Raw genomic sequence first — 69,379 nt, 5'->3', positions numbered from 1 at the left:
CTTCCTCACCTTTTTTTTTTTTTCCTAACTTTTGAAATACTCATATTTGTTATTACCCCCCATAATGGTGTTTAAATCTTTGGGTTTTGGTGCTGTAGGAGAGGAAAGTGTCACCAAAGGCTCCGGGTGGGCTGTGTGCAGGGGACAGTGATCCCCATGCAGTGTCTGTCTTACTGCTCTGTCTGTATCTTCCCTGGTTTGTTTCCTTTGAACTGCAGCTTATTTTAGTGGTGCTTAAAACTGTTTCTTTGTCATCAGGTCTCATTTACTAGTCCCTAAGGGCCTGACTGTCAGCCTGGTACCGTGCGGGTTCCCCTTGTAGGACAGTAATGTCAAAATCCTCACGTTTCTTCTCCTTTCCCCTCCCTCTTTCCCTTCATCATTCGTGCTGAACGGAGTTTATTTGGGTGGGATTCCAGCATCCAGCTTGTTGTGCTTTACCCGCCCTCGTTGGTGTAACACGGCACTTGCAAGGCAAATGTCAGCAGGAACCCTGACTCTGCAATTTCTCAAGAGTTCATCGAGAGAGAGTTTATCTTTCAGTGATGACCTTTCTTGTTGAACACGGATTAACGTGTGAGCAGGGTCTGTGTTAACACGGCTGTTTGCAGGAGCGGGCGCTGGATGCGCAGCCCTGAGCCTCCTGCCCCTGCCAGGCTGTCTGGGGTTCCAGCTCTTGGCTCCTTGACATAAATCACTTGTTGCCTGAACACTGAAAATCATCTTGCACGCGTGTTAGATGGGGATAAAGACAGCTCTGCTGAAGGACGCCAGGAGGAGTCTGTAATGAAGCAGCCTCGCTGCCTGAAGAGGTGCAGCTCTTGCTGTGCCAGCCCTGCACAGCAGCTCCCAACTCCACCAGCGCCGACACTTGGCATTAAAAAAACGCCTGTTCTGGGGCTGATTTGTGAACCTACATTTTTTATAATGTTTTGTGCCCCATCTTGCTCTCCCTCTCTGTTTTTCAGTGCTCCCCGAGGCACCGTGACACTGGGCAGAATAAGCCCCAGGCTCCCCAAAGCCTGTCCCTCTGGCCTGCAGGCAAACGTTCACCTGCTGATCAAAATTCACTGGCTCAGAGCCTTTTCTGTAAGAAAACCACAGCAAATTCAAAGTGAAGCGAGCAAGACATTATACTGCCCTGTTCCCATCACTGCCACAGCTCCTGACTGCTGGCCCTTGATCTCCATCGGGGTAGGAAGGAGCTTCTGTAGCCCAGAGGATGGAGGATCACTGGGGCTGAAGATAAAAAGGTGGTTGGCTGTGACTTACAGGCACATCTAATCTTTTCCACGTCTCTGCTGACCTTGATCTATCACAGGGCTTCCAGGGGACACTTGGGATTGCAAATTATGCATAGAGGAAGCCTTTGAGCTGGAGGCACTTAAGCACAGCCTCGGAGCTGTGCAGTCGCCCGGTGCAGGATTGGCTTCCTGCGCAATTGGTTGGGAAATGGGACCAGAACCTTTTGGGGCGTGTTGGAAATGGGTCCTTTGCCAGGATTTCCTGAGTGCTGGCAGTCCTTGTGAGGGGAAGAGATGGCCCTGCCAGCCCTCAGGCAGTGCTGAGTCAGCCTGGTGGGTACTGCCAGCAAACCAAAGTCTGGAGATTCGTGGTCAGCTCGGCCAGTGCCTCTGCTGGGACCAGGCAGCAGGTCAGGCCCACACTGACTGGCATCAGGATACGGTCAGTGGTTCCCTCCCCTCTTGGGGCAGCACAGTCCCCTGGCAGTTCTTCAGCAGTGAACTTCCAGATGTCTGCCCTGAATCCTGTTCTTGCTGTGAGTTGTCAGTGGCCGGGGGAAAGTCTCCAATTCCTTCCAGCCTGCAAGGAGTTGGTGTTAGTGCTCTGTGATTGCACAGCTCTTGCCTCCTCACAACTTTGTCATACTGACATGTCTCCAGAAAGTCTTAACTCTTCTTGCTGAAGCAGTGTCTGGAGTCTGGAGGATTTCAGGCATTTTTTCTTCTTCCTTTGAGTCTCAGATTGTTCCCGGTTTGTGTAAAACAAACTTGTTTCCAGGTATTTCTTACAAGAAAGCATCAGGATTTGTGTGTTGGGGAAGTTGTTCAAGGTCCCCTTTGCTGTTGTTTCCGAGCCATGGTAAAGGTGCCTCTTGCTCCATGTGAGCTCACCTGAGCTCCTGGAAGAAGACAAATACTTGGCAACCAACCACAGCTGAGCGACTCGTTAGAATGTGGCTTTCTGAGGCGTGCTGAGCCTCCTGCTAATTATGGGAGCTTTCTGTTTCATTTATTGGATCTGGAGTGAAGTGTTGGCTCTGGAAAAGCTTCCAGCCCTTTCTGTGAAGTTTCTCAGGCATCACGTGGAGCGGTGCCAGGGCATGGCAGCCTCTGCACAGCCTTTGCCACGCCTGTTTTCCGTGGGCACTCCCGTGAGCAGCATGGAGCATTCACCCCATGGTCAGTAGGTGGAAAAATTACCTTTTCCTTACGTTACCTGCCTGCAGTCAGGACTTTGAATAACCCAGTGCCAGGTCTTCCTGCAGGTAGGAAAGCTGTATTTCCAATCCTAGAGATGCAAATGAGAGTGCCCGGGGTAGGATGTGGAGGGACAGAGCATCTCTCTGGCTCCTCAGTCTCCGTTTGCTGTTCTCAAGGTTTCAGGACACACAAGTGTGCCCCTTGTCACCGTGCAGGGGTTGGTGGCACAGCCCTGTCCCTCTGGATGCCACGGTGATGTCTGTCTGTCCCTGCCCGTGCCCCAGGGTGGTGGTGATGGCCTTCCCTGGTGCTGCCACGGGGTTTGCAGGAGTATTTTCCTAACAGGATCCCCTCTCTGTGCTCCTGCTGTCGCTCAGACCGGCCAACTGGGTTTTCTGTGTGACTTGGCAGGAAAATTCGCATCCATTTTATTGAACAAGAAGGAGGAAAAAAGGGAAAAGTGCTGGCTTCTAGTAATAAAGGGCTTTGGAACATCTCAGCTGGATATTTTTCTTCACGAGTGAGAAGGCCAAATGTTATCTTGACATTTAATCTTTAATAATAAAAAAGGCACTTTGTTTGCCAGCAAAGTCCAAAATCTGTTTACTCTCTGATGCCTTATTTCTTTTAACTTGCTAGCTTAGATGTCCTACTTACCCTCCCCTGTTACCAGTTCAGAGCTGCAGTGAATCATTTATTTTGTAAAATTGACTTTCCTGTCACCACAGAGCCACCAACTGCGGGGTGGCCTTTTTTTGACCAGTTAATTCATTCTTTTGAAAACCGGGGACCCCCTTGGGCGGGCGATGCAGGGGAAGGGGCCAGGGCAGGACAGGTGGTGGCTCCACAGCAGGTCAGGCTGAGCCCACCACAGCCCACGTGTGGTGCTGCCGAGGCCAGAGCTCGGGGCTTGCTCCTGGATTGGCTTCCATGCCCAGGAAAACTCTGGGAGCGAGGGGCAGTGCAGGCTGCCAGGCTTTATAACCCATTGTGTAGAGTTTAATGAAGATCATGGGAAGTTGCAGCCAGAGGAAAAAGGCTGAAGGAGTCTTGGTTCAGCCTGGCAGGCTGGTGATGGAGGTGATGGGGTTGGGTGCCTGGTGGGGGCACCTGGTGGTTTGAACCCCGTTGGTCATTTGTGTCTCGGGGCTGCCCGCAGTGGGGACACCGTGAGGCCCCGGTGGGTGTGGGGGGACCGTGCTCCGTGTGCTCCTGAGGGACCTTGCAGGTGCCACCCAGGTGTAGCTCCAGCTTCCCGCAGCCATCTCCATCCAGCTCCTCCCCGTCCGCTGACTTTCCTTTCGCATCGAAACTTCTTGTTCATAAATTCTACATCCAAGAGCAGCCGTGAGAAATGCCAGAAGCCTGATCATCTAACATGCTTTAATATCTAAATCTCTTCTTTAGTGTCATTCTTATTTACATTGTTTTTCTTTCTCAAAAAAAAAAAAATAAAGGGAGGAAAAAAAATAAAATTTTCTTTTACTTCCACATTAGGAGGTGAGTTGTCATCCACCCTCTGGAATTATTTTTTTGCTTTTGATCTTTATTTATTTGTTTAATTTTGGTTGATGTCCCAAGCATGGTTTTGGAGACGAAGGTAGGTCTTCGCTCTCCAAATCAAAAGGAAAAAAAATTAAATAAAACAACACTCTCCTTGGTCATATTTAAAAGAAAAAAATCCAAACTGTTCCATTCCATACCATTTAAAGAAAAAAAAAATCAACTATTGAACTATTTCTACAGCTTACTGATCTAAAAGGGCGGGTTTTTTCCAAAAGTATCGAATGGATCCAAAAAAAACTATTTTCCTAGACGTGATTGAAGTTATTTGCTGTCAACATTTTAATATCAATATTACCACAATGTGTAGTCTCAAACTAGTTCCTTTGTAGTTTGCATGGGATGTGAATGCTGTCTCGGCGTGCCCAGACCTAGAGAACTTGTTACTACTGCATGAGCATCAAGTCAGATGTTGAAAAATACCTATTATATTTTGTGATAATTTGGTGAAAATGAGCACCTCCAGTCTCTGGTTGCAGTAGTGTGTTGAATGATTGTTCTTTTTTTTTTTTTTTTTATATATATCCATATATATATTTTTGGAGCTCTAAGCTTCGTAGTAGTCCGGGCTGACTCTTCTCCAGTACTTGCTCTCCTCTCGCATGGCCTTGGTTAAGTGTTAGAATTGGGCCTAGGCTGTTTATTCTGGTGTTTGGCTTTGTAATACCGGTGCATGCCCGGCGTCTGGCCTCATACCCAGCTTTATTCTCTGCACACCAGTCTTGAATAGCTACAGTGCTCAACCGAATTTTGGCGCACCCGCTTCCCCGGCAGGCTCCAACCCAGCGCGACCCGGAGGCTTCCCCGGGGCCAACAGCCCCGGGCCCGTCGCGGATCTCTACGGCACGGCCAGCCAGGACTCCGGCGTGGGTAACTACATAAGCGCCGCCAGCCCGCAGCCGGGCTCCGGCTTCGGACACGGGATCGCCGTAAGTACCGCGGGGGACGCGCTGCCCGGGCCGGGGGGGTTGTTAACGGGGTTGGGAGGGGGGTTCTCCTGGGGTTTGGTGGTGGTGACCCGATGGCGAGCGCCGGCGCCTTGCTGCCGTAACCTGCGAGAGCTGTGCCCAGCCCCACCACTCTGGAATCGTCGGAATCATCGATCACGGGATCGTCGAGGTTGGAAAAGACCTCCAAGGTCGTCAGTTCCAACCTTTGACCGATCACCCCCTTGTCAACCAGGCTGTGTCACAAATTGCCACGCTTCCAGGGATGGGGATGACTCCACTGCCCTGGGCAGCCCATTCCAGTGCTTAAACACTCTTTGGGTGAATAAATTATTCCTGATATCCAGCCTGAACCTCCCTTGACATAAACGCTCGTCTGGAGCCTTCCTCAGCCAGACCTGACACGTCTCAAAGGGGGAATATTTAATAATTACGGGATTTAAATCCCTGCTTATCCATATGGGCTTTATATCAGCCCAGCCACCCATCCTGGCTGATAGAGCAGCAGTCCCTTGCTCCCACCTAAATCAGCTCATTAATTCAGCTGGTGGGACCCCCTGGTTGGCCACAGCCACCCTGGCGAGGGAACAACCGTGTCCTGCTGCCCTTCACCTGTTTGCTGACCTCTGGAATCACTTCCAGCCGGTCGTGGCATCACTCCCAGTCCCTCAGATCTGCAGGTTACGAGCAAGTGGCTTCCGTTGCGCCGTGGGGTCACCGGGAGGTGCCTCCTAACGCCGCGTTGGGTCTGCGATCGCACTAATGAGGGCATAGATTGGCTTAACCAGGCTGCACGTGGCTGTGTCACTGTGTGTGAGCATGAATGGGGCTGCCCCCGCCGCCGCTGGCACTCGCCCAGACTCCGTCTGCATCGGAGGCTCTTGCCATTTTTGGAGTAAAATTATGAGGGTTTTGTTGTTTTTTTTTTTTTCCTCTTGTACGACGAGGAAGTACAGAGGCTCCCCTGAGGTTCCCTCAAACTGGGCGGAGAACTCAAGTCCCTGGTGGAATTGGATGGGGGGGGAGTGGGAGTGTAGTGCAGACAAACTTCCTGAAGTTGTGTTACTTCCATTGCATGAGCAACCGGTACCCAAAAAAGACAAACCAACCCTCTGCCTCCCTTTGTGCCCTTGTGCTCTTCCCATCCTGCCCCTCCCATGGTCACACCGGGGACTTGACAATCCCTGTGGATCAATTCCTAGTACCAAACATGGAATATTGCTGCTCTGCTAGGAGCTACATCAGTTCAAACTGCCACCTGTCACCACTTAAAAAACCTCTTGTTTCCTTTTTTCACCTAAAGAGAAAGACCTGTTTGTGCTTGAAAACCTGGGCACTTTGACCTCAGCAATATCCCAATTTTTCAAGTGATAGGATGTGAGGTCCAAGCCTGGGTGTCCGGATTTGTCTGCACTAACTCCCCCAAACCATTTTATAATTAACCTGCAGATTGGCAGCCTCTTAATTCCCCCAATAACTGCAAAGAATCCCGTAGCTTTTTTTACATACATATTTATTTAACACTCTCCATTTACTAACCCTGGTTTAAAAATAAAGAAGGGAAGACCCCAAAGCTTATTTTTGCACCTGGGGGAATGAGAAGATGATGGTCTCGGAAAGGTAACCATAGGGTTGAGCACACCTGGTGACCAGAACAGCTCTTGGAAATCCCTATTCATGCTGGCAACACAGTCTTTCAAGTCCTTTGATAATTTCTTGGCAAAATTAATAATCAGCTGTTCCCATGTATAGAGCACTGATGAACTTAACAATTGTACAATTTTAGGGACCTTTGATTGCAACGGCTTTTACAAATGGATACCATTGAAACGTTACACATGGTTGGTTGCCATCTCACTTGGAGGTATTACAGTATATCCCATTTGTACTTTGTGCTGAACTACCATCTCCCCTATATTTACTTTAAGTGAACAATTTTTTATCTTCATTTCGTCTTTCCTTGGCCTTTAATCATTCCTTTCTGTGATTTGTGTTACTCAAATCAACCTCACAGGTTGGAAACTGGAAGGCAGATCCAGAGCTACCCCCCCCCCCAAAAGTTACTTTTTCATATTCATCGTGCTTTGTGCAATAATTTGAGGAGCAGGAAATCCTGCAGAAAACCCAGAAAGCTGTGGGGAGTCACCCCAGGGCCAGCAGCCAGCAATCCCAGTGGGATCAGAGATCTGCTCCCAGCGCACTGGTCTAAAAATAGCTGAGCCCCACTGCTTTACTATGGAGAAACCATCATTCATAATTAAGTGCTGTACCAAATATTACAGCTAAAAGATAACATTGTAAGTCGTAACCATAGAGCAATTATCAAGATTAAAAAAAAATTAAACCTGAGCAAATTAAATTAAAGACATTACCTGAGCACCGCGGCCCTGGATCGCTGCCAGTTTCCTACCCTTTGAACTAAGCTCGAGTTAATTAAATGTTTAATTTTTATTTTTTTATTATTATTTGGCCTTTGGCACATTCGTCTTTGCAAACAAATATTCTTAACACCCGGAATGGAATAGATTAGAAAATGCAGTGGAAAGCAGAAGTTATCCCAGTTAAATGGCACAGGTTTGCCTGCAGAGCGCCGAGCCCTGGCAGGCAGGTGGAATGGATACTACAGGTTTTATTTCCCTGCCTCTTGCCCAGCGCTGCCTGATCACTGTCACGTTTTTTAAACTCAAAAATCAAAGTTAGAATTACAGTTAGTCAAGGGGCTGGGAACTGGAGAATGGTTGGAAGCTTTAAATTACGTAAAAATAGATTTATACCTAAACACTAGTGGATAAAAGGGGTTTCTGTTTACTCTCCATCTCCACACACACCCCCCAAGATTACCTGACATTGATTTGCTCCAGCAAGGAGTGTTTTTTATGGGAAAGGGGAAAGTGCCATAAGCAGTCTTGCTTAATCCCAGCTATTACTTGCACGTATCGGTGTCTGTTCGCCGATCAATTTGTCAGAGCCCTTCACGTTTTCTGGGCCATCAGCCCTTGGAAGAGCGAGGTGGTACCCGAGGCCGGCTGGAGCCTGAGCAGAACATCATAACTCAGGCTAATAACGCGCGGTGACGGCGCCGTCACCAGATTGATGGGCTGTAATCACTCGGCTCTCACCACGGCACATCCCCGTAACCATCAGTTACTGCCCAGTGTTAAGACTCCAACCATTAACGACTTAAAAACAAAGTGCTTTTAATGTTGCTCATTACTAATTAAAATAGATTTTTGAGAGGAGGAAATGAGCCTTATTATTAATTCCTCAAGGAACGCTGAGTTTGAGATCCTGGGGGCTGTGGCACATCCCGCAGCCGCCGGGCCCTCGGCTGTCCCCACATCCCTGGGGCAAGATGGGGCTGTAGGGGCTGAATTTGGCTGAGCTGTGGGTTCTCAGGGCAGGAATCAGCCATAGGGGGTGAATTTGGCTGAGCTGCAGGTCCTCAGGGCAGGAATCAGTTCCCACATCCCTGTGGGGTTCTGGTGGGACCTCACCCTGAGCACAGCTGTTTGGGAATGGGTTTTGGAGGTCATCCCAAATCTGTGACCAGGGAGTGTCCTCGCCACAGCCAGTCCTGCTAGCAGCTGCCTGCAGAACCAGTCCCTAATATTTATATCTCTTTTATACATTATATATCTCAGCGTTAAGCTCCAGCAGGGACGGAGCATTGGAAGCTGAAGCCTCCGTTATGAAATAAATCCTGGCCACTGCAGCGTGCCCGGGTAGGAGTTGTCACCTTCCAAGTACTTTAGAGAGAACTCATTTTACCAAAGCCATGTAAATTCCTGGCGTAACAGATGCCTGAGGAACAGTTTTTGTCCTTCCCCTGTACCAAGTCACATTTTTACTGTTCCTAAACCAGCCCATCCCTCAGCTAAGCCCAGCCTGAACCCAGTCCAGGCTTAACTGGGATGGAACTGGAAAGTGAGAGCAGGGAACACATGAGGTAATACCCTCTCTTGGGAGGGCTGTCCAGGGAGCACCTTGGCATTCCAGCCTGTCACTCTGCATCCACCCTCAGCGTGGATCAGAGCAGGCTGTGGCTTTGCAAAGCGTTTGCAAACACTTTGGGGTTTTTTTTCTTTTTGTTAAAAATCCTAATTGGCCTCAATTAACTGTCCCTCTCCCCATGTCCATGTCCACCTTCTCCCCTCGCAGAGTCTCTCTGGATGTCCGGGCAAGACGGGGCGAAGTTTCTGAAGGGGCCCACGGTTGGGTGATCTCATCAGACTTTGAGCACTACATCATTATCATCATCATCTTCACCGCCAACACAAACTGGAGGTGGCACTCGAAGGACTTGGGTTGTTTAAAATCTCTCTCATCATCTCATGAATCTGCTGTACTATAAAAACAACAGCTTTTAAAAGTATGTATATAAAACCCATTTCTCGTTCGTTTTATTTTCTCGATGGGTTCTCCCCCCACCCCCCTTTTTAAACCTCTCCAAACCCACATTTTTTCGTAGCGTTCGACATAGTCTCGTAGCCACGTAGTCGGAATTCTTTGTGTATCTAGCGAAGCCTAACCATAGTGTAACTGTTATATTAAGGGGTTTCTTTGGGTTTTTTTTCTTTCCCCACCTCCCCCTCCCCTGTTTTACGCAGTTGTTGTTGCTTAAAGGATGCTGAGATGGTGACAGGAGTCTCAGCCGCCGGTCCCGGCTCTGCGGCGGTGGGCACGGCACGGGGGGGACCGGTGGGGCACGAGGGGGGGGATGAGCAACAGGTTCTCTCTAAGCCCTTCTTTTTTCCTTTTGTGGCGTCTTCGTTAACTCTGATTCTCTCTATTTTCGGCAATAAGGCGAGGGCGACAAACTTTTTGCGCGTCCTTTTTTTCTATATAAGTGCTTTTTTTCGTTGAAAGAGGTGATATAAGGTTTTTTGAAAATCGTGAAATTCTGAAAAAAAAAAAAGAAAAAATAATAAAATGCTGTAAATACAATTCCATTAACTACATAGAAGCTATTAAGAAAGAGAAATACAAAACCTATTTTTGTGATGGAGTCAGCCTAAGGCAGTTTCTCTGTGAAAATGGAAGAGAAAAAAAAAGACAAGGACGTTGTAGCCTTTTGGAGCGACTGCCGGAGCTGGCCCGGGGTGGGTCGTGACGCTGTGGGACCCTCCCAGCTCTCCCAGTTCAAACCAGCAGCTTCGCTCTCAGACGTGCACAGCTTACAAAGGAACAGTCTAGTGGTATTTTTTTATTTTAATTTAAAAACCTGCTTTTTTCCCAAGACTGATCAAGAAGCTACGATTTTTTTCCTACTTAACGTATTTACGGTTCAAAGCACACCTTTATTTTGGTTTTGTTTTTTTTTTTTTTTTATTTTTCAGTCATTGTTTTAAACTAGATCAACTTGCTGTCCAGTCATTTCAGCCGCTCTGGGCACCCTGCACTGCAGAGCAGTGTCCAGCTCACATGGTTTCCTTTATTATCCATCACTTTTCTGTATCAACAAATTAGGAAGGCAACTTTGGTTGGTTTTGATTTCTATTTTTTTTTTTTTTATTTGGGAATACCTCAGTGCTACAAGTTTCACCCTAGAAGCAACGGAAGATTTTAATTTATTGTAGTTGTAAACAGAATTTAAAAGAAATAAAGTATAAAACATCATTGCACTGTGACTGGTAGGGGAAAAACTGACAGTTTCCTATTTGCACATGTTTAATATTTGGCTGTTATATATATGGTCCTCTGTTGGGGGAGGAAACTTATGAAGGATATTTTTTAATTTAATTTTTTTAATATTGGTAAATAGGCCTGCAACAGCAAACTAGAAGTACAACATGGTAGGTGGCATTAAGAACATACTGTAGTGTGGATATATTTCTTCTTTTTTTAACGTAATATTGACAAGTTTTATTAATATTTTTTTAAATTGTTACGTTTATAAATTTGGTACTTTAGGTACAGCCAGTATAAGACACTGAATGCGACATTTGTTAAAAAGAGCTGCTGCACTCCTATTTTTGTAAATTTTACTAACAAGTAGACTAATGTAGACATTCAATAGACAAGGTAGAGCAAGGCATCTTTAACAAAAACAAGGCACCATACTGCTAACCGAAAGGAGAAAACCTTGTTTTTCTTGTTTTTAAAAAAAAAAAAATCATGCTTTTTATGTAATATTTTAGGTTTTTTTCTTATTTCAGAACAACCAGGTTTAAGCAAAATGCTGGACGCTTTTTAAATATTGAGACTTGATCAAGTAATAAAAGAAATAAAACGATTCTTTAAAAAATAAAAACGTTTTAAAAAAAAAAAAAAAAAGAACGCGGACGAACCAAATTCCCTGTGATTCAATGTGCCGTCAGGGAATTTTTTATTGCTATTTTGTCAATGTTGATGATGTACTGTACTACCAGTTGGTTTTCCTCTCCATTCCCTGTCACCTCATAGAATATTCTTTGTTGATCATTGTTGTATGTTAATAGTGTATAAAATGGCTTATCTTGTAAGAGTGCTGTCCTGATGCTAGTGTAGTGAATTCTTCCCCCCCTCTTTCTCTCTTCCTCTTCTAGTACATATTGGTAGGTGTATCGTAATTAAGGTTAAAAATTTAGATGTAGTTATTCAGATTTAGGACCAGTAAGGATAGAACTTTCTCTTATTTAAGAAAAAAAAATGCTAATAATTTTGGGAAGGTTTTCCTTTTTTTTTCTTTTCTCTTTTCTTTCTGTTTTTTTTTTTTCCTCTTGTTTATTATTTTTCTTTTGCTGATCTGATGCGGTTTCAACTAACCAAAGGTCTCACAATGTTAAAAATGCTGGCAAACTCCTAAGGCATTTGTAGATCCCCACCCTTGACTTTGGATAGGGGATGTGCCATACTACCTTAAATGCTAATGCTAGATATGCAAAACTGGATTTTTTTAATTTATTTTTTAAAAGAGGGAGGCACGGTATATTAAAACGATTTTACTAAGAGAAAAAAAAAAAACATATTTTTTTAAGAATGCTCAGAAGAAATTGCTAATCTGTGTGAATATGTTTTAGATGTTTATATACCTTTTGAGAAGTCCCAGTGGCCCATAGCACAAATGTCGTGGAATCCGAGATGTTTTGATGTGGCTACCTAGACTAAGGTTCACGTTAGTCCCCCACTCATCTAGAAATCCATTTTGAAGGATTTTTTTTTTTTCCCTTTTTCTTCATTTGTTTGGGGGTTTTTTTGTAATTTTTTTCAGCACAAAGGTTCAGCTCCACCTTTGTTTTACTCAAGCCCAGCGAGTGAAGGATCATGGAATCATGAACTGGTTTTGGGCTGAAGGGACCTTAAAGACCATCCAGTTCCACCCCCTGCCGTGGGCAGGGTCACCTTCCACTGGACCAGGTTGCTCCAAGCCCCGTCCAACCTGGCCTTGGACACCTCCAGGGATGGAGAGTCCACAACCTCTCTGGGCATCCCTCACTCTGAGGGATGTTGCCCTTTGCTTTCCAAACCTCTCACACAGACCCGCTGCCCCCAGAATGACCAAAAAGAGAGATTTCCACCCCGCTGGGGGACCTGGGCACCCAGAGTGCCAGCGGGTCCATCCCTGCCCGGCTGTGCCGTGGGACAGGCCGTGTCCCCAACACCAGGGACATTTTACAGGAGCCACAAGACCTCGGGGACCCTCCCCCGTCAAGTAATCCAAGTCCTTTGGGATCGGCTTGATTAAAACTAAGCCTGATCTGTCCTTTGGGGTTTTTAATTTTTCTTATACTTCCTAAATGTTCATTTTGAGTTGAATTTGTAGCTTGGACTTTAAGGTAGCATGGCTCTCTTTGCTGTAAGTTAATTTTTTTTCCATTGTACAGCAGCATCTGCTGGTGAATGTCACACATCTTGCTAGGCTTAGTTAAACCATTAGGTAATTGTGGGTGATAACGACCTGAAAGGTGTTGGGATTTCTTTTCTTCCCTGCTCGGCAGCCTGGGATGCTGCTTTCATCCATAGTGTGAATGAGGGCTAGCGACTCCAGCCACAGTCCCTTCTTGTTTCGTTTCTGCCATTCACTCAATGCAACATAATCAATAATAAAGCAATATAGTTTACTACATTTTTACTGAAGGCCAGCCATGGTTCTGTATGATATTGCATATGAAACTGTTTACAAAAAAACGAAAACCAACACTAACTCATAGCTGTCTTTTATGCTATGGCGATGTCTCTTGGGTGGAATCTTCTGAATTCTTTTTTTTAGTGGTTTGGTTTGTTTTTTTAAGCGAAATAGTTCAAAAGAGAGGAAAAAAACTGAGGTTAGAGTTAAGGCGAAGAGACAGGATGCATCGAAGACACACCGGCAGATCCCGGTCTGCGCACAGACACTGTAGAGTTTTCCTACGTACAGAATCCAGTCAAACCCGTTGCCGCGCGCGAACACTACGTGAGGAGATTCTGTAAGCTAAAGCAATACTTTAATACTGTAATAAAAATTACCAAAAAAAAAAAAAATAAAAAAAAACCACACGCGGAGGAGGAGGGAAAAAAAAAAAAAAAAAAAGGAGTAGCTCGAGAAAGTAAAAAAAAAAAAATCCTCGTGGTCGGTTCTCGGTTTCCCCCCAAACAAAGTCCGACTGTGTCGTGTCGAGAGCTCCGTGTCCGAGCAGGGCGGGCCCCGGCGCGGGGCCGTCCCCGTGAACACCACCCGTGGGCTCGTCTGTCGCGTCGACCGTCGTAGGTAGCAAAAACCCCCCCCCCGTCATTCTCTGTTGTAACGAGGTCTGAAAAACTCCATCAGTACTAGGATGCAAGTGAGCATTTCAGGTGGTCATAAATGTACCTAAATAAACTATGGCACAGTGGCAGGCCTAGCCCTTCCTTTTATACTTTAGTATGAACTGATGAGAACTTTGGTAGTGACTTTTTTTTTATATATATACATATATATATGTATCTATATATATCAAGCATCTTTCAGGTCTCTGTGTATGGCTTTCTGAAGCCCTGTTGTAAAATACTATGTGGATGGGGGTCTCTCACATCACAGATGTGGAAAGTATAATTTTATATTTGTATTTTCAAATAAATAAGTTTGTGAAAGGTTTCCATCCTCTACTGTGGTCCAGAAATCAATGTGTTTGTCTGACGAAAAAATACAATAAACTGTTTTGAACAGATCCGTGGAGTCCCTTTCATTGGTGGGGGAGGAATATTTATTCCTGGGAGGGGAGGTCAGCCTCATACCCCAAAAACCCATCACCCTGTTGCCCCTCCTGTTCCCACTGGCAGGGCTGGCTCAGCACAACCAGCACAATCCTCGTCCCCCTGCTCAGTGCCCCAAGTCTGGTCCCTCATCCTGTGCCCCACCAGGCACTTTTCTGGCATGATCAGCACTAATCCCATTTCCAGGAGGGGCAGCGGGTGGCCATGTGTTCCCAATCCAGTTGGATGAATTCCCACACATCCTTACTGTGTATTTTCCTCGTTAGAGTGGCACACACTGTCTGGCTTCACACCCTCTCTCAGCTCAGATACTCCACCAGAGGCTGTTTCCCTTTGGCACTCGGAATGGAGCGGAGCCAACTCCCCCCTCCCGTCCTCCCTTAGGTCTTAAACATTCACCTTATTCCACCTGGGATGACACAAGTTCCTGCAGGTTCCTTCCCCAGGGAGGTTGGGATGTGGAGTTGGGCAGGGGTGCAGCCCCACCAGCACCCACAAACCTCCCCAACCCAGCAGCCCCCACCCCAGGCATCCCCTCGGGGTCCGGCCGTGCCGGGGGGGCTCAGCAGGGACGGTGCTGGTGAAGGTCAGCGCACGGCAGGACGCAGGACAGGCTCTCTGGAAAGCAGTCAACACATCAAGCCCTTAATGGGATTGATGATTAGTGGAGCACCGAGGGGAAAATTAGATTAGAAAAACAAATGAAAATAATTTCGGAAGTCGTGTTTATTTGGGGTTGGAAGGAGCTTCCACTGCGAGGGCTGCAGGAAACGATTTGACTGCAATCCAGAAGAAAAGGAGCACGGGTCTGGAGTACATTAGTGTGGTGGGAGGCAGGGAATAGCAGCCACTTAACCCTGTCATTCAGCAAACATTAGTGAATTATGAGTGTATTATATGTGGGTGATGTGTTTTGTGCGAAGCCCGCGGGCCCACTGTAGCAGCACTGAAATGGGAGTGGGGGTCGGTGTCAAAATGTAAATTTTTATACCGGCTCCAGAATAAAAATAAGATTTTGCATTCGCCTCCCAGCTACTGAAATCAAATTGCAGCCCAAATCAGAGTTGTAAAATAAGCAAAAATTTCCCTTCCCTGTCAAATTAGTGCCCCGATAAAGAAAACAAGGGAGATAAATGTGATTTACTTTCTCTCCCTACTGTCATAAACATTTATGGCCGAGTTGAACCGATGAGCTGCAGGAGGCAGACGGGGCCCTTGGGGTTGTGCAGTGTCACCCATGTGGGGGGCTTCGGGCACCAAGCCCTGGGGAGTCCCTACTGTGGTACCCACGGGGCAGGAAAGCTCCTGCATCCCTGTGCTCCATCCCTCACCATCCTGTACCCCCAATTCCCCATCCTACACCCCTGCCCCAAGATCCCCCAGCCCTCCCCATTGGGCTCAGCTCTGTGATACCCCACACTGGCTGTCCAGGCTGTCCCAGGGCCCCGGGGGGTATTTCCCACATTTATTAACCTGCACTGAGAATTTGAGCACCCTCTGCTCTTCAGCAGAGCCTTGCATCTGGAGGCTGCAGTTCAGCAGCAGAAATCAAGCCAGCACTTATTAATTATGAGCTTAAGCACTCCCTTTCATGGCTATTTACAAGGGCCGCCTCATTATTAATAAAGAATAATAAAATAGAGGGGTTTAAAGCTCATTTGTTCCGCTGGGTACTGGTCCCTGCGGCAGCGTGAGCCGTGGTGCCACCCAGCCTGAGAGCACCGAAACCCCGATGATAATGAAACCCACCCCCAAAAAACCCACCCCTCTATACCATTCTGCATCTAATTCTTTTAAATACCATCAGGCATGAGCAATTCCAGCAGCTCCACACGTCGGGGGCGCAGGGCTGCGGTTTTCAGCTGGTCACGAGGCGGTGGCAGCGCCTGTGTGTGGAGAGACACTTGTAATTCATTAGCGCTTTGCAAAGGGCACCGCTACTTGACTCCGTTTGTGCATCAGGCAAAGGCTGATTCCTGCTATTTACCTCCACGGCAACGGCTGGAATTAGCACGGAGCAGGCTGGAGAAGGCTCCCACGGGCCGGCCCTGGCTCCCGCGCAGCCGCCGCTCCGTCAGTTCTGGTCTGAGGGGCAAACAAAGGACATCATAGAACCATGGAATGGTTTGGTTGGACCTTAAAAACCAGCTCATTCCACCCCCCTGCCATGGGCAAGGACACCTGCCACTAGACCAGGTTGCTCCAAGCCATGTCCAGCACTTCCAGGGATGGGGGAGCCACAGTCGCTCTGGGCAACCCGTGCCAGGGCCTCACCACAGTCCCAGGGAAGAATTTCTCCCTCCTTCAGCTTAAAGCCGTGCTCCCCTTACCTATCACTGCGTGCCCTTGTGAAATCAAAGTCTCTTTCTGGGATGAGTGGAAAAACCCACTCCTCCAAGCCACTGTATCCCAGGTTGGCAGCCAGCCCAGGTCCCCAAGTCTCCCCACCCAGCTTGACCTTTCCAACATTAACAACTCAACCCTCATGGGGTCAGGGCTGATGATGCTCAGGCACGTTCCCATTCTCTGCTGCATTTCCTGGCAGCCTGGGGACCAGCTGAGGTCCCAGTGATGGTGGCATCATCCAGCCCACAGTCTGCTGCTGCCACTGGGTGCTAATTGCTGTGACATATTGAGTGGCACTCGCTGTGGGAGCGGGAGAGAGGAGCCTGCACACCGCTCCCACTCACTAATAATTACTGATTAAAAACTAGTTAAAAAGGCAATGAAGACTGAAACGTGCATTAACCGGGTGACCCTGGCTGGCTCCAGTCATGGAGGGACGGGAGCAGGTACAGAATCAGCACTTCCAGTGTGTCCATCACTTGGTGATGACGGGCACATCCTTCAGAGCACCTTGTGGGCACCGATGTGACATAAACGTCAGCAAGAATAAAAAGCAGGTGAAAGTTCCTACTTTTGCCTTTTCTAAGCCTGCGACGTGTTTGAGCCACCAGTAAAACTGCTCAGGAATTATACAGGGCTTTGCATCTTTCTTCAAAGCAAGGCAGCGTTTTGTTCCTCCCAGCCCCTTTCATCCAAAGATTCAAAGTGCTTCCTATCGGTCCTTCACCACCTTTAGATGGGTGGGGAATTCCTCTCTTTTATCTTGAAAGAGTGAGCCCGGCTGGGCTGTGGGCTCCAAACCTTCCTGGCTGGAGGTGGATCCGAGGCCACGTCCCATCCCTGTCCTGCTTTGCCGCAGCAGTGCCTGGGTAACACAGCAAAGGACGCCTGAGCCGAGATGCTGAAGGGAGGCGAACACCAGGAGGGGTGCAGCACCCAGTGCCAGGCTCAGGATACCGGGCTCAGCATCACATCCTGAGCACCGGGCACGGCACCATCACCTGGGCACCGGGCTGGAGCTACCTGTGCCAACCCCCCGCCGCCCCCCGCTCGGGGCTCGGGGCACAGGCGGCCTCTGGGGCATCGCTAACGCGGCTGACAGCACACGCCGGCCCAAAGGACGCGCGGCCGAGCTGTCAATATTGATAGCCGTGACCCTGTGTAAATGCAACCTCGCCGCTTCGTGCCGCGCTGGCCCCATCGATCCCGCGGGGGAACATCCCAGGAGCGCGGCTGATGCTGGGGCGGACGGGGGAAGGTCACCGGCGCATCCCGGAGCCCTTTCTCTGCAAGCGGCAGCCCCGGAGCCCGGCGGAGGGTCCCCGCGGTGAAACGCCCGCGCCCCGCGCATCCCCCCGTGCGCTGCGGTTCGCATCCATCAAAATAAAAACGAGGCCCCGATGCCACCCGCAGCGCGGGGGGATGGCGGTGCTCCAGCCCCGGCCGTCGGCATTCCAGCCCGAGGTGCGGAACAATGCTCTGCCATTAGCAATCAGAATATCGGCGCGGCCGCTCATAGAAAATCAAGAGGCAAAATAATTGAGTCAATAGCGCTGCGAAAGGATTGCTCCTTCAGCCCCATTCTTGTGCTAACAATCCTCCGGCAGGGCCGGGGATTCAAAAGCCTGGAGAATCAAAAAGGAATTGATTTGATTCAGAGCTTCAGCCCGGGCTGTATTTAACACATCATTTTTTGCTTGCTCTACATAGAATAGAAACTGTTTGAAGGCAGAGGGGCTGCTGCCTTCTGCAGCGGAGAGACGGCAGAGCGGGAAGCACAGGGGCAGGAGAATATTCTGGATTTGCTGCTTTTCCAAGGGTGGTTGGACCCACACTGTCCCCACAGACGGCGGACGGACCCTGGGCCCCCTCCCCGCGCTGCGGCACCTCCGGGCTCCCCGTCCCCTGAGCATCCACCGAGTCCGGCTGGGCCGGCGGCTAAAACGGGACCGGAGAAAATGAAGGGAAGCAACTAGTGATGCAGATCGCTGCTCCGTGTCCTCTCTGCTCCGCCGGAGCCGCCGCCTCCATCCGTCAGCCTCAAGGGCAGCCGCTGCGGTTTAAGGGCGCGGGATGAGGCACCGGGGACGTTTCCCCTTGGGAGAAGGCAGAAGGTGCCTTTTGATCCCTCCCGTATCCCGGCCCTGGCACAGGGTCACAAATACCCTTCTCTCGCTGCCAAGTGGCAAAGAGCAAAAGGGCACCATTCCCACCCAAACAGGCGGGGGTTTGTTCCCATCACAGGCACAACAAGCTCCCCGCAGCTCTGTGGGTGCTGCAGGGCTGTGCCAGCACCTGCTTCCTGCTGCCCTCCCAAACCACCATCTCCGGGATCCTGCAGCGTCTCAGGGAGCTCAGTGCTGCCCAGAAAAACTTCCAGGGTAAAACTCTGTGCTGGGAAGTCTCTCTGACAACCGTCTGCTTTTTGGCAAACGCCCACATATGTTTTCATGACATCTGTAATCATCTTTGGAAGCCCCTCTTCTCCTGCTTTTTACCTTTGAAAAGGGGAAGAAAAACCCTCATCCTGCTCCAGCATCCCACCAGCACCCCAGAGACAACGGAGACAAACCAGCAAGTGCAGATTTCCCTGGATTCCATCAAACAGGTGGGCAACCATCACTTGGAGAGGACCAACGACAAGAACAACCCCACAGTCCCCTCCCCAAGGCTGTTCTACAATCCACACGTTAAAACATCAGCAACACCGAGGCAGCTCAGAGCTTCCACACTTAAAACACTTGCAGAAAAATCTAAATTAACTGCAGAATAAAACCCAGTACCAACACCCCGAGCAGGGGAAGGGGCGAGTGCCGAGAGCATTCCAGCAGAGCCATTCCCTGCTCGTTGTGTGGCACGTGAAGCTCTTCAAACCCTTTCGGGTCGTTATACCCCTCACACAGCCCCAGCTGGCGGCTGCCGGCACAGCGGGGACCCCCAGACCCCCACCCAGGCAGCTGATCTGATGTGTTGATGAGCAAGTCATGTCGCTATAATAAGGAGTGTTTATTTGAATAATAAGGTCAGGGAGTTAAGTAGTTGGTATTCCACTCGTAGGAAGCAGTTTGCACAGTGTCACTAATAATTAAAGGGGTTTTTTGACTAATCTAGTTGCTCTTCCTAAATATACTCCACTCTGTTCAAGAAACTCATCAAAGCAGCGAAGTGATCTTCGAGGTTATTAATCTCCTTTGCTCCACAGCTGGAGCAAATTTATTTGCTTGAATTAGCATGTAATAAACTTATAATAAAGCTGCCATATCCCTCGCTTTAGAGATATAGTTTGTGTAATGGGTAGTTAAATCTAGGTAATGTAGCCATGGTCTTTAGGCTCGGAGAGAAGAGGAAAAATGCAGCGTAGTGCTGTGTTATCCCCCGCACTGGGGTTCAGTGGGATTTTTTTCAGGTCAGGAAAAGTCAGCCTTGTTGGAGACCACTGGGCCAGATATTAGGAAGAAATTCTTCCCTGTGAGGGTGGGGAGGCCCTGGCACAGGTTGCCCAGAGAGGCTGTGGCTGCCCCATCCCTGGAATTGTTCAAGGCCAGGTTGGACGGGGCTTGGAGCAACCTGGGCTAGTGGAAGGTGTCCCTGCCCGTGGCAGGGAATGCAACAAGATGGTCTTTAAGGTCCCTTCCAACCCAAACCATTCCATGGTTCTATGATACTGAAAACCCATCAGGTGCCCCGGCACCCCATTTAGCCTCCTCTCCACTAGAAAACCAGGAATAGCCAAGAGCTCTTTAGAAACTCCCTCAATATTGCAAAGGAGGGTTCCCTGCAAACCCACAGGTACCATCCCCAGCTGCCAAAGGAGAATTAGCCCCTAAAAAGCACCCTCAGGGCTGGCAGTCAGGGACAAAGCCCCAGCCACAGCCCCACCACCGTGGAGAGACCTGGTGGAGGGGGGCAGCAGGCACTGAGGTCAGCACCAGACCCACGGAAATGGAATATTTCAAATGGGGCTGAACTTTGCGCAGGGTGCCCAAGTGAGAGGAATTAATTCGCTGCAGTTCACTAAGTTGAGCCTTTCTGGGTTGCAGTTTCCCTGGAACAATAAATCCTCTCACTTCTCCTTCCCGCGGAACACTCGTGGCACCGTTGTTCCGTAGCTGGGAATGGGCAGATGGAGACGGATGTGGCAGGTATCAAAGTTCAGCAGCACGGGGAGGGCTGGCCCCCACCTCCTCCTCAGAGGTTATTATTCACAGAGCCTGGGCAGTAAATAATTTTTCCCTCTCTCCATTTCAGCTCTTTTCTGTTCCTGCTCTGCGCTGGAGCCGGGGCTGGGCATTAGCCAGGAGGTGTCAGAGGTGTTAGACAAGGTATTAAGGAGGTGTCAATGGTGAAATAGCTGGGATTACAGTAAAGTCTAAATAAGGTGTAAAATAAAACCAAAGGTGATAAAGTCGTTGATAAGAAAAGCCGGAGAAAAATAGGAGTGCAATTATTTTTCATCCTGGTTGTTCACTCTCACAGTGCATTATCTGTGACTTTGCAAAGACTTAAGTAAGATTTTTTTCCCCGGTATATGGTATTTTCTCCCAGCAGCGTCACGGCTCACCAGCCCTTGCAAGGCAGCAAAGCATCCGGCACCTCCACACAAAACCAAGGGCCCTGGGCAGGGGCACTGCCTGCCCAGGGGATGCCCCTTCCCCCCCATCCTTATCCAGGGGATCCAAGGGGCCGTGCTGGGCAGGATGCTGGCGTTTCCGAGGCTTTGACCTTGGCAGGACACGTCCCACCGGAGCCAGAGCCCAGCGCTGTCCAGCTGGGAACGCAGAGGTGCGGGAAGAGGAGGGTGCTGGCAAGGACCCGTCCCTGCCGGGCTGTCAAACGCAGCTGTCACCGCGCAGGGACTCACCTTCTCCAGCAAGAACACATCAATCATCCCGACAGCCCCTAATCAGGCAGACGGAGCTCGCTCGGAGCTCGGCAGAGGATGGAGAGCTCACCCCCCCTTCCCCCCTCCCCGAACAAATTGTGTAGGGGGAAAAAAAATAATGTAAGAAATGACTCCGGATGGCAAATCAACAAATTAGCCTTGATTACTATCCGGGTCTCACAGCCTCCTCTTCCTCGTGCTCATCAGCTCTGTCTGTTGAGCCATTTTGCTCCCGCGGTGTTTGTTCCCGTGCCAGCAGCTGTAGCTCAGTGCAACATTCCGTGGGGCAGCGTCCCTGGGGTTCCAGGTGAGAGCCCCATGGGACCCCTCTCCGGCAGCTGGAGGCTCAGGGGGCCACCTGCAAGGAAGGAGGTGCCTTTTCAGGAGCCAAAAGAGGGCAGGAGGATGCAATGGCAGAGCTCTGGGCTGTGAACCCAGTGGCCCCTTGTGCCAGACACAAACCAGAATTAGCTCTTTTTTTTTTCAGGAAAAACCACTGAGGAATAGTTCTGGTGAGGAAAAAAAAAAAGTTATTTAAAAGCACGTTCACCTACAATCCTCCCAGTGCCGTGAAGGGTTATTAACTGATTGGGTTTCATCACATCCCACTCTGCTGCTGCAGAGGCTGATTGTCCCATATTTGCATTTCTCTTGGACAAGCAGCTCTGCCGAGTGCCCACATTCCTGGCCCCCACGGTGGGCACAGGGCTGTGCCCTGGGATGACAGTGAGAGCTCAGCTCCATCTCAGCACAGCTAATCCACCAGGAATAATTCTGCAAGGATCCCTGGGGGTCGGTAGCCATCCAGGGGTGTGTCCCCCCCCTCGCTCACAGCCAGGAGCTGGGAAGCAGCAGCGTTTCAGACGTGAACTTTTTGGAGTTAATTTGTTTTGATTCTTTTAAATGGCACAGAACTGCCAGGCAGGCTGACATCACCCGTGAAGGCATTTAAAAAAAATGGATGAATACAACCAGTAGATGGATGTGCTGGCCAAGTACAACCCGGGCGAGCTCAGGTACACGAGCGTGGCGTCCCTTCCCCGCTTATCATCTCCATTAATAATGTCTTTGCTCCGAAACCATTTCCATCATCGTGGCTCCGCAGTAACGACCCCGACGCAGCTCGTCGCGTCCCGCTGCTGCTTCCATCTCCTCACAGAACAAGCAGCAAAATAAGGGAGATTAAAACCCAAAAGAAGCTAAGGGCCTTTGGCTGATCGGGGTTCTGAGGGGGGTTATCAGAGCGTGTGTTAACGGCTCCATCCCCGCACGAGTGGGACTCGAGGTGGCTGCAGCAGGACAGTGGCAGAGGCACCGCCGGTCCCACGGCCACCCCTGCGCCTCCCAGGCCAGCTGAGCCCACAGGGCTCATGCAGTGCAGTCATTAGAGGTGTGACATTAAATAACTTGAGCAATCCTGAGGTGGGAGCCTGCTGGAGGGGCTGGAGACCCGTTGGTCCGATGGGACGGTGCCGAGTGGTCGCCGGGAACACCCCAAAGCTGAACCCCTGGTGCTGCACCCCCAGCCCCAACAGCCTGTGCTCCAGCCCCAGAGGAAACAAGATCACATGCATAATAACCTGGTGTTTCATTCTGTTCATCCATCAAACCCTTCCTCCTTCTCCATCTCTACATCTAGGAATGGGAAGTGCTTGGACATGGAGCTCAGGAGCCGGCTGGGCAAGGATGAGCCCAGCCTCTTCCCACCCCCCTGGCCACCCAGAGCCATCACCCTCCCTCTTACCAAGGAAAACCAAGTTTTACAGAGTGAGGGCAGTGGGGAAAGCCCCTCCTGTTCCAGGGCAGCAGCAATGTGTTCTGAGGGCTTGTTACAGGCTTTGCAGCACTTAGGGGTGATCTAAACCCACAGAGACATCACAGCTCCCGTCCCCAGAGTCCCCAGTGACACTGCCTTCATCTCCCAGCTCTCCAAACTTGGATTTTCAGACAGGAGGTGCTGGAAAACAGCCCAGGTTCCTATTAAAAGGGACAGTAAATGACTTGTTTGTCCAGATTTGCATCAGCCAGGCCTCACACGCGCCGTGGGAGCTGCTCTGCCGCAGCACACGCGTCCCCCACCCGCCAGCCCGGCGGTGTGTGACCCACCACGGGCTGGGGTTGTCACCCAGCACGTCCCCAGCCTGGCACACGGCGCAGTGGAGGGAAGCAGAGATATTAAGTGGCTGATTTACATAGTAATCTGCAAGGGGAGAGATGTTCGGGGCGCGCTCAGCCTTCATCATGACGCTTGTCATATTTGTGCTTCAATTTGAAGGGGGAGGAGAAGGGAAATGAGCCCTTGTTTGGCTGGGTTTTTTTTGCACATGCTATTTGGTGTGAAAGCTTGGACCTGCCACAGCAAATCAGAGCCAGCATCCCACCCACACAGACCCCATGGATGGCTGGATCCCAGCAACCCCACTGCTGCCCGTGGCATTCAGGGCCTGGGGTGTGCAGGCAGGAAGGGGGACTCTGTGACTGAGCAGAAAATCACCAACATTAAAGTTTTTAATAAAACATCTGATGCCATGATGCAGTCTGGCTGTGTGCTGAGGTTGCACCCATGGCTGCCCCCCACTCACCTCACCAACACCTCACTGATGGATTCAGCAAAACAATTCCACTTCTTTTTTCTATAATATGAAAACAATCACATTTATGAACAGCTCTATAGCTACCATATGCTATGCTCTGTTTCCATATATGAAACAAGCTGCTTTCAGGCTTTTTAATTACACAAAATTAGAAAAATTAGATAGAGGGAAGGAAGAAAAATATTTTCTCCCTGTCATACCAGCAATTACAAGAGTTTCCTTCTCCTCACAAGGACTGCAGAGATGGGCTAAATTTGGGGTCAGTTCTGTGGTTGCCTCAAGAGAAAGCCTGAATTGGTTTGACACAGCCAAGCTCAGGGTTGCTCTGGCTGCACCCACACCCCTGGACAGTTGTTTTCCGTGGATCCATCATTTACAGCTCCGGCCCATAAACTGACAAGTCCCCACACTCCATCCCATGGCCCAGCCTCTCGTGATTGCTGCATTCAGCACCCAAACCAACGCAGACCAGCTATTCCAAACCTGTCAGCTCTCATTAGCACAGGCAACAGCACGAGCAAACCAGGATAAACCAGCAATTCCATCGGTGTGTGCAGAACATCCCACCCTGGCCCCCTGTGCTGGGAGATGAGCAGTGACAGCCAGAGTTTGGGGGTGGGAAGGGAGACCCCAGCCCGGCTCCTGAGGGCTGGAATGGCAGTGTCCCCAAACAGGCAAAGGGCACAACCCAGGGTTTCTGCAGAGCACCCCAGCCTGGGGTGGCTGTGGAAGCTCACCCAGTTTAAATATCACAGACTCAAAAATGGTTTGGGTTGGAGGGGACATTAAACATCATCCGGTTCCAACTTCCCTGCCAGGGGCAGAGACACCTTTTGCTAAACCAGGTTGGTCAGAGGTCCATCCAGCCTGCCCTTGAATGCTTCCAGTTCCAGTATTAATGTCCCCAAACGGGTGTGTGTCACTGCCCGTGGTGTGGGGTCACACACAGGGTGTTGGCCCCCCAGCCTGGAGCACCTGGGCGTGTCCAACACACACTGGCAACAGCCAGCATGCCCCAGACACGCCACAGGACTCCCTTCCCAAAACACCTCTGGCTCCTGGACCCCAGCAAAACACCAAACCCCAAAAGGGAGCTGCACCCCATCACTGCCAGCACTGACTGCCTGGGCCCTTCAGCCCAGCCTGGCACTGAGCGAGCAGCCAGGGTGATTAATATTGAACATCAACAAACAAAACAATTGAAAAGTCAACAGTTTAGGGGAAGAGGGGCTGCGGCAGCCCCGTGGCCCTCAGGATTATTTTAAATGTGCAAAATGCCATCTCTCTAAATAATCAAACTCCGCTGCTGCGACTCGGAAATTGCCACCCACGGCTAAAGCTCCAATTTTAAACGCATCCTCAAGTCAATCTTTGTAAATTCCACATTAAATATTGATCAGCCCCAGAGAGGGCTGACGCTGCGTGTTTAGCATGGATTGTGCCAAATTCAAACGGCGGCGGCTGAGGCAGAAAGTTTGCCTGGATCCCACCCCAGGCCACAGAGACCCTCACAGCAACCACCCCACACCAGGCAGTGCCATCCCCACGGGGAAGGATGACCATGATGCCGTGTCTTGGTGCTGCCCCATCCCACCAGGGACCACAGACACAATCTGAGGAACCTCCCTGGATGACCAGCACATAAAAACACACAGAGAGAGGGGAGGAAGCATCCCCAGCAAGGGCCTGGCACTGATGGACAGTGCTGAAAGAACCATAAGTAATACTTAAATACAGACATGGCAGAGGGAAGGAAGCAAGAGCTGTTGCTTCCCTTCTAGATACACCAGTTCCAAACATATTCCACCCCCTCCATGGGATCAACGAGCACATGGCCCAGAAATTCAAGTTACAGCATCAGGGCAGTTGTTCTGGTTCCCAAATTCACACCATCACAGAGGGGCTCCAAGGGGGAGTCCTGAGCAGGCAACATTCCCACTGATCCCGTCAAGAGGGAGTTTAACAAAACCACAGTTGTTGGAAAACGATCCCTTTTATTTCCAGATCCCCAAACATCGCTCGTGTGTGTGTATGCCTGGAGTATTATGAAAATCATACTTGAAACCCAGATTTCAACTCCATTTCCCAACCACTCACATAAAATTTTCATTACAGATTGCTGCCCTACAGTGGAACAGGGGGCAACTTTATTAGAGGCCGCCACAGAGCCGCCTGGCAGCAGGAGAATGAGCCAGTCGACAGCTCCAGATATTCCTCTGCGAGATACAGCAGAGAGCTGGAAATGGAACAGATTATATAAAAAAAAAAGTAATTCAGAGCAATTTCTAGTAAAGAGTCAAAGGAACCATATAATTCAACATTTATATAGACAAGGCTTCAAGGGAACTCGTCAAAAAAAAAGAAGGACTGGAGGTAACGGTGAGAAACTCTGGTTTGATTTTTTTTTTCCCCTTTTCTTAATTTCTTGTTCAACCTGCCCTGATGGTTTGTGCCACCCTTGGCTTCGGCAGCACGTGCAGGGACAATCCCAGCTGCCAATGCGTGTTTGACTGCTGTTGCCTTCCCTCTCCTTCCTCACCACACCCCCTGCCTGACCCAAGGACAGGTCCCACTTTTCCCGACCAATCCACCGGCCAAGCAGGGATGTCTTTGTATACAAGCCAGAGACGGGGTATGATCCTCCCCAAAATGTGCCCACATGCAGTTTTTCCTCTTCCTCGTCTTCCCTCCCTCATTTGCCATGCTATAAAAAGCACAGAGGAGAAGACAATCCTTTCTGCCGTGATTAATTGGGGCCGGAGCGGAGCCGGGATCCTTCCCAAGGTGCTGCAGCTGCACGAGGCGCCGCAGCCCCGTGACTTTCCCCCGCCGTCGTTTGTCATCGCCTGACACTGATAAAGAGCTTCTCCAGCGCTGTGTCTTTGCGAGGGAACATATCCATATCAAAGCTGCTTGGATCATCCTTTTGCAAACTATCTGCTGCGTTTTCTGGCCTAGTTTCCTGTCTGATCTCCAGCTCCTGTTCCTTTCCCTGGGTGAGCCCCTGCAGAGGCACACGCCACCCCAGCCTGCCCCAGCACCCGGGGATGGAGGCTCCTGGGAAACAAGGGGTCACTCAGCTTCCACACTGCTCATGTGGCATCTCTGCTAACCCAGACTGACGTGGTGCATCAGCCACAAACAGAGTCCTGCAGCCACGGGTGCCCGTGGTGGGATGCAGGTTACACAGCTCCACACATCACCCTTACAGCAATCTGGGTTTCACAGGTCCAGGGGCCTCCATCCAGCTCACCTGGCTGACATGGGATGCTGAAAGCTCCTGTGACGAGTCAGGAGCCAGCAGAGATTTCTGGCCAGGCAGCAAGGTTACACCACAGGATCCACTGGAGCAGTTACAGATGCTCTCTGGATAATATTAATATTCCATAATTATTATTCATCTGCTCAGGCTGCTGAGCGGTCACTTCCCACTTAACCTTGGGGTGATGGATGCTCTGCTCCAGTGCCCACAGTCCCAGCTGGGTGTCCAGAGATTGGGGCTCCATTCCCAGGCAGGCACATCCTTCAACTTCTTTTGGGCCTCAGCACCTCAACCTTTTAAAAACATTTCCACATGTGATGACACTCATTCTCAGGCAGTGTTTGAGATGGGAGAGAGCCCCTGGGAGATGGGGATGGAGGTGCTGCAAGCAGGTACAAGGAGCCACAGCTTCCCGGGGCAGGTGAAAACAGCACCTAATTCTCAATATTCCATCAGGTCATGCTGTTTGCTTAGCAGAAAAGCAAACACTCACCTCCCCCGAGGTGCATGACAGCTACAGAGGCAAGTTTGTGTGGCCCTGACATGAGCAATGTACTTAGAGCCATCAGGAACATCATCTCTGAGCTTTCAAACAGAGCCAATTTCAGCTGGAAATCCGGGAAGCGAACAACAAGGAATTGCAGATTATTTTTTTTTTTTTTGTGGAGAGGTGCTTTTCTCTTTAGGACAGCACCTCAACAAGAGCTTAATGAACAGCACCTTCTTGGTTCTGAGAGGCGTGGACAGGCCAGATAAAGCTACTGATTCATTAGCATCCCATCATGTCTGCAGGCTCTGTATTCCCCAGCCATATGGGCAGCACGACGTGCTTCCAAAAACAGGGACATCTACAAAGGCTTTATTACCATCAGCCATCACGTTAGAGGAGCCTGTGGTTACGTGGAGATGGGGAACATCTTATGTCAGGATCTGCTGGGTGTGAGGGAATACAGCACGGACAGGGAGACAAGGTGACTTTGTAGGACGTGAGCATCCCTCCTGCTGCAGACAGGATTTTAATCAGGATCAGCTCTTGGTCCTGAGCAAAGCACAGTCTCCAGAGTGGATACACATCTCCAGGAGAGAGATGCTGCCTGCCCAGGTGGGAGAGACAGCATCTGCTTTTATCTCTCCCCATATTTGGAGATAAATTCCCACATAACAGATTAAACCTCCCAGCGAGCTGAGCTGTGTGTCCAGCAATCAGCCACGGCCAAGCTGAAACCTCAGCCAGCCATGGAAAACCGAGTGGTTCCCCCATCCCCACCACACGCAGGTCCAGCAGCAGAAGCAGCATCTGGGGATGGCCTTAGGGGGCCATAAATAGACATTAAGTGACCATAAATAGACATTACGAGACCATATGCAGCCTCCGAGAGCAGCAATCTGTACAGGAGGCTCCTCACTCTCACCAAGGCACAGGGGAAGGAGCACCCAAAACCAGCACAGGTAACAGCAGCACCCTGAGATGTCAACAGATCACGGGGGATTCTATGGGTGTTCTTGGAGGAGCGAGGGAATTTGCTTTTATGTGCATGGACCAGCCCAAGGGGTGGCCACGCAGCCTCCACCTCCCCTCGGACACGTGTCCTTGGGGTGGCATCTCCCACCCCTCCTGAGACCACCTCCTCCTCCCTCAGCTCCATCAAAATCTGCCCTCCAGGTTCCCAGCACCCCACCTGTGTTTTTCAACAAGCAAATAACTCCTTCCTTACTCCAAACTCCACCTGCAATTCCGTGGGGCCCAGCAGGAGGGTTCCTGCACTCACCAACCTGTGTCAGCAGTTTATTATGCAGCCCTGTAGGTTTTTTAGTTTAAAAAAAAAATAAAAAAAAGAGGAGTTTTCAAAGCTTTAATGGCTTTGAAAACAACACAGAGAGTTCTCTTTACTGCAGGAGAGGTTAACGATCTCCCTCTGCTACAGAACCAAAGTGGACATCATAATAAATAATCATAATAAGATATAAAGTATCACCCAGAGTCATTCAAGGCAGGGAGCGGGTAGGAGTTACGACGCATTTCCATTATTCAGAGGAACTGCCAGGTGGGAAATATTCAAAGAGAAAGTAGTCAATTAAAAAATGAAAAGCATTACTGAAACAGAGAGATTGCACCTTGTCTTGCCTGGGAAGACCACGTGCTCTGGCTTCTGGGGGGACTGCAGCCCTCAGGAGGTCCCTTGTCCTCACCTCTCCCTCTCCCTGCAGCCCGAGCAGGAATGGCAGGAATGTGCCACCCCCTCACCTGCCAGCAGAGCCCACGGAGGCCCCACAGGACCCACCTGCACGATGGTTCTGCATGGCCAGAGCCTGGGCTGCTCCTTGCTCCAGCTGCTCTCGGACCTGCAACTGCCTTGGGTACGTCTGCACACCCAGGTTTTATTCAGGCACATCCAAAAGGACATTTGCATTTACTGTTGGCAGTTGTGGAGGACACAGAACCACAGAATGGGTGGGGTTGGGAGGGACCTTAGAGATCATCTTGTCCCAACCCCCTGCTGTGGGCAGAGACACCTTCCACTAGACCTTCCACCAAGCCCCATCCAGCATCTTACAGTGGGGATGTTTGGGATTATAAACCCTGTTTGGGTTCATGAAGATCAGGAACACATTCCTCACCTCCACAGCTGCTCTGCCCCATCCCCACACTGGACACGAACGTGGTTTTACTCTTTGCAGAGCCCGGGGTGACACAACAGGTACCTGGCCAACAAAAACTCCAATCAGAAACACCAACTGCAGCCCTGGGGAGCGACACGAGCTCACAGACCTCAGCACAAGGCCGGGGTGACAACCCAGCTGCCACCCCCTGCCCGCTGCCCCGGGGGGCAGGAGTCAATCCATCCCAGCAGGAGTCAATCCATCGGGGCAGGAGGTGCCCCCAGCACGGTGTCGGGGAGGGGAGGGGGTCAGAGTTCGTCTCAAACGGCATTAATCACCTTTCCTGAGGCTCTGCACACGCTGGACAGAACGATTAATCAGCGGCGTATCAGCCCTCCAGCCCGGTCGGGCCCCTTTGTGTGGGTCCCTTCCCATCACAGCCAGATAAGATTATCAGTGACGAGCAAGACACCCATTGAGCAGCACCTGACTGGGAGAATGGGATTTTTTTTTCTTTTTTTTTTTTTTATTTATCCCCCTGTCTCAGAGATGAGCTGTTTCTTGTCTTGTCAAACCACATCCTTTTCTTGAAAGAACCGGCTTTAAGAATCCAATTTGTCAAGCTGGACAATCATTTGAGAATCCATAAAAAGCCTCAGTGACTTTATCAAAAAAAATAAATCAGAAGGTTTTAAATGGTAACTGAAAGGGATTTGAAAATAGGTTGAGTGGCCTACATCAATTAATCTTCAGAGAGCTGGGGCTTTGTGAAGCTGGAGTGGCGGAGAAGTGTCAAAAGCTAGTTACTGGGCTGGAGGAGATGGAAGTTATCGATATTTCTCCTCTCCTTTTTCTCTCTTTTCCTCTTTCTCTGTCTCTTCAGAACACGTTGAGGCCATACCCTCTGCCACAGGGTGCTGCAAAGCCAAGAAGGGTCTGAAAGTCAAGCCCAGAAGGGGCAGGTGGTCAAGGCCACTCTTCCCTGGTGAGGTTTTTCTGTGGTCGCCCCCAGTGCCAGCTAACGAGGACCAGACCATGGCTTTGGATCTCTCTGCTGGTGAGTGCCAGAGCAGCCACAGGGACAACCCTCAGAAGGAGCCATCAGACACTGCTGACATTTAAGGGCAGCCGAGGAGTCCTGAGGCACATCATGACACCCGAGGATCCCACGGGCTCCGTCACCGGGGAGGGAGGAGAGAAGGGGAGAAGGAGATAAACGGTTCCAGTTCAACCCCGGGGCCTGAGCAAAGCGTTGCAAACCGGCAGGAGACCTCGGGGCTCGCAAAGTGAAATGGAGAAGCTGGAGAATGAGGTATTTGGCTGGAGAGAGCCAGTCCCCTGGAACAGCAGCAGATCTCCTCGCCCTCCTAATGAGAGCCGACAGCCCCGACTGCTCCTCGCTGCGCCGCCGCTCCCAGAGACACAGGGACCAGGGACAAGGGGGCCAAGATACTGAGCCCTGAGGAACACAGCCAAGGGGACACGGGGATGGAAGCAACAGACTAAAGAATTTAATATATTTAAAAAAAAAAAAGAAAGAAAGACCTTGGGAGGAATCAAAATGCTGCAGAGAGAAGGGCCACGCTCTGGTACCGAGAGCAGGATGTGAGGGGCTCCAGATGGCTCTGTGGTTTAGTGCAATAAAAAATTTAATCTGACAGGCAAGTGTGGGGCTGGAGAATAATAATAAGACAAATAATTTCCTTAAAAAAACCTGAAAGGAACGTAACAGCTCAAAGATATCTTCATTTGCTGCAAAGAACAGGGACTGTAGGTTATTTACTGCAGTTGGGAGCATGTTCACGAGCTTTCAAGCTGTATTTTGTTGCAGAAGTATAATATAAGGACACTTTCCTCGCTTTCCAGTCTGGGGAAATAGATCTGACTTGGAAATTGGCCAGAAGGGCTGCAAGTTCGGGCTCTGAAGCGAAGGTGATAACTTTGCCAATTAAATATGGATGTGATTTTTCCCCCCTCTCCTTCCCTGGAATACTTTTGCACTGTCATTAGGTGATGATATAAAGACACAGGCCTCCTGGTGCAGCTTAATTGCTCCTATACAGAAAAACGATGAGCTCGGTTGCGCTGCACGGGCGCTGCTGCGGCTACTTGCTGCCTTATTAATAGGGGATACCAACGTGTGTTTAATTCCTCTGCCCAAGGAAAAACAGAGAGATGGCAAAGCCCTGCTCAGCAAATACCTCAGTGCTCACTAAACTGCTTCACTGAACAGCGAGGGGCTGAGGAGTGAGTTTATATTTAATCACACACTTAAAGTGTTTTGCTGAGTTGATGCTCAGTGCACGGGAGGCAGGATGGACTCCCCGTTAAGTGATCTTTTATTCCCACATCCTTATATTTTTCTCTTTTATTGATACACAGCGCAGACTATCCTGTGTTTTGCAATCTGCTGCTGGAATGATTTCTAGTCCAGGGTGAAGCCTGGGCAAGGGAAGGACAAAAAAAAAGCACAGCTTCTCTGGGCAACCTGTACCCTCCTCACAGGGAAGAATTTCTTCCTATTATTATTGTAATTATTCAGCCTTTGGGAAAGCAGCATTACTGCCTGTTTTCAGTCTTTACTTCCTCAGCAGCCAATAGACTCCTCCTTAAAAATCCGTATTTGTTTCTGCTTTGTAACAATCTCTCTAGGAAAAAGTTTTTTAAGGGATTGGCCCTCTCCCAAAAGAAACTGGGGGAGCCACCCTCCAATCTGCATGAAAAGCAGGTGGGCACGGGCTGCAGGGGCAGGGAATTTGCATTTGCTGAGGCTCTGAAGGTTGAGTTTCACTCCCAAAGTAGCTGCGGTTGGCACGGGGGGAGCAGAGCAGGGAGGAGAGGCTGCCGCTAAATTGATGGCAACAGAAAAAGCTGGAGGTACAAATGGCTTGAGAAAAGGCGTGATGAGATGTGACTGCCCTGGGTCCTGGGACCGGAGAGAGCGAAATGGGAAAAGACCACCTGGACGAAGAGAAAGTGCTTCTGATTGCTCGGGGAAAAACGGAGTTAAAGATCATTGGAACGGACAAGGCAATCTGGCGGTGGCGCGGGCTGTGATTGCTGCCGGGGCGGGCAGGGGCTGCACCCCCGGGGATGCGGGGGGAGGATGGAGCCGGCACTGGCACAGGGCATCATCTGCACGGGGGGGGACATGCGGGCACACCAGCATTTCGGGGGCTGTGAGCCCCGGCAGCCCCAGCTCTGCCAACTCCCCTCGACAAACCAGAGAGCTCAGCCCCGAGCTCGGCACCGTGGGAGAGCCGGGGACACCCTGCCCGGCCCCCGGCGAGCAGGAGTGAACCAAACCAGGGTGGGGAAGTATCATTTAGGGAGTCACACAAATCCTGGGGTGCGACAGACCCCCCCCACATCTCCTGCAGCCCAAAGACCTTCACCCCAAGTGATGCTCTGGGCATCCCGGGAGCGCGTGTGCTCTGGGCTGTGCATTCACACAGCCAAAGATTTTCTAAAGGTTATGCAAAGGTTACCACCCAATTAATGTGCTGGAGCAGCACTAGCTCTGTTTGCCTAATTTCCAAATCTGAAGGCCACGGGGCAGCTCAGCAGCTCCAAGGCTCCAGCTCCCCCCACACATCTGTGCTGGCCCCTCAGTCCTGAGCCGCATTCCGGCACACAGGTGATGGCAGCGATGAAGATAACAACAATAATGTATCCATTCCCTCTACCTTGGGCATTTTTAAGTCATCTCATCTCAGAAATGAGCCAATTTCAGCCCTTTGCATGACAACCTGTTGAACCCTCTGAGCGACGGGCAGATGGTGGGGTTGTATTCACACATCACCTCTTGTGGCACTGCACGGGCTGGGACCCCAATCACTGCTCTGCTTGAAGGTCACAGAATTATAGAATGGTTTGGGTTGGAAGGGACCTTAAAGCTCATCTAGTTCCAAGCCTCTGCCATGGAAAGAAGGGCACAGAGTGACCCAGCTTTCTCTGCCTAATCTGCCTGCCACCCTCCGAACTCCTGTGACACAAGAGGAGGGGCAGAGCCCCAGGAAGATGCAGATTGACTTTGCTCTGGGTACTGACCAAACCAGCAGCAGGTTCTGGAGGCTCAGTCTCCAGCTGTGCAGAACACACAGAGATGGACCATTTCAAAATAGTCATGAGATATATTTTTTTCAAATGCCCCTACTCATGTTATTAACTATGTCTCAGGTTACTAACCACAAGCAAATTAGGATTATTTCCTTCCCAGCATCATGAGCCTGAGGTAGCTGCTCCCTTTAACTCAGGGCTTCCATCAGCCTTTACAGGCGATTTCCCTGTCAGGCTTTCCATGTATGATCACAGCTTCCCATCTCCCAGCATTCCAATCCACCCAATCTATCCTTATTGCCACTCCAAGCGCTTCACTAATTCCTTAACTCACACTGCAGTCTCACATCCCGGAATATCGGGTTGAGCGGCAGCGGCGCTCCTGCCGCTGCTTCCAAATGAAATGAGCCAGGAGGAAAAACATTCCGAAAGGTTTTCAATTGGGCGTTCGTGGTTTGAAGGACATTTTAAAGGCAGGGAACACAACCTGGCTCCTGCTGATGTTCACGAGGGTTTAATTGTGAGAAATAGCAGACGGCGTTGGAGCGGAGCAAGGAAAGGGGGTGAAGTCTGATACGACATCAAGCAGATGTGACTCACCTTTCCAATCCCCCCAGGGTCCCACGGAGCAGGGCTGGTCATCTTGGCTGTATTTTTGGCGTCCTGTGTTGAGAAAATAAAGAGCCATCAGTAGCAGAAGATGGGGACTGGGTGACCTTCTTATACCAAGGATTGCAAAATGAAACACATCTTTTAAAAGCTGCTGTTTTGGAGGGCCCCTCCGTAAAGGCACAAGGGAAGTACCTTGAGAACAGACTGTGGCACTCAGGACATTCCCAAAATAAGGGGCAAAGCAGCCACTGGACCAGTGGTGGGAAGGAGACCACAGGCACATGAAGGAAAACTGGATCTTAGTCCAGGCTCCAAACTTTTCCTCCCTCCCAGGGGTGATACAGGAGGGTCTGGGTTTCCTCCCAGGCTGTGGAACCCTCATGAGCAGAGTGGGACTGTGAGGCAGCAAAAAAAAGGAAGGAGAAGCTGAATAAAAGAGTTTGCAACACTCGATGTTTGGTCCAGCAGAAAACCCAGACTGGTCCCTGTTATTGCTCAGCTCACCCAGGGGTGCCATGGAGGCACCTCTTTCTTAGATATTTCTGAATATTACAGTAGGTTTGGTGTCCTTCCAACACCACAAAACTGGTGGTTGCTGGGAGTCTGCCCCTGCCTGCACCCTGAGCCCCCCAGGACCCCCCCATGTGCCCACCCCAAGCTCCCCTTGACCCCCCATGCCCCACAGAGCCAGGAAGGAAAACAAACGGCAGCAGAAAGCCGAAAACTTTCAGTCTCTCTCTCCTGTTAATTATGATCTTATTTTGCACAGAGAACCTGTCATTCAGCTGCTGGTAATGGATAGTTTCTATTTCAATTCTCCCTCCACCCTATTATCTTTTATAAAATTCCGCCGGGCCGGGTGATGGATTGATAAGGGCCGGTCCCGGCGGGAGCCGCTCGCTCGGAATGGCTCTCACGCGCCCAACTCCTGTATCTTTTTAAATATTTCAGTTGTTTGAGATCTTTATTTCACATTTCGATTTCCTGTAGTACAGTAAATTTATCTTAGTCACCCAGTCAAGTTCTCTCCAAGTCTCTTATCTTCTCCTCCTCTGTACGGCTGAAGGCCCCTACACTATCTGTGCTGCTGATAAAGCCGGCCCTGGCAATCCACAGATCCCGCTGATCCGGCGGCCCCAGCCCCACAGAGACCTTGGAGGGCCTGTGCTCAGCCCAGAGGAGACCTTGGAAGCCCCACGCTCTGCACCAGCTGGGAGTTCAATGCCCAAACCCAGCACTGGCTCCTGCTCAGCTGGAGAAGCATTTGGGGCTCCCTGTGTACCCAAGGGATATTGTGGGCAAGGGCAGCTGCTCCCTGCAAGGAAAAGCCCAGCTGGGGCCATGTGGGATGTCCCCAACGGAGGGGTCTGTGCCAGCCAGATGCCCCACTGCGGTCCCAGACTGGCAGGCAGAGCTCACCAACACAAGGATGTGTTTTTCCCCTACTAAACCACAGATTTTTAAATACCTCAACAGCGAGGAGCAGAGAGAACATCCCGCTCTGCCACGGAAAAACCCCATCCCAACAGCATCCATCACACCCGGGGAGGAGACAGGAGCGATCAAATAAAAACAACAACGAGCAGAAACAACAAACAGGTAAAAACCAAGTCAGCTCCTCGCCGTTCCCTCCAGCGCCGAGCGCGATCAGGCAGCACCCCCTGGTGCCACACGCGGGGGGAGAGGAGCCGGGCCGGGCTGCCGTGGGGATGGAGAACCCGCAAACGGGGAAACAACTGCCCGGGAAACCGTGTGGGAATTCAGCCTCCCGTTTTCCCCCGCAGGGACACGCGCCTGGATGGATGCTCGGGAGAGGCGCGGAGGGATGGCTGCGTGGGGCAGAACATCTCACCCGCCCGGCTCCAAGCACAAACACGCTGGTTTGGGACCCTCCCCATCCCACCTGCTGGCATCCAGGAGCTCTAGGATCCAGGAAATCTGGGTGATTTCCCTCCTGGGGAAGAAGTGGGTTACGGCTCCAGTGAGTTCCAGCTCCTGCCTCGCTGGTTACAGCAAAACAAGGGGTTGGGGTCCTCCCTCTCCCCAGATCTTGGAGTGATTTCATCCCCCAGGATCAAACCCAGCCAGCAGGGCACCAATAAACACATCTGCAGAGGGGTGATTTATCTGCAGGGGAAGCCATGGAAATTCCCAAACCCTCTTAAATATCTGCCTCCTGGCTCTAAACCATCACTAAGTTGCCAACTGGGGAATGTATTTGTCTGCTCCCCTCTGTATATTTTCTGCTTTTCATTATAATTTGCTAAATAATACATTACAATGAGTTATTTATCACACTCAGCAGTTTCGTGATGCCTCCTCCATCCCGAGGAATTTCGCCCATAAATCAGACACACAAATATCTGCTCTGGCATTGCTGCACATTTAACCCCGCACCCAGCACCTTTCACCTGCCCCAGCGGCTCCCAGGCTCTGCCAAGAGCCATCACTGGTTTAAATGGAATTTCTTTCCCCCAGGATTGCCATCTCCCTCCCACTGTTGCTCCTTTCCTTGTGGACACCAGCCAAAGGGCAAAGGGGGAATGGAAATAATAAAACCCCCAAACCCAGCAGAAGAAAAAGGGGAGGAGGAAGATTTCTGGGAGCTCCGTTGGTGGGAGAAGCAAAAGTGGCACCGAGAGGTAAATGAGGGTAAAATTCATTGAATGCTCTGAGAATGCAAAAGGACCAAGGGAGGGAGGCTGAATATTCCTGGCTCCTCCAGGAAATCACACACAGGGATTCAAAGGACGCAGCTCTCCCAGTGAGGCCAGGAGGGCCCTGCACCCACAGCAACGGGGGACAGAGGGCAAGGATGGCACCTCCAGAGGGTTTCAGCACTCAGCTCCTGCAGAGGGACCCACGGCACGCAGGGAACTGGTAGTTTTCCAGAGCAAGTGGCTGGGGAATTCCAGCCTGAGTCACGCAAGAGGAAAAAGAAATCGATTTATTCAAATTAGCCTTATTCCCTCCCCCAGACTTTCTCCCTCCTCCTGGCAAAGTGATGGGCACTGAACCCTGTGCCGGCGTCCCCAGGACCCAGGGGAAACACTGGGAGGGAAAAGTTATAATTCCTCAGGCTGAACCTCCCTTTCCAAGACGTTGTACCCCACCTTCAAAACAAATTGCTTTGAAAATATGCATTAATTGGACTTTAAACCATCCATCTTAAATCAACAGTATCTTGGCGTACAGACGGGGAAATCAAGGCATGGAAGGGATGAAAAAACAGAACCAGGAAAAAAACCCCTCTCTCTGTGCTTTAACTACAAAATCATCTTTCCTCATTAGCAGCTAATCAGAACTACCAGAGGGGAAGAGATTACAGACAGGGCGGAGAGGGGAGTATCTCAAAGAAATACAGACATCAGAACAGATTTTCATTTATTTACTCATTTATCACAGCGAGTCACAGGCTTTGAGTTCATGAGTCTGCATTAGCCTCGCAGGATTTTGGGATGCAATCTGCAAAATCTCAGAAGTGAACAGGTCAGAGCTACGTGCCACCTCAGGAAGGAGAAAATCAGCAGTTTTGGGTTGGTCTCGGAAAGTCTGATATTGCTTTGCCTGCTGGATTATAAGAAACCACTAATCTTCCCTCGCCAGCCTCCTAATCTCTATGGGAGCCCAGATGCCTTATCGGGAACTTGCTCAGTGAAGAGCACCCAAATTGCCTGGCAGTGCCTGGGGGGTGGATTCCAGCAGGGAATGGCAGGTGGGGGAGTTGAGGTGTGTTCCAGCACCCACCATGCCACAGGTGCCCCGTGCTGTGCCAGCCAGGACAGGAGCAGTTTGGTGATGGATAATACAAATGTCACACATCATATGTTTGTTCCTTAACTGAGCAGCTCCAGAATGAGAGGGCACCACTGGGCTTCAGGGCTGAACTCCTGCATGCCCTCAGCTCATCTGAACACCTCCGTGCACACTCGGCCCACCTTGGTACCTTTAGACACCAAAATAAACCATCAGCAGTTCAAGGGCTTTTTTCTCCCCCTTCTTCTCCAAAATGATTTGCAAGAAGCCAAGTGTTATATTTACTGCGGGCAGAGATTGTCTCATTTCAAACTTCCCCTTCTCTCCTTATTTCACCCCGATTTTCCAGAAGTGAGGAGGCAGGCAGGGTCCACAGCTCTCATACCACCACCACCCCCAGGCAGGGCACTGTGCTGGCTCTGAGGTCCCCAGAGAGGACAAGCCCCCGAAACTCCCACCAGCCCAGGGATGCCCCAGCGAGTCCCCACCTGCACGGAGCATTTCCTGCGGCATTTCCAGCCCCGCTCACGAGCCCACGCTGGGAAATGAGGAACATATTTTTAAATGAGAGGAGGAAATGGTGTCTTTGTGTCAGGCAAGTGGAAGAAATCCAGGACCAAGAGACTGCAGAGCCTTTCCACTTCAGACAGCAGGTGCTCTCCAAGATGTGGTTATGGCAACAAAATAAATGATGGATAATTGCTTTTGTGACAACTTGCCAATTAAATTAGACTCAGCAGAATAACATAATGACAATTTGTTATGCTCTGGTGGGCACTAACACACCAATCATAATTAAATGCTATGACTGAAATAGAATGCTGCTGTACACAGGAATATATAACCCCAATTCCCTCCCAGTGAAACATTATAGGTTCAGACTTGATTTCAATTTCTGGAGGATAATAGCATTAGCGCACATCAGAATGAGCTTGCAATATGCAGAGAGGCAGCAGCAGCACAGGGACAGACAGAGCCAAGGGCAGCTGAGCCACCCGGGGCTCCTGGGAGGACCCCCCCCAGCATCTCTAATGCCCCAGGTCTCAGAGCAGTGGGGGACATCCCGAATCACTGCTGTGTCCAGGGGAGATTCCAAATCCCTGGCTCAGAGAAGAAGGCAGGGTGGTGACTCCAAGGCAGTGACACTGTCCCCAAGGCAGTGACTGGCCCCAGGGGAGCAGCCCCACTGCAGGCACTAAGGTAAGAGCTGGTCGGGACGAGGCCACGGGGGTTTCTTGTGGGAGCACATATTTTATGCCAGCAAAGCCCTCAGGTTCCAGAGCAGTGCCCTCCCAAGCCAGGCTGAGCCACGGGACAGGACACAGGATACAAGACAGCCTGCCCTTCCTGGAATGATTATTAAAATGTTCATAAATACACTGCAGTGCCCAAGAGTGAACTCACCCCACTGCTGGGGTCCCTCAGGGCTTGGCCACACACTGCTGGGGAGCTAAACTGCCCAGGGCTGGGGTCAGCATCACTGGGTCAGCACTGACCAAGGAGGGGGTCAGGTCCTGCCTGTTCTTAACATTTACTGGCAAAAGAGCAGCAGCTTCTTCACTCTGAGCCACCACTGAGCTCAACCTGCTGCTTTCACAGGGATGCTCCAACCCTCCCACTGCTCCTTCCTCCTGTCCTGCACCTGACACATCCCAGAACTGCTGGGCGAGGAATTACCATGACCTGGGCATTGCTGGTGCTGCAGAAACAAAACCCTGCAGAGAGCACGAATCCCAGCTAGAAAGAGTTCCTTCAGAATCAGAACCAGGCAGGGGGCAGGACTGATGCTGCCCAGGTCTTGCAAGGCAGGAGCCACCCGTGTGCCATCCCCGCTCTGGAGTGGGAACTCCAACGCCCTGCTCCAATTCCACCATCCATTCTCCCAACAGCTACAGACTTCTGTAATATTCCAAAGCTCAAAGGGGCAGGTTTGAAGACCAAATGTGTGTGTGTGTGTGCAAGCAGGGGTGGGCAGAGGCAAATCACAGAGGATTCTACAGTGAGGCAATGCCAACAGTTTTATATCTTACTTGGAGCCACATTCTTTAAACATTAAACCCTTTATTATCTGCCTCGATGAAGCTTGGCATTGGCAAGGTCAGATCATCTGGTTTTCCAGGAAAGCTGATGAATTATTTTGGCTGCTCCAGACATTAGACCTGATCCCATTAAATCCTTAGTTTCCCTGCCCTCAACACATACCAACGGATAATCCATTGCCCAGGAACACGTGAAGGGGCTGAGCAGTGCTGTGGGGGCAGCTGCCCATGGGTTAAAACAGTGCCCAGGCTCAGAGCCCAGCTCTACAGCCCTGATCTGTGGGACTGGAGGCATTTGCTCCAGCAGGACATGTCCTGCACTGACACTATTTGGGAAAGCATCAGTCTGAGGAATGCTGCAATATCCCTAGGAAATTCCTCCAACCATCCATTGCACCAATGTACCTGCATTCTGGATCCTACAGGGGCACCTGCTAGAGACCAGGCAGTTTTTCATCCTAAAACTTCCAGGTGAAGCCCGCGTTTTTAGGAATTGACCTTGGAAAACCTTCAGCCTGGCTGTCAGAGCTGCGGAAGGTGCCACTGCCCGCGATTGTCTCGTCCGTTTGATGTCTCGAGGAGTAAAGCACCGTGTAACCGATACTTCGGCATTTATTGTCGCTTAAAATAGCCCGGCAATCAGCGAGAGGAACTGCCGCCCCGCGGGAGGAGGGAGCTCAGGATTTAGCCTCAGGAAAGGTCACACGGCTGCCCCGGGACGGGTGTAGGATGGCGAGGCAGCGACCGCCCCGCCCCGAGCCTCGAACGAGCGTTTCAGTGGAAGGTTCGCCCAGGGGTGGGGACGGTCCCTGACCCGAGGCACAGGGCAGGTGACAGAGTCACAGCCGTGTCCTTCGCCCGCAAGCCCCGGGAGCAGCCTCTGCCTTCCTTCTGCGGCTCTCCATCCCCCCAGTTCCCCCCGGTGCATCCCAGAGGCTCCCACCCCGCTTGCTCCTAGGAGGGAAATGAGATGCCTTTCCAAACATTTTTTGGCGAAAGGTCGGACTCTCCCAGGCCCGCGGGAGGGCGGCAAGGCTGCCGTGCCCACCACCGCCCCCTCCCTCTCTCCCGGGCTCCGAGGAGGGACCGGCGGTGCCGGGAGCGCTCCCGGGCGCGGAGCGCGGCTCCCACCTAGCGGGGAGCGCCGGGGGAACGGGGGCTCGGAGGGAGCCGGGCCCTTCCCGCAGACACCCCCAGACCCCCCCGCTGCCGGGTGAGTGCTCCGTAAGTAACAAATCGCCCCCCCAACTGCTGCACTGAACCTCTTAATTAAAGTCGCTGAGCTCCACCGGCTCCCGGCGGTCGGGATCCCCCTTCCCAGCCCAGCAAATGCGTCCATCAAATGCCATCCAAACCCACAGAACCCTGGGCTTAACTGGGTTTGTTCCTCGTTGCACCGAACGTTCCGGCTCGCAGTCCTTCCCCCGGGGCTTCCCCGTTACCCACCCGGCGTAAGGAACCCGCGGCACCGAACATTCCAACCTCTTCTCCATCAACCAGCCGGCCCCTGCCTCAGCCCACGGCAGCTTCCAGCAGAGGATTCCCACGTTTACACCACGGCAAGGCTCCTGTTCTCCCTCTCTCCCCCACCAAGTGCAGGCTCCCGTATAAATTCACAGGTTTTCCCGCAAATTTGGCCACGTACCTGCCTTGGAACGACAGGACTCGGACGCCAGTGAAGGACACAACTGCTTGTGCAGGAGTTGGGCAGACTGTGGAGCACACCTGCACCCTCCCATCTCACTGCTGCTCCACAAATCCGAGGGTTTTTGCATTTTCCAAGGCACACTTTGGCTCCCTGAGCACGGAGTCAGAAAGCACGTGGCAATAAAGCTCTTACCTGTGGTGATGGAAACTAATGTTATGCAGCTGGACAGGCACCATCTCAGGTGTTCCAGGGGAAGAAAAACCCAGGAGAGGCCTCTGACTCCACCCTCGGGCCACAGCTGCACCTGAGGGTAATTCCAACTGCTCCCAGCTGAGCCCACTGAGGGAGGGCTGGTCCAGCTGGGAGGGATCTGCCCCCGGGAGCCACCCTGGTGACTTTTTCCAACACAAAATAAAAGAGAAAATTACTTCTAACTTTCTCCTCACCTTGCCCTGCACAGGAACTCACTCAGGGCACACCCCAGGGCTCTGTGTTGGCTCCACATTTAATGGCAGTGCTCAGTCTGGAAACGGATCCGGGCTAGAACAGAGGGATTTTGCTCTTTGTAACAAACCCCTGCACCCCTCTGGAGTTACAGAGCAGGCCTGGGAGTAAAGTTTGACCTTCCAAGGAGAAATGAGTAATTCTGCTGTAATCACATCCCTGCCAGAGGTGAATCAAGGCACATAGACCCAAACCACGGGCATTTTAACATCCTCTTTTTCACTGCCACACAACACAAGGTGTGTCACAGTTTTCTTGCATCACACACAGCAGCAGCACTCAACTGTGCTGGGGAGAACCTGTGTGGAAGGCAGGGATGAAACCCAAAGGAAATCCCTCCCTTTCCACTGCAGGGCAGAGCTGGGCAGGGAGGGAGAGATTAGATACGAGTTACACCAGTTAGTTTGGGGTGGTGGTGGCTTGTTTTTTTAAAAAAGAAAATAACAAACAAGAGAAAAAAAACAAACAAAAGAGAACCCCCGCCCACACAAATACGAAAGACAAACACACAAACATGAAAAACCACAACAAAAATCACAAAGAAAAAGAAAGACACAGACACTGTTTGTTTTTCATACAAGCCAAAATGTTTAATAAAAGCTCAGCCAGTTACTGGAGTTTGCAGGCATGGGAAGAACTCTGTTCTAATCCCAGGAAGATTAGCTGTTATTTCCTTATGTTGCTCCACGCCACATTTCCTGTGACTTTGTGCAGCAGCATCACCTTTCTCTCAGCAAACAAATGGGACACCCCATTGTCACTCTTCACAGGTGACCAGTTTCATTAGGAGTCACTAAAAAATCACAGAGGTCCCAGTTATCTGGTATTGCCACACTTTATCCCACTCTGAATTTAAGCAAATGATGGAATGGGAAGAGCATATTATTCCCTTTCTATAAAGAGCAACTTTCCTCAGTGAGCTATAAAAAGATGACACTTGAGGCAGCTGCTGGGATCCATCAAACAGGACCTGCCACTTCCACAGCAGGAAACAAGACACCTGAACAGGCAGAACTTCCAACTTTTAAAGACAATGGTTTATTTTCCGCTCTTATTTTCCAACTCACACTTTGAGATAACAGCCTTGAACCTTAAAAAAAAAATATCATTATCTCCAATTTCATCCCTGAGGAGAAGGACGGAGGAAAAATGTGTCACACTCATGAGTCTGGGGGGGGCACCAGAGCTGGATTCCCCCCAGGGAAACGTCCCAAAGTGCCAGGTGTGGAGGCTGGATCCTGGCAGGTGACAGCCAGGGCACAGGGCAGCAGAGTCCAGGGCAGCAGAGCTGTCATGAGGGAGGGGGATTCTCCTTCTGTGTCCCTGCCAGCTCTAGTGTCTGCTCCTTCCCACCCTTCCTCTTCTCCTGCAGCTCCTCCAGCACAGTTTGGAGCTGCTGGTGTAAGGCAGGATCCCTGGTTCCAGCAGATCCCTGGTGCTCCTGCTGTGCCACCTGCAGGGAAAGACACAAAATCACATCACGCTGAGATTATTATTACGGAAAAATTCAATGCACAGCAGCACACAAACATATTTCCAAGTGGTTTCTACAGACACACACTTATTTGAAAGATTATTCAATCTTTTATCACCAGAACAAGCTCTTTTCTGTCCCACAAGTCCCTCAACCTTGGCCAGACACGTTCATGATCAAGAGGAAAGTTTCCTCTACATAGCAAGAACATTTTATTACAACCACCAGACATGTGACTGCTTTGCTGAGAATTTACCTCAGACCACCTCAGTATCAGAGGCCTGGGAGAGGGGTTTTCTCAATCCACCAGCCAAGTGACTCTGTGAATATTTAATACTCACTTTATCTGCTGCTCTTCTCTGTAAAATGATCCCACTGGCTAAAAGGGCTTTTCCTGTTTCTTCAAACAATTTCTCCTCTTCAATTTTCCCTTCTTCCTTCAGCTCATTGTATTTCTCAACAAACCTGGATTGCAAGGTTGTGTTTTTACTCTCACAAATAATGTTTTGGTTCAGTGACTGAAGGGGAGGAAGAGACAAGTCTCAGAAATATCTCCAGTTTAATTATAATCTTACCTCTGGCAGGTAGATTTGAAGTTTAACTGTGTCAGGTCGAAAGGCCTTGGACCACTGCCATAAACTCTGTAAAATCTCCTGCTCAGAAAAGAAAACAGGTTTCTGAAACTAAAATCAATAGTAAATAAACATCAGGGTCTGTTAAATCAGGGTGTAATAAAAAGCATTCACAGAACTATTTCTCCTTTTCACAGGAGCCTTTATGAACACCTGGAAGTGTCCAAGGCCAGGATGGAGTGACCTGGGATAGTGGAAGATGTCTCTGCCCATGGCAGGGAGTGGGACTGGATGGGCTTTAAGGTCACTCCCAACCCAAACCAGCCTGGAATTCTACAGAGATGTTTGTTCCAGCGTTTTTGACGGTTTTAGTAAATTCTAGTTAATCACCGCCATGGGTCAGAGCAGCTCTGTAACTCCTTCTCAGGGGGGTTAAGCCCAGGCTGGAGCTCTCTGCTGTACAGGTGTGTTTGCCTTTCCTGCTGCACAGGAGCCTCCAGCAGCCACGAGAAACATGTGGAAGATCATAAAATAACCTCTATTCGTTCAAAAAAATCACAAACCAAGAAGCAAAAGCTGGATTTAGGTGATTTACTTAAAACCTGTTTCTACCCTACAGCAGGTTCAAGGCTCCATTCCTCAAACGTGCCCTGTGGAAGTTCCCACCATCCAACACTCAAACCCTGTGTGTAACTGGGATTGTCCCTAAACAGCAACTGGTGAAACTCAGAGAATCACGAGCTTCAAGTGAACAGATGATAAAGAGAATTTCAACCAATCCCTCCCTAAAAGCAAGTAATTCTGCTCATTATGGAGCTGGTGGCTGCCATGAAAGCATTCCCTGGAGCCATGGAATGGTTCGGGTTGGGAGGGCCGTTCAGGATCGTGTAATTCCGAGCCGTCCAATTCAAGTAATTCCAAGGGCAGGGACACCTTCCAGAGACCAGGCTGCTCCAAGCCCGGTCCAGCCGGGCCCTGGGCACGTCCCGGTGGGATAAGGGGTAGAACGCGGCGGTGACTCACGCCCGCACTTCATCCTCCCGGTAGAACACGGGCGCCACCGGGTCCCTGCTCCGCCCGTAGCGCGGCCGCACCGCGCGGTGCACGGGCTCCCGCAGCGGCGGGAACGCCGCGTACACGTCGAACCACAGCGGCTTCTCGATGATCCCGATGCGCAGCAGGTCCCGCGTCCTGCGGGGGAGAAGCGGCGGGGGGAGGTCATGGGGGGGCCGCCCTCACCGGGAACCGGCCTCCGCCCCGGCTGAGCCCCCCCCCGCGCACCGGCTGAACACGCTGCCGATCCTCTGCGTGCGGCTCCCGGCCATGGCGGCTCCGCGGTCCCGCCGGGACACCCTGGGACCCGCCGGGACACCCCGAGCCCCCCTGAGCCCTCCTGAGCCCCCGGTGCCGCCCCGAGACCGGAACCGGAACCGGGGCCGCCGCCAGGCCGCGCAGCCGAGCGCCGAGCGCTGGCGGGAGGGGGTGCTCAGGCAGCGCCAGTCGATGGCCGATCGGCGGCGCAGCCGGATTGTGTCGTGTGTCGCCCCCCCCCAGCCGCGGCTATCGCGACAGGCGGGGCCGGGCCCAGGTGAGCCCGGGCATCCTCAGCCCCTGCCCAGGCGGCACCGGCAGGGCCGAGGCTGCGGGAGCCGCGCCCCCAGGCCGGGCTCGGCCGCCATGTCACTGAGCCACTGAGTCACGGAACGTCCCCGCGGGGACCATCAGCCCGACCCTGGCCCTGCACAGACACCCCGACAATCCCACCCTGTTGTCCAAACGTTCCCTGAGCTCTGTCAGCCTTGGGGCCGTGACCAAACCCCAGAGAGCCTGTTCAGTGCCAACCACCCTCTGGGGGCAGAACCTGTTCCTGAGATCCACCCTGACCCTGCCCTGGCACAGCTCCGGCCGTCCCCGGGTCCTGTCCCCGTCACACCGAGCAGGGGTCGGAGCTGCAGCCCCCGATGGGCTCTGCCCTCGCTCTGCTCTGCTCTGGCTGAGCAAACCCAGTGCCCCCAGTGCTCCTCGTGTGGCCCTTCCAGAGCCTTCCCCATCCTCGTGTCCCTGTTGAGCACATGAGTGATGAGGAGACCTGGGACCCCCACCCAGGGCACTCACAGCAGGTTGGGGGGCTGCCCTGTTTGCCCCCCAGAGCTGGGAAGCCCATTCCCCCGCACTGGGACGGCGGCAGCTCCCTCAGCCACCCAGCCCCAGGGAGATAACGGGGCCACTGCCCCCCTGCTGCCCCCCAGCCCGGACCCCTGGCACCACCAGCAGCCCTGAGATCCATCCTCTGCTCCCAAACACCCCCCTCCTCCAGGCCAGGCACAGCCCCAGGGTGAAGGGGTGCAGAAGGGTTTGGGGTCACAGCCCTCTTGGGGGCAACAAAATCCCAAGTGTCCAAAATCCCAGGATCTTCCTTAGCACCAGCCCTGGAGTAAGGTGACACCTACTGTGCTTCCCTAAACATCCCCCTTCCCCTGTCCTCAGAACTGCAGTTTCCTGGGATCTGGAGGGTGGACAAGCCATGGGACACAGTTGTCACTGTCCCCCTGCCAGGCACGTGCAGGGCCCAGACGCCGTCTCCGGTTTCTCTTGGAGCCATCGGGGCTGGTGCAGGGGCAGGACAGCAGTGACAGGACAGGACAGCTGTCCTGGGTGAGGGACACGGCTCCAAGGGAAGCAGGAGCTGCTCCCACCCTCGCTGGCCGGTCTCTTGAGGAGGGGACAGCTCGGAGATGCTGTGCCTGCACCTCCACAGTGGAGTTGTTTCTCTCCATACATTAGGAATGATGTCCCCAAAAGGGTTCATCTCCTCTGCCCGTGGCACTGAACTGCCCTGTCTGCTGTCCCCAAGCTCAGCACTGCTGTGTCCCCAGGGCAGCGAGGGCATGGGGACCTGGGGTGACATCGGGCTGCAAACCATCACCAGCAGTGGGGTGTGAGGAGGGTCAGTCTCACCCCATCACCTTTTCATGGACTCACAGAATATCCTGAGTTGGAAGGGACCCACAAGGATCATCAAGGACAACTCCTGGCCCTGCCCAGGACACCCCAACAATCCCAGCATGGGCCTCATGGTGTTGTCCCAACGCTCCTTGAGCTCTGGCAGGCTTGGTGATTCTTTTCATAGAATCATTAAGGTTGGAAAAGAGCTCCAAGATCATCAAGTCCAACACTTTTTGGTGCTGAGTCTCACCCAGACAGAGAGCAGATGGTGGGATCCGCACAGTCCAGGGGCTGCTCCCTGACCTGATCCTGCCCTGACAGCCCCAGCCCTGCCCCTTGATTTATAAAGTCCAGGAGCTCCACCCGGGCCCTGTGTAAACAGCCTTGCTCCAGTCAGCCTTTCCGCCAACCTGGCTTGGCAGGGAGCTGGTCACTAGGTGCAGCCCTTAGCTTGGGAATGAGCTGATGGGAAAAAAAAATACATCCCTGCTTCCATCTTCCAGGCTCGGGAAGGAAGGGGGCAGTAAATTTCCACGGCAGCCTGACGAGCCAGCAGGTATTGCCGGGCTCTCACATCTCCAGCTTCGTCCTCATCTCACCAGTTTCCAGCCCTGGGCTTTTCTCAGCTGCTGGTTTTCTTAAAACACGGGTTTGAAAGCAAAAGCCTTGTCCTTGTGGAGAAGAGGAATTAAAAAAGGAGTTGCTGGGACTGCTCCAGGGCCGCATCTGAGCTGCTCCAAGGACTGGGCAGGCCCTGGGCCATTCAGCTCCTTGGAAAGCCCTGGCTCCCCGCAGAGCACGGCACTCGCTTGGCTGCAGCAGGCAGCCAGAGTTTCTCCACCATTTCTATGCTTTTGACATTTAAGGCAAGAATGCCTTGACTTTTTCCAGGGTCTTCTTTCACAGGGAAGGTTTCCAAGCCACACGTGAGGCTGGGAAGCTCTGATCCTGCCAGGAACTGGAAGCTGCTCCCGGACAGCTGGTGCGGAGGGAGTGGACTCCGGCCTATCCCTGCACGTGAGAGGGATGCTCCATGTGCCCCCCTGGCCCTGCCACTGCCCCCTGTGGCTGCCCATGAAGTTCCACATACGACAGCCTCAAAATAATCCTCCTCCTGCAAGTCACAGGCTGCCCACGGTGGAGGTGTGGAGCCATCCCCGTGTCACAGCCCTCTGCTCAGGCTGCCTGGGGGGTGTTTCTCAAGGACAGCACAGCCTGGATGGGCCAAAACTACTACTATTCCCAAAAATGAAGAGCTTGAGACCGAGGTTTTGGGTGTTGGCTGGGGACACAGGGGGCTCCTGTAAGTGGGGCTTGATGCCCTTCCCTCACACCATCACAGACTCCCCTCATCTCTGGGTGCATGTGCTGCTTTTTGAGGCTCCGAGGAGTTTTTCACCACAAGTTTTCCTCTTCCTGCCTGTTTGTAGGGAACACGCAAGGAAGGGAAAGGCAAACTCTTGAGAAAATCGTCGGGTGCAAATTCAGCCCCGTCAGGAGTGTACAGGCAGTGAGCCAGGGCAGATTTTGGGCATCTGCAGCCTTGAGGGGCACAGCTGGAGCTGGGCTAGAGCTGCCCCTTCCCTCCCCATCCCCCTTTCTTTTTTCTTCCCCCTGTAAAGAAATGGGAGTAAAAAAATACCCCTGAGTGTTAAGAGTACAACAGGACTTTATTATAGGAATTACTATTAAACATCTTTAAGAAAAAAAATCACTTATGGAAATAAATTCTAAAACAGTCACACTCACAAACATCACAGATCAGTTTGGTTTGTTCTTTTTAAACCCTTTCGTAGAGAAATGATACAAATATCACTGAGAATTGGACATTTTAATGTAAGAAATGAGTTTTGGCTCCCAAGCCGGGTTTGTGGCCTTTCTACTCATTAGACCTGATTTTTTTGTGTTTGTTTTTTTTTTTTTAAAGGACACAAAAATAATCCCTCTCCATCCTCCATTAAAACGATGCTTTGTTGCCTCCAAGATGTTTTGACATGGCTACGGAGTGACATCACTCAGAGGCTGTGCCAGGCCTGGGATGTTTAAGGGCACGTTGTTGGTGGTGCGAGCCAAGACGTCCCCGGGGCGCTGTGCCAGCCCCGTGTGCCCGCAGTGCGGTGCCTGCTTTGGGCACAGGGACCCCCCCAGCACCACCGTGCAGGGCAGACCCCACCCATCCCCTCCCCACGGCCCCCAGACCACCCTTCCTTCCTCTCCCCGTTTCTCACAGGCCCCACAGCCCCGTGGGCTCTGATGGGTCACGGGGAGCAGATGGCGATGGGCACTCGGGGGACGTGCTCAGGCAGAAAGCAGAGGCAGCTGCTGTCCCCAGGCTCCTCTGCCAGCAAACCTTGGCTGGGTTACAGGACGTGCCACCTGAGCGGGCTGAGAGGGGGGACAGTGTCCACCTCTGGCTGTAGCTAAAGCCAGCGGGGCAGCAGGACTGGCCTGTGGCTGATGTGAGACGTGCCCAGGAGAGCTCAACTGATCCCTCGGGCACCACCCAGCCCGTGCTGGGCACAGCGAACCCTCCAAGGCTCGGGAGATTGGGGTGAGCTGCGAGTGCCCAGGAACCGGTGCCTCGCTGCCTCAGCCCTCCCGTAACCACCTCCTGGTCTGGGAGGGCAGGATTCCCATCCCGCCAGAGCCCGAGCACCCGCCCGGCTGCCGCTGCTTCCTGCGCTCATGGAAACTTCGCCGGCAGCGCAGCCCGCGGTAGCTGAGAGGCGCTGGAACGGGGACAAGCTGATCCGGTTCCAAGCTTGATTTTCTTCCAAATATGCAGAGCTGCTTTGGACTGGGAAGGGGTAACGGCAGCCTCCTACGGCCCCGAGGGCCAGCAGAGGGTAAGGAAGGAGCCCCTCCTTCTCTCCACCACTCGCAGGCTGGGAGTGAAAATCCCACCCAGGGAGTAAAGGATTTTCTGTTCCCAGATTCACATTTAGGCCCCTTGCACCCTGAGCCAGGACAGAACACGCTCCCGCAGAGCCCCATCCCAGCCTGCAGGGTGCAGAGCAGCCCGAGGCACAGCCGGGCACACCACAGGGAGCAGGGGGCTCAGAGCCTTGCCCATGGCATGGGGTGGCTCTAACCTGTCACCAGGCTGCCACGACTCGGGACATGCTCCTCAATCCTTCCTTCGAAAGCAAAGGAGCGGACACCAAAGCTGGGATTTGCTGCTCTGGTTTCAGGAACTCAAAGCTCGCTGGTATCCCAGGGCACTCCCGGCCCAGCACATCCTGCCCTGACCCTTGGCACCCCGGGATTTGTCCGAGCGCTGGCGCTGCGGGAGCGTTTAGTTTGAGCTAATGAGACACTGCCTGGACCCTGCAGCCACAGACAGCCGGGAGCAGCCCCGGCCCTGGCCAGGAACCAAGAGCAAGTGAAGCCCGTGGTGCCCCCGAGGCCTCCGCGCTGCAAGGGGCGACAGCAGCGCTCGGCAGGTGCAGCGGCTGCTCGCGGGGGGAATCTTGGCCTCCACTTCAAAGGCACGCGGGCTCCACTGGGACTGAAGAGGAGCCTGCCGGGAGCCAGCGCCTGCAACAGGGACTTTTGTTACCAAACCCCGCGGAGAGGCAGGGAAAACAGTTGCGTGAGTGTTTGATGGCTGGGGCTTCTGCGTCTGCCGCCTTCGCAGCTCCAAATCCTGCAACATTTGTGCCGGTTCGCGGGAGCCAGGGAGTGAAACAGGCACGTCTAGAGCCACCTCCTGCATTTGGCAGGGAGCGCTGTGCCGATAAAGGAGGAGAAAATGTGCTGGCGGGAGCGAATTCTGCCTTTACGCTCGTCACTCGGTACTTACACAGCGAAGGAATTTGTTTATGTAATTATTTTTAGCCCGACAGCATCTCCGAGAGCTGCAGCGATTCCGGCGCTGTGGGCACGAGGAAGGGGCTCTGCTCCTGCCCCGTTCCAGACCCAGCAGTGCCCCCAAGCCCTTGTACAAACTCTCCGTGCTGCAAACACCTCCACCAGCCTTGCCAACACCCAGCTCGGGCTTTGCCTCTCACCTACAGCGGGGGCATCCCTTAAGCTTCCAGGCTCCAGGACCACCCCCGGCACCCCACACCCCGCGGGACGTGTCCTGCTCCGTCAGTGAGGGTTAAACTGGTGCGAAATCCAGCCCTTGGTGCTGCCCCGCGGCGGCACAAAGCGTCCCAACTTCAAGGCAGTTGTAGCAATGCCGAAGGCAAAGGTTTAATTCAAAGTGAAATGCCTAGGAAAAGAAGGCCTTTCCTTTATAAACAATTTATATTATTTGACTATTACCTGATCTGAATCTCTGCTCATTACTCCTAGCAATAATAGACAACGGCTGTTAGCTTCCCTTTCTCACGTGGTTTTTGTTCCGGTGTGCGCAGAGTGAAGTTGCATCAGACCACTACAGATATGTTCAGGAGTGCTCCGGCCCCGCAGGCCCCACGTGTGAACGGATCCTCGTTAGTACGACTGATTTCATTCCTCCCGTGACGCCGCTCGGACCGAGAGAGCAGGCGGGCCCTGCTCCTCCCCAGCCTGAGCTCCACTGGCTCCTCCACAGCCGCTCGCAGCAGCTGCCCTCTTTCTTTTTTTTTTTCCTTTTTTTTTTCTTTTTTTTCCTTTTTGGCTGATTTTCCGGATAGAAAATGTTGTTTTCAAACCGCTGGTAAGAAAACATCGTGCCTCGCTTCAACACTTGTACTTCTGAGGAGCACAGCAGCGGAGGGGGAACAGCCAAAATCTGGGTGATTTGTTGGGTGGGTTTTTTCCTTTTTCAGCCATCTCCTCGTGAAGCCTCCTGCACGTCCTGTGCCAGCAAGAAACCCCAGCGCTGGGACCTGCGGGGAGGGGAAGGGGAGGGAAGGAGAACAGCACGTGCTCAGCCTCAGCTGCACCACGACCAGCACCTGGGGCTGTTACAGCCATGGCCACTGATGTCCCCATCCAGACATGCTCTGGATCCACCCAGACACGTTCTGGACCCACCCAGGGCATGTGGTCCCTCCTCCAGCCAGGACAGATGGACGGGACCATTCACACACATCCCCAGGTGCCTCTCACCATTTACTGCCCTTCCTTCGGCGTCTCCTCCTCCTCCCGGAGCTGTTGCCTCCGTGCTTGGAAGTCTTCATCTGAAAGGCAGAGGCAGGCAGGGGCTGGAGCCACCTCCACACCAGGACACCTCCACTGCACCACGGTCCCGGCCCCAGTGAGGTGCCCCAGGGGGAGGCAGCCCAGCCTCTGTCCCGGGGCAGAGATTTTCTTGCTCAGCAGACAATTCCCAGTGGGACACTGGGGTTCTCTGCCATAATTGAGAACAATGGAAGGGGGTTTTGGCCCACAGGGGTATTTCTGCCAGGTGGTCACACCTGGGCCATCCCCAGGGTGACCCAGGGCCAGGCACTGCAGGACACAGCCAGCCACGTCCAGCACAGCACACCCAGCATTCCTTACCATATCCATGGCCTTCCACATCATCCAGGAGATTTGCTGTTGAAGCCGCCGTCCCCATCCTGCACCCTCCGCTAAGGAAAACCAGCTGTGGGGCCGGGAGGTGGCTGTGGCACCACAATCACCCTTCCCATCCCTTCCCATCCCTTCCCATCCCTTCCCATCCCACAACCCAGCCACAGGGCAGCCGGGGGGGCTCCGGCCACACCGTGCCCTTGGGGACCCCCCAGGAGAACCTGAGTGAGGCCTCTCTGACAGCCCTGGGCCCTCCCCCAGTTCCCTTTTAGGATACACCTGGTGCTTCAACAAGTGTTTTCTTTTTGATTTTCTCATCTTTGTCTTCTCGGAGAAGGCTCTGGCGAGTTCAAACAGCTTCTTGCGCGTGGCTGGAAGGAAGGAACTTGGTGAGGGTCTCACCCCAACACCTTCCCAAAGCTGCCACAGGGGAGGAGACAGGCAAGGCCAAGGTGTGAGAGCCACCCACAGCCCTGTGGTGATGCCCTGGGTTTGCCTGGGAACACCAGGACTGCACAAATCTGCCAGGCTTGGAGAGCGAGACAGGGGTGCCTTGGCCCTGGTGGGAGGTGCTGATGTTTTAGCCTCGGGCTGGGATTTTCATGATCTTCCCAACCCAGACTGACCCACCCTTCCCCAGTGTCCCCACTGCCTGCAGCTCAGCCCAGGCTGCCCAAGGACCTGGGTCTAGCTTGTGGCGGGAGAAGCAGGTTGTGACTTTCCAGAGGAAAGGATTGGAAAAGGGAGAGTTACAGCAAACCCTCGGCTTGCTGTTCTAGGATTCACGCAAACCCTGGCCAGAAATTCCTCTACCCAACACCACCTGCAGCCTCCACTCACGCCACAACCCTCAGGTGCACCAGGGACAGACGGACAGTGCAGAACTGGGGCAGCAGGACTGGGGTGTCCCTCTCTCACTTGCTCTGCCAGTGTCCAGCCCAGGAGCATCCTGCCACTGGCAAGGCCCAGGAGAGCACCACAGGGCAGGGATGCACCAGCCCATGGCTGTGAAAGGCAGGTGGAAACTGCTGCCACCTCTCCCCCTGCCTCCCCCACCCCCAGCTCCCCTCCAGCCCTCCCAGGCATCCCGCTGCCAGCACGGGGCCCGCACACCCACTCACATTTTCCCATGTGTTTCAATTTGTCTCGGAATAAGGCATCGTCAGACACGGCACCGCCGGCCTCGCTGGTTACAGAGGGGGCTACATCACCTGGAAGGCAAACATCTGGTCACTGGGAGTGCGTGATGAGGAGAGGCTCGAGACAAACCATTTCCATGACCCAGTTCCAGCGCTGGCAAAGCACAGCCCTGCCACGAGCACACTGAGCCAGAGCAGGAGGGACGAGGGCACTGGCACACGGGGCTGGCTCTGGACGAGGGCCCTCTGCAGACACAGCCCTGTGTTGGTGGGTGCAGATGGGGGCCTGCAGCCCACCCTCGCTGTGATTCCCCCCCGAGTGGATGTGGGGCGAGCGGTGGCTCAGTCCCAGCACAGGCACCTCCCTCTGTGCTGCTCCAGGCCCAGCAGCCCCAAATTACCCTGGGCACTACCTGCACTCTGGGTATTGGAACGTGGTACCCAGGACAGCAGGGTCACCGCATCAGGAGCAGGACTTCCAACTCAGTCAGGTGGACCAGAGACCCCCAGAGCCATGTCCCCGTGCCTGCTGGGCCGTGCCCCTTCCCCAGGTCCGTGTGCCCAGCTGGAGCTCTGCCAGGCTGCCCTGGCACTGCGTCTCACCCGACCCTGCACGGGGCCATCGACAGACACCAGCTCTAATTCTGACTCTGGGCAGCTGCTCCCTCACCGAGGTTAATCAGGATTACCCGGGAACAGTCATTATGCCTCCCAGGCACAATCCTCTGCTCCAGCTCAGGCAAGGGGGGACAGGGATGGACAGAGGCAGGATGCAGGAGCACCTCCACGAGGAGAGGGCAGGAACACTCATTCCCATGGCCCACCAGCTCCTCTCCTGTGCTGGGGGGGCAGCAGGGAGGACTCAGCTCGTTTCCTGCCCCCCCGGCCACTTTGGAGGCAGCTGGGCTGAGGGCTGGGAATGCAGGGCCTGTGGGGAGTCCTGCTGCAGAGAGACGATGCTCACGTGTGCCTTGGAAGTTACCTGATAATACGGAGGAAAAACCAAAGTCGTTGCTGACAGCAACACTGCTCGACTTGGATTTTTTGGACTCGTATTTCAATCGATCTGAAAAACAGAAAGCACAGCGCCTGCTCGATCAGACCCTCGGGGCAGAGCACGAGGCTCCCTCCCCTCTCCCCTCACGCCCCGTGGCTGCCAAGGGACAGGCTGAGGGCAAGGGAGGGAGCTGGGGCTTCACTTCAGCACTGGGACCACGAGCCCCTCGGTGGGAGCCAGCAGCAGGGGGTGGGATTGCTCCTCACCCAGCAGAGGAAGCCGTACCCACCACCAGCACACGGCACACGCGTGGTTTTCCAGCCTCTGCAGTGAAGGTGCTGCCAGGACCCTGCAAACCTGCAAGGCCTCCTTGGCTTGGGGGGCTCAGAAGGAGGGGAAGGGCAGCTCTGTGATCAGCAGCAGTAAAACCACCCACACCCTCCCCATGGCACTGGGCGAGCAACTGGCTCACTGGGAAGGAGCGTGGTGACAGGGAAGGAGCAGTCATGGGAAAACTGCTCTCCAGTCCAGGCCTGCCAGCACCTGGGGAAGGTGCACAGCCAGGGAGGGCTAGGAGGGCATTTTCAAAGCTCCTTGCTGTGGATTCTGCTGGGCTCTGCCAGAGACACTGCAGAGAGGTGAGCAGGGGGAGCAGAGCCTTGTGGCAGGCGCTGAGCACCCGGAGCAGGAGCCCACCAGTGTGTGCAGGTGGGACCACCCGCCCCCAGCCTGGCCACATCCTGCACTGGCTCTGCTTTGGCAGGGCAATGCTGCCGGCAGCCAGTGCCACGGGGTGGGCACACACCCCCAAAAAGCAGAGGTTTCTGCAGGTGCTTCTCACCTCTCTCCAGGGCGAGGAGGAAATCCCGGTTCCTCTGGAGCTCCTTCATGAACTCCTCGTTCTGCAGGAAGAGCGCGATCCGCTCGTCCTCCAGGTACTGCTTCCAGCGCCGCTCCTGCTCCAGGGAGCCCTGGCCCCGGGGGACGAGACCCCTCGACAGGGGCTGCCGGCAGCCGTGGGAACCCTGGGGGGGAGGCAAACACGGCACAGGTCGGGCGGTGGTCTCGGTGCCCGGGGGTCCCTGCAGCAGTGCCTTGGGCTGCTCGGCATTTTGCCCCTGTTACGCTTCACCCCCAGCCTGGACAGCCACCGACTGCTGCTCCCCAGCGGGTCCCTGGGACAGCACCGTCCCCTCAGGGGACAACGGGGGACAGGGCATCACTGCCTCTGGCCACTGGGAAGGGGGATGGGACAGAGGGGACCAACATCCCATGTGGGAACCTCTCGGAGCCAGAAGTGCTCCTGTGCAAAGCACAGGCTGGCAGAGATTTTTTAACTTTACACCGTGGGGTTGTGCCGCCACAGGCAAGAGAAGGGTCTCAGCCAGCACTGCTGCTTTTATTTCCCATCTCTAAAAAAGCAGAGTCTGCAATTTCCCGCTGACAAACGTCCCTGCACGAGGCACGTCACGCCTCGCACCTGGGGAGCGGCACAGCCCCACGCTGCAGCACAACCTCAGCCTTGCCTACAATATTTATCTGATTTGTAGCTGCTCCCAGAGAGCCATAAAAAGCAAAAGCACACAATTACCGGGGAAAGAAAAGGGCAGCTGCTCCTCTCCTCCCCCTGAGCCCAAATGAATTGGCACACTCCTATTCCCAGAAAGGTAATAGAGCCCACGAAGCTCAACTTGCAGGGCAATCGTTCATGAAAATGTGGCAGGCTGCCTTTGGAGCTGAAAAGGGAGGGAGGAGCAGGGTTTCTGCAGCCCCTCCAGCCCCTTGCCATGCTAGGAGGGTGCTGGCCCCATTCACAGTGTTAGCAAAGGGTCAAGGGACACCCCAGACTGCAGCATGCCTGGCACTGAGCTGGGCACCCAGCACGGTCTGTGCTGGGGCTGCTTGTTTCCCACAGGGTGCTGCCCATTGCCTGCCCTGCTGCAGGCACCCAAACCTGGTGGCTTCAAAACTGCCATGAAGCACTTGGGGACTCGGATTTCCCAGGGGCAAATCCTCTGGCTTGCACCAGCTTTCCCACCCGAGTTCCACTGCAGCAGTCCCTGAGCACCCCAGCAGTGCCACTGGTCCTGCAGTGCTACTGGTCCTGCTGCTCCTCGCCAGGGCAGCAGGTGAGATTTTCAAATAACTGAAAATACAAGGTGCGTATGGCAAGTGGCATTTCTGGCACTAATCACTGAGATAATGGCAGGAAAAATATGAAAGCCTCGCTGAAAGACTCTCCTTTCACACCTTGCCCACTTTAGTCTTGCCTTGAACAAAACACGCTCCAAGTTTAGTGCACACCCAGTACCCAGATGCTTCCAGAGTGCTGGAGAGCTCAGGATGGCTGAGGACAGGGGTCAGTGCTCCATGCCAGGCTGTGGAGCCAGGATGCAGGCTGGAAAGGGGAGCAAGGCTCACCTGTGTGCTGGCTGTCTGCTGGGGCAGGATGCGCAGGAAATCCTCGGGGAGGTTGCCCAGGAGCGGCGGGTTCCAGTTCCTGTAGTGCCTGGGTGCCGGGGTGCTGCCAGGGCCTGGCACGTCCGTCCTGTGGGACAAGCACAGACTGTGCTTGTGGGCCCCTTTGGCGAGGGAGAAACCCAGCAACACCTGCCACAGCAGCGGGGCACAGGGCCTGGCACAGCAGTGCTCGCCCAGCTCCACCAGCGCTCCTGGGAACCAGGAAACCCCAGCACGCCTCCCTAACCTGTGGTGTTAGTGTCAGCTCTGGAGAGTGAAAGGCTTTCCTTGTGCAATTGGAATCTCTGGGAGCTGCATTTCAAGCCTTGCCCTGCAACTTTGCAGGCTGGGATTTCCTTCTCCTCCCTGTTTCACTCAGACTCCCAAAAACCAGCCTGGTGGGGCCCCAGCACTGCAGGGATTCGCCTACGAAGCTGATGGAGGTCTCTCACCAGATGTCACACCCAGCCTGTGCCCGAGGGGCTGGCACAGGGGTGGCCAGGGCACCACACAGGGGTCCCACAGCCCCACAGATACAGCCATGGTGGTGCTGCTGGGGGAGAGCCCCCAGCCTGGAGGGCCACAGACCTCAGTGGGGCTCAGTACCCCGGCTGCTGCCCCACACAGAACCCAGCTGCTGCCCCACACAGAACCCGGCTGCTGCCCCACACAGAACCCAGCTGCTGCCCCACACAGAACCCGGCTGCTGCCCCACACACAGCCCGGCTGCCCAGCACCTGGTGTTTGTGAGCGGGGCCGAGCACTCCCCGCCCCCGGGAGCTCATTTTTGCCATTCCACACACTGCCAGAGCAGCTTTCCAGGCCCCTCAGCTGTTTGTGTCTTAGGGCCTTGCAGGGATTTCCGAGCCAGCTGTGAGCTTCGTTCATCTCCCTGGTCTTCATCCCACCCGACCCCAACAAAGTGGGGTCAGATACCCCGTGCCAGGGCCAGCTGATGGCAGCCTGACCCCCGGGAGAGGCACGGGGTGCACCAGGAGCGGGGGGTGTGTGGGGCTGGGGGCTCACCTGGGCGGGGGGGTGGGCGGCGCGCGGGGGTAGCGGCTGCTGAAGGCCTGGCTCTCGTAGGCAGGAGGGGAGTAGACGGGAGGGGGCTCCTCATCTGAGCTATCTGGCTCCAGGGTCCGCTCCAAGATCTGCGAGGTGAGAGGATAGGGTGAGGGCAGGACAGGGAAATGCTCCTCAGTGGGCCAGGGCCCCAGTGCAGCAGCACGGACAGCACGGGCTGAACTGCAGAGGATGGGGGCAACCTCGTGGCACTGGTCCCCTGCACCAGGGGGTTTGGGGGAGTTTGGAGGTGCTGCTCAAGGGATGAGCGTGGGTGAGCTGGTCCTTGGGAGCACACAGCTCTGCAGAGTCCCTCTGACGGCAGCAAAGGGTCTTTGTTGGGTTTTGGGGTAGGAGGGAGTGGGGAGAGCACCTTGGCTGGAGCCTCAAGCAGCGCCCCAGACACACCAGGCAGGCTGTGTGCTCCAGACCAGCTCAACAGGCACTCGAACCTCTGCCTGCCTGCAGCAGCCAAGCAGAACCGTGCCCAGGCAGAAGGGAGGCAGGATGAGACTGAGGTGCCCGCTCATGACAGCCCAGGTAGGGCAGCCCAGGGCAGGGCAGCCCCCCCAGATTACCTCGGGGGGGATGCTGTCCTCCGAGTCCGAGCTGTCGTCGCAGCCGCTGCCGTCCAGGTTCATCTGCAGGAGCTGGTCGATGGTGGCATCCACGGCACCATTGTTGGCCCTCAGGACGCACTCGATGATGTCGTAGTCCATGTTGGGGAACATGGTCTTGAAGTCCTCCATGGCCTGGTTGAACTCCAGCCGCCGGACCTGCCTGGCGGGGCGGCTGTTGTTGAGCTCCTGGGCGGAGGAGCCGCCACGGGAGCCGCCGTTGCTGCTGCTCCGGCGGAAGAGGCTCGTCATGGCGGGGCGGCTGCGGGGGCACGGCGGCCGCGGTGCTGCTGCGCCCGCCGCCCTCCTCACGGGGGGCTGCCCCGGCGGCCAGCAGGGACCATGGGTGGGCGGCGGGGGTCCCGCTCCCCGCGGCCGGCGGCTCCGCGGGTCAGCCCCCAGCACGCTGCGGCATCCTCCCACCTGCGGGGCAGAGGGGAGAACATCACCCACGGGACAGCACCTTGAGACACCACCAGGTCCCCATCTCATCGAGGGACATTCGGTTCATAGAATCATAGAATCATAGAATCATAGAATCATAGAATCATAGAATAGGTTGGGTTGGAAAAGACCTCCAAGATCATCAAGTCCAACCCCTGATCCAACTCCAATTACTATATCATGGCACTAAGGGCCACGTCCAATCTCTTTTTAAAAACCTCCAGGGATGGTGAATCCACCACCTCTCTGGGCAGGCCGTTCCAATGCCTGATAACCCTCTCTGTAAAGAATTTCTTCCTAACATCTAACCTAAACCTCCCCTGGCAGAGCTTGAGCCCATGTCCCCTTGTCCTATTGTTGGTTGCCTGGGAGAAGAGACCAACCCCCGCCTGGCTATAACCTCCCTTCAGGTAGCTGAAGAGAGTGATGAGGTTCAATCCGACCCATCCCTCTGGGCCCTCGTGGGACTGTCCCATCCCCAGCACGCCGGAGCGTGGATGTGCCATGCCAGGGGCTGTACAAACAACAAGGCAAGGAAAACGGCGTTACTTCCACCGCCGAGGGCTGCCCAGATTTAACGTTTCCATGCTTGACGTGTATTTATAAACACGGTGAAATCGCTCTTTAAAATAAAACATGGAGTCGGCTCAGGGAGTGTCAGAGCAGGGGGCTAAAATGCTGTGCAGCAACGGCAAAATCGACTCTTTGGAAAAGCCACCAAATCCAAGATTAACATTCACTTTAAAACCATAAACAGATTATACAGCTACTGCTTCTCGTTTGGAAATGCAGGGCCAAATTCAGTTCTGGATTAACTCCACTGTTGAAACAGAATTACCCCAGGAACACTTTTGATCCATAATATCATTTTCAAAGGCTTTTTCCTAAGCAGCAGGCAGAGAGTTCAGGATAACTGTCCCTAAATGGTACTTAATGCAGAAGAACGTGCCAAGCACATTTCTTAGCGAAACAGGGTATAATCAGATTCCAAGCCATTAGGAGGAGCAGTCACCTCTGAAGGTCACCCGGGCTCTGCCCTGCCCAGAGCCAGGCTGTGTGTGACAGCCACGTCCCCAGTGCTCGCCTGGCCCCGGCTCACAGCCCCGAGCTGCTCCAAGAGGGGCTTCCAGAGGCTGCTGAGAGCGAAAATCACTTGAAAAACGTGGGGAACTCAGCGGGAACTCTGGGAGCAGGTTCACTTTTGCCACGCTGGTTAACCCTGGCCTTCATCCCCAGGGACAGCGCTGCTCTGGCTCAGCACCAGAGGAGTCACAGGGGATGATTCCTGCTCCGGGCACGCTCTGCTCTCCTTTTTGTAATCCTGGAAGCATTTGCATCTGGATGCACCAACAGCAGCCCCGTGCAAACACCAGCACCAGCACCCGACCAGACCCTGCACCTCGGCCGAGGGTCCCTGGGCTGAGCAGGTTCCACAGGGCCCCCGTCCAGGGCCACCTTCCCGTGGCATTTGTTCGCCCTGCGGGACAGGACCCATGGAAAAGCATCAGCAGCTTCATTGCCGGGCACGAAGGGTCATTTCCAAACAGCACCAGGAGCCCCCAGCTCGCTCCTGCTCACTGATAGTATCCATGTAAGTGACCACTCAGCCAGGAACTGTCTCCATCCCGCTGTTGAGCTCTGTCCCCGGGATCTGCTCCGGCTTTCAGGAGCAGGAACAATTCCGACAGCTCTGCCCGGCTCTATTCACCGAGGACAAATAAATCCACTGGAGTCAATTAATAAAATGCTGCTGCTTGGTTCCTCCTCCGCTCCCCTGACTCATTCCCAGCAAAGAGCCCGGCATTGTTCACACCTCTGGAATTATACTTTAATTGCAATATTGCATGGCTGGTTTAGTCATGTATTAAATTGAGTTGTAACACATTCACAGGGTACACACCTCCTTAAAAGATTTGGCTGCTCCAAGAGGGTGGTGAAAGAGCCTGGACACCCAGGAAAACACAGCTTGTACGGAATACACTGCAAACACACACACGATCCACGTACGGAGATGAGAGTCTCTGTGGAGAACTGCTGGCTCAGAAATGCCATGCCAGCCCATAAACCTCCAATGGCAAAATCAGCCCCCAAAATCAGGCTGGAAATCCCCGGGTCTCTTTAAAAACCATCAAATCTATAAAGTAACAAGGAGCACCTGTGGCTGGAGGGGTCTTTTTGTCTCCCAGCATTTGTCTTTGAGTGTGTATTTAAGGTCTTCCCTCTAACCACGAGGGCCATGACCATGCCAGGCATTGGCAATCCCCCTGCCATCCCTCTGGGCTTCTCCTGATGCCAACCCCTCTGCTCTGGGGAGGTGTTAGTGAACACTGCACGAGAGCCTGGAACAACTCTCTGGAAGTGCTGGATAGAGTGACTGAGCACGACAACGTGCCGAGCAACAGAGAGCTTCTGGTCAGAAGATGAACGAAATCAGGGATGGGGACAAGATATTTATACACCAAAAAGGCTCTGCTGCACATCTGGCTTCAAACAGTCCCGAGGGAATGTGCTGCTGGGACCTTCCCAGCCCTGATATACACCCTGGGGGTTCGGGGCTCGCAGGGGCTGCTGCAAAGGAGACCTTTGGCAACACCGAGGTGCAGCCGGTGCCCCCCGCACAGACCAGGGCAGCTCCACGTGCCCTGTGGACAGACACCACCATGGGCAGAGGTGACAGTGGTGAAACAGCACAAATGAAGGCTTTTAAGTCCGTTTTTTAAAGTCCTGTTGCTAATCCAGAGAAATGCAAACCACGACACCAGCATGAGAAAAAATCCAGGGAAAAGTCCCCTCATTGGCACGAGTCGACTTAAAAGATCAGCTGGTGGTTGTATTCCAAGGATCCTCCCCAGTTCCTGCGTGTCTGCAGCAGCACGTTCAGGTGAGCAGTGGGGAGGGCAGTGGGACCCCCAGGGAAGGGGCTCAGCACGCTCCTGGCCCTTATTGCTGTGATGTCAGTGAGGGGCTGGGAAGATGCCAGGAAAAACAAAATCCTTCGGATTTCCCAAAAAAGGAAAGAAGCAGCTGGTGTCTGACTGCAGCCCAGGCATGAGCAGGGGTGTGCTCGGGGCACGGGCTGGGCTCCGCTTCACCCCGTGCCCCCATCTGCAGAATGGGGCTGTGATGACTCGTTTGGCTGCCGCCTGATCAACTTTCTTCCCGCTTGAAAACAGCTCTGGCCCTGTTTTCCTGCAGGAAGGCCCCTGAATGCTGTTATTCATTCACCCAAACGCGGGCACAGGCGTAATCCTTCACCCTTCTGCTGCGCCCATCACAGGAGGAGCTTAAAGGCTTTGCGAGCTCCGGGTGCGCGTGTCCCTGCCCATGGGTCGCAGGGAGAGGCGAGGTGGCAGCAGGGACACTGCTGGGGCTGGCACTGCCCCTGTGCCCCCCACCAGCCCCGGCAGCATGGCCTAAATCCTCCCGTCCTGGCAGGGCACGGGCAGTACCCGGTCCTGGCTCATCCTGGGGACACAGTGGCAGTGCCCAGCTGAGCCACCTCTGCATCCAGCGGTGGTGGCTGTCCCAGCACTGACTGTCAGAAGGGCTGCCTTGATGCCACGTCCACACCAGCTTTTATCCAAGTGGCTCTGTGCTCCGGGATGGGGCTGGTACTGAAGATGCCCAGGCAGATTTTGGTGTCACCATGCAGCCAGGACAGTGTGGGATGCTCTCCCACAGACCTCCGTGGCTGCAGGCTGTGCTCAGGGGCACCAGCACACCTTCGTGGGCAGCTCCTGCCCCAAGCTCACCACTTAAAACCAGAAAATGTGACCAAACACAGACTGACCTTGGGAAGAGGCTCCCCAGGGCTGCACCCAGCTCTTCTCCCACCCAAGCTGCCAATGACTTGCACAATTCAGATCAGAACCAGAGCCAAGAACGAGACCTGGCAGCCAGGAGGAACCCTCAGTGTGGCTCATGGGGAGGGATAATGCTCACAGCCTGGGGGCACATCCTCCTGCTGGGGCACATCCTCCTGCCTGGGCACTCGGTACCTCCCAGAATTGGGCTTTTCCCATGGAGGGGTGGCCAAGGGACCGCGGGCACAGTGCAAGGAGCACAGGCTGCCTCCCGTCAGCCATCCGGGAACGGCGCAGAGAGCAGCTGGATAATCCCGGGGGTGGGTCAGACCGGGAATGTCACGCTGGAAACAACAGTTGCTGGGCTCTGCGAGGAACACAGCCCGAGCCGAGGAGCCGGCAGCTGGAAAAGCACTGGGACTGATCTCTCTCAGCCCTCACCGCTCGGGGAAGAGCCTTGGCACCAAGTGCAAACGAGAATATTCCCTTCCCCAGTGTCTGCTGCGGCTCAGACAGCAGATGGGATTGCTCAAACACCGCTGAGCCAGCCCGGCCCCTCTTCCCCTGCTATTGCCACGCTGGGTTTGCAGATCATCCCTGAAAACACGCCGGAGCCGTGAGCCCCGTTTGCAGCCAGGATGGGGGGGATCCCCGAGCACTGGTTCCCCCCAGCCCAGCACTCCCCAGCTCCCCCAGGGCACCCATCACTTGGCAGCTGCAAGCCCGGGCCTGTGGTGCAGAGCAGACGTGCAGAAGCGTTTCCAAGCACGGGATTATCTGGAGACAAGGGCTGACAGCCCCCCCAGCTCCTGGAGGGAACACTCTTGGAGGAAGTCTCAAAACTAGGGATGTTAAACCAGAAATAATGGCTCTGGCCAGAGCAGATGTGCTGAGCTCTGCTGCAGCCAGGCTCCTGAAAAGGGATTGCTCAATATGGGAACAAGAAGTCTGGGAACTGTTCAGCAGCTGCAGGTGTGACTATAATGGGATTGAAATTGGGATGAAAAGTAAAGGATCAGGAACAAAAATTATACCAGTGCTTAACAGCAAACTTGCCAAGGATGGGCAGGATGAGGCCCCCTCAGTCTCTCCCAAATCACCTTCCTCTCCACCTCAGGGGATGCTGAGCACCCCTCCTGGGCCTGCAGCCTGGGAAAACTGCCTGCCAGCAAATCCTTTTTCATGGAAACAAATAAGCACCTGAGGATTCCCTTTAATGCTTGTTCTACTGCATATTAAAATGGCTGGGTTTAAGCCCTTTTCAAAGGCAAAAGCAATCAGGGAGGCTAGCACAAGTAAGCCCTGCTTGGGAACCTGTGCAGCACATACCTCTCTGCAACAGGAAATTCCCCTCTTGGCTCCGAGAGCAGCGACTGAGAGCAGAGGAGCCAGGAATGCCACGGAGTGATCCTGGTTCCAACACTGGGCACTGGCAGCATTCCTGCTCAGGTGCTCTCACCTGATGGCTTTGCTGGGGAGCCTATGGCCAGACCTGCACTCTGAATGCTCCACATCCACGTTTCAGAGAAGCAGTGGCTGCTGCTGCCTCGGGACACCCACTGCTCTCCCAGCCGTGCTGGCCATTCCCTCCTCCTGGACAGATTTATGGGAGCCCTTTGTGAGCTGACCAGATGTCGGCCCTCCACAGCACCCAGCTGGCTCCTAAACCAATGACACCCGGATAAAACCTGGGGGACACGCTCAGCTGGGAAAGGAGAGCCAGGCAGGGCTACACAGGGGATCCCTTAGGACCCCCCAGAGCTCCACCCACCTTTGCCCTGCACCAGGATCTGCAGGGCTGCCAGGGGGTCCTGGTGCCCCCAGCCCTCTCTGCCAAGCCAGGCAGAGCCACCCACTGCCCCTCAGCATTGTGCTGCTAATCCCTGGCTTTCACACGTTTTCCATGCCAGGACCAGAGCCCCCCCCCCAGACTAAGCCCACATTAATGAGGTAGAACTAGATCCTCATCCAAAAAGTCGCCTGCCTTGCGAGGCCGCCCTGCACTGGTTTCATTGAAGGTAATTTGATCTTGGTAGGACGACATTCCTAAAATAGTTGAGGGAATTCAAACATGAAATAAGGTTTCCAGGAAGGGATTAAAAAAAAAAAAAAATAGGTCAAGCAAGTGTGAGCGATTAAAGTGACCCGGCATCCCTTTGTACGGTTTGACTGCGCCTCTGCTCAGCTCTATCTTGCATCAACGTGTAATAAATTAGATCCAAGAGGCTGCCCAAAGCAGGGAGGCTGATATAAGATTATTCCGGGAGGTGGCTGGTGTCGGTGACCTTTCCTCCTCCAGCTTTCACCGCCGACATCAAACACACGCGGCCCAGAGCTCGGAGCTCCGGAGCCGTGCACGCGACGGGAGCCGGTGCTGCCCCCGTCCCACGGCACAGCCCCGCGCCCACCACGGACCCCCTGCCTCAGCCTGCCCACCCCAAACCCGGCAGGAGGGAAGCCCAGGACCCCCGTGCCCGCCAGCGTCCCCCCGGCGCCGGCCGCCGTGCAAAGCCCTCGCGCCATATGTCGCACAAACCCATCTTTAACTGCTTATCCCTCTCCTCCCTTTGTGCTCCCAGCCCGGCACAAAAGCCTCGGGGAAGCAGCTGGGAGTGAAAGAAAATAAAAATTCCTGCGGAGACAAAGGTGTGTGACGTTCCCCCGGGGCTGGGCTCGGGGCAGGGCGGGCTGAGGAGTCGCTGCCAGGCAATTTTTGGGTTAGATTTGGGCAGAGAGCACCTAAAGGAGAGGGGGAGAAAACGAACACAGGCTGCGGGTAGGGCCAGCCCTGCTCCCTGGATAATTAGCATGGCTTATTCCCAATTGCTAATTTGCTGTTATAGGTCGAGGGTCACAGAAATTAAAGGACAGGAGGGGGAAAAGGGAAAAAGAGCCTGAGTAGAGGCAGTCCTTTCCCCTCCAGCTCTTTGCAGGAACATACTGGAATGGACTGGGATTAGACTGGGCTGACCCTGCTCCAGCCTGGTGCAGAGCATCTCTGCAGGATTTGGCCCTGGGCTCCCTGCAAAGGCAGGGACAGGCAGTGCAGACCAGGCCCAGCCTCCAGCTCTCCTGCCGTCAGGGTTTAAGGGCCATCGCTCACTGTGCAAAGGAAAAATCCCGTATTGATTCACCCGAGGCTCCGGAGCACAGACCGCACGAGTTTCTATGGAAACAAAATTAGTGGAGTAAAACTCTCCCTGCCGGCACACGGTGAATTATTCACCAGGACAGGGCCCTGGCCAGAGGGGCTGCTGAGAAGATTTAAAGGTGATCACAGCGTGGCTGCCACGATCCCCCTTCCCTTGGGGACCAAACCACAGCCGGGGAAGAGGAAAGGACCTGGGTTTCCACGCCGTGTGTGTGTGGTGAGACCCACAAGGGATGTGGGAAGGTCCTGCACCTCCATCAGCACGTCTGCAGCCTGCCGGGTCCCCGGGGAGGGGACAAGGGCTTCCCCCCTCAGCTCCCCCCTCCCAGCCCCTCGCTGCACGGCACGGCAGTGATTCATGGCACAAAGCCAGCACAGATGCCCCTGCCCGATGCCCTCCTGGCCACCCCGTGGCCACCCATCCCTGGCACCCGGGATGAGGGCAGGACCGGCCGGGCCCCGCTCACCCCGCAGTGCCTCAGCACTGTGCTCGTCGCTGCGAGCCAAGACCGAGGGGAAGAAAGGGACTAATTAAGTCACAAACAGAGGAGGGTTTTTTTTATGAGTCACTAAGCCATATGGCTGATGTAGCTATCCCGGGAAAGCGCCGAGCCAACAATCCGGGCACTGCCCTCCCTGTGCTGGGACACGGCGTCACACTGTAATTGCACCAGGCTTTTGTCCTCCCTCACGCAGGGTGACATTGCTCAGCAGAGGAGAACCTGCTTGAAAGGCTACACCTCACCAGGGACAGGTATTTAATTAACACCCTGCGTCAGGCCCCTCCAGCACAGGCTGCTCCATCCCGGCACAACGCGGCTCACAGGGCCGAGAAAAGCCCTGAAAGGCAAAATATTGACTTTGCTCCTTTCCCTCTGCTCCATCACAGATATACATAGAAACTACATGGGACACTAACCTGGATTTGAAGCCAGGCCAGTGCTCAGAGAAGCTCTCAGTCTCCTCAGCAGCAGAATCACTCCTGCGCCAGCACAGCCCTGGTTGTGGGCAGTGAGGGGACCCAGACCCCCAGCAGTGGCTCTGCTTGCTGCCCACTTTGTCACCAACCATGTGCTGGGCTCAGCCACCCAAACGGCTCACATTCCTCTTCAAAATCCCATCTCACTTCTCTTCCATTATTTTCAAGTTTGTCACCGTCCCATCCCAGTTGATCTGCGCTGGCCTGACCGTGGCAGTCACCGGTCAGGGAGGTTAAAAGCCACAAGGATTTTAGAAACAACAGTTTAGGCTCCAGGAGCTGGGGATCCTCCCCAAAGGCTGTCCCCTGTCACCACCACTGCCTTGCACATGCTCCAAGTGACCCATCCCCTCACCAGGGCTGCAGCCGCCCTTCCCTCCACTTTCTGGAGATGATCTCCCTGTTTTCCCTTGTTCAGCCCTGCTTTCCTGCGCCCAGGACAGCGGCCAGGCTCCAGCCCGGTGTGCTTGCGTGCCCAGCTGCGTGTGCCTTCCCTGGGGAAGTGAGAGCGAGGGCAGGGATCGACCAGCTGTCAGGCAGAAGGAAGAAATACCACTTCCAGGAGTCAGAGCTCATTTCCCAGCAATAAAAGCAGGCTAGGGCTGGAGAGAAGCACCACTAATGGGGATGCACATCCCGCACCACTCCAGCTGCCGACAGGAAAGTGTGCAGGGGCTGCAACTTGGAAAAATAAAAGCCTTCAACAAGGGTTGGTTTTGAGCAGCACGGCCCCAGATTAGGCTCAGATTGGGCCATAAAGGATCTGCCATTCCCCACACGGATTATTGCTGTGGACGATGCCCTCCACGTGCCAACCTCGTCTCCCTGGCTCCCAGCTACAGCTCCTCCAGCAGATGGGAAAAGAAAACCTTGCTGCTTCCTCCCAGGGAGGGGAATTGCTCAGACAAGCATCCGCCCTTAACCACTCCACTCTCCATCCTCCTCAGCCCCATTATCCCCCCTCCACCCACACACACTCTTCTGGGGACCTACGGAAGAGCCAGAGTCTCCAGTGCTTGTAAATGTCATCTAGAAATGAAGACCTGAAGAGTTTGTGCTTCCCAGAGTTACTGCTGGGTGGATTTTACCTCCTTTTCCACCTATTTTTGCTGCACTTTGATGAGGAGGGTCCTCACCACTGAGCAGGCACTGCCTTCCCTCTGCCAGCTCACACCCTCCGAGCAGAGGGTGCGAGAAGGACAGCGTTACCTCCCCAAAACAACCCCAGAGATCCAGGCAGACCCCAGTGACCAGGACATGGCAGGGCCCAGCCTCGCCAGCCGTGGCAGGAGGGGACAGTTCCTGAGAGGCCATTACTCTGGGTTTTAAGACACTTGTTTGTTTGTTTGTCGCTGGGCAACCGAGAGGATGGAAAAAAATATCAATGTCATATTGTCACCTATGAGTCACCGCTCGGCACGGGCCGAGAAGCCCCGGTCCCTCCACTGCTCAGCCGGAAAGAGCCCCAGGCAACCCAAAAGCTGCTCAGCCCAGCTCCTGCTCCCTGCTCAGTCCTGCCCCAACACCTTCCCCGCCCCCACGGATGGGGACTCCAGTGGCCCGGGGACATCGGTGGCCCCGGGGACATCGGTGGCCCAGGGACAACTTTCCGGGCCCTGGAAGGCGAGGCAGGAATTTGCATTCCTATTTGCATTTCCTAATTGCGCCTGCGGGTTTCCTGGGGCAGCGGCTGGCTCTGGTTTCCATGGCAGGTTTTGTGCGGACCCGAGAACCGAGGGAGGCACAAAGGGGCCACAATGGACCTGCCACTCACCCGCATCAAAGGCGGCCGGCGGGGCGGGCCGGGGGCACCGCGGACGGGGCAGCGCAGCCGGTGCCCCCCGGCACCGCCGGCACCGGGCGGGCACCGGGAGCCCCGG

General features: G+C 53.6%; 3 protein-coding genes across 16 annotated transcripts in view; 1 reads left to right on the top strand and 2 right to left on the bottom strand.

Annotated features, from left to right (window-relative positions):
- The window catches only part of MSI2 (musashi RNA binding protein 2), a 221,624-nt gene extending 207,566 nt beyond the window's left edge, over positions 1-14,058 (top strand). For 5 of the 14 annotated variants that reach the window (XR_003536759.1, XR_003536758.1, XR_003536757.1 and 2 more), the window contains 3 exons: positions 4,782-4,936; positions 6,741-6,818; positions 9,113-14,058. Coding sequence is in view for 9 of the 14 variants with exons in the window: in XM_027698816.1 (XP_027554617.1) it covers positions 4,782-4,936; positions 6,741-6,782 (197 nt within the window). In the remaining 5 variants the exon portion in view is untranslated. Of the gene's footprint in view, positions 1-4,727; positions 4,937-6,740; positions 6,819-9,112 lie in introns of all 14 variants that reach the window. The other 9 variants (XR_003536760.1, XM_027698817.1, XM_027698812.1 and 6 more) reach the window with 5 other exon arrangements.
- Positions 14,059-42,975: 28,917 nt separating this feature from the next.
- MRPS23 (mitochondrial ribosomal protein S23) lies at positions 42,976-45,891 on the bottom strand. Its single transcript, XM_027698793.1, has 5 exons — positions 45,735-45,891; positions 45,477-45,644; positions 44,457-44,534; positions 44,223-44,346; positions 42,976-43,860 (listed from the first exon to the last, which is right to left on the bottom strand). Exons 1-5 carry the CDS (start codon positions 45,776-45,778, stop codon positions 43,699-43,701), a joined length of 576 nt encoding a protein of 191 aa, XP_027554594.1. The 5' UTR covers positions 45,779-45,891; the 3' UTR covers positions 42,976-43,698.
- A 5,306-nt stretch (positions 45,892-51,197) lies between these two features.
- CUEDC1 (CUE domain containing 1) lies at positions 51,198-59,564 on the bottom strand. Its single transcript, XM_027698756.1, has 10 exons — positions 59,084-59,564; positions 58,467-58,594; positions 57,402-57,528; positions 55,822-56,005; positions 54,966-55,049; positions 53,966-54,055; positions 53,122-53,215; positions 52,833-52,891; positions 52,440-52,510; positions 51,198-52,216 (listed from the first exon to the last, which is right to left on the bottom strand). The coding sequence occupies exons 1-9, from the start codon at positions 59,372-59,374 to the stop codon at positions 52,443-52,445; spliced, it is 1,125 nt and encodes a 374-aa protein (XP_027554557.1). The 5' UTR covers positions 59,375-59,564; the 3' UTR covers positions 51,198-52,216; positions 52,440-52,442.
- Between the last annotated feature and the right edge of the window lie 9,815 nt (positions 59,565-69,379).

The sequence above is a fragment of the Neopelma chrysocephalum genome, unplaced genomic scaffold (assembly GCF_003984885.1).
Source record: "Neopelma chrysocephalum unplaced genomic scaffold, ASM398488v2 Primary Assembly neopelma1_132, whole genome shotgun sequence".
NCBI lineage: Eukaryota > Metazoa > Chordata > Aves > Passeriformes > Pipridae > Neopelma > Neopelma chrysocephalum.
Note: the sequence above shows the minus strand (reverse complement) of the source record. Positions and strands in the feature narration are given on the sequence as shown.

Bases quoted from the DNA above. Each gene is read 5' to 3' on its own strand.
- CUEDC1 (XM_027698756.1), bottom strand. From the start codon at position 59,374: ATGACGAGCCTCTTCCGCCGGAGCAGCAGCAACGGCGGCTCCCGTGGC. The intron at 57,529-58,466 runs GTGAGCCCCCAG...CTTGTCCCACAG, and splicing joins CCGCCCACCCCCCCGCCCAG to GACGGACGTGCCAGGCCCTG. The intron at 54,056-54,965 runs GTAACTTCCAAG...TTTGCCTTCCAG, and splicing joins TTTTTCCTCCGTATTATCAG to GTGATGTAGCCCCCTCTGTA.
- MRPS23 (XM_027698793.1), bottom strand. From the start codon at position 45,778: ATGGCCGGGAGCCGCACGCAGAGGATCGGCAGCGTGTTCAGCCG. The intron at 45,645-45,734 runs GTGCGCGGGGGG...TCTCCCCCGCAG, and splicing joins ATCGGCAGCGTGTTCAGCCG to GACGCGGGACCTGCTGCGCA. The intron at 44,535-45,476 runs GTGAGTCACCGC...TTTTCTGAGCAG, and splicing joins CGGGAGGATGAAGTGCGGGC to GAGATTTTACAGAGTTTATG.